At 48.7% G+C, this 71,207-nt stretch overlaps 1 protein-coding gene across 5 annotated transcripts; it reads right to left on the bottom strand.

The window, feature by feature from the left end:
• Window positions 1-15,399: 15,399 nt before the first annotated feature.
• Window positions 15,400-58,050, bottom strand: BEST3 (bestrophin 3). 5 transcript variants are annotated; one of them, XM_008540486.2, is made up of 10 exons: window positions 57,790-58,050; window positions 56,125-56,291; window positions 52,706-52,800; window positions 52,016-52,249; window positions 40,778-40,932; window positions 39,501-39,578; window positions 39,244-39,396; window positions 36,838-36,918; window positions 34,564-34,715; window positions 15,400-16,880 (listed from the first exon to the last, which is right to left on the bottom strand). In XM_008540486.2, exons 2-10 carry the CDS (start codon window positions 56,274-56,276, stop codon window positions 16,430-16,432), a joined length of 1,551 nt encoding a protein of 516 aa, XP_008538708.2. In that variant the 5' UTR covers window positions 56,277-56,291; window positions 57,790-58,050; the 3' UTR covers window positions 15,400-16,429. The 5 variants fall into 5 exon arrangements, with proteins under 5 accessions (XP_008538708.2, XP_008538703.2, XP_008538706.2 ...); XM_008540481.2 differs by lacking the exon at window positions 15,400-16,880 and adding an exon at window positions 19,253-20,902; XM_008540484.2 differs by lacking the exon at window positions 15,400-16,880 and adding an exon at window positions 19,253-20,902 and having other exon boundaries at window positions 56,125-56,220; window positions 57,790-58,028.
• Window positions 58,051-71,207: the final 13,157 nt, after the last annotated feature.

The raw sequence follows: 71,207 nt of genomic DNA on the forward strand, positions 1-71,207 counted from the left end.
TCTTGATATTGCTAGAACTTCCTGAGAGGTAAAAGGTTGATAATACGAAAGCGCTTTGGGTTTGGACCCGTGAAATTTGAATCGACTACAAACCTCATAAAAGACTCACGGAGTCTCTTGTAGGTCGTTGGTTTTTTGTGTTTTGGTTTTTTGGAGGAGGGGAGATCTGTCATGCATTTCCAGTGGAAACAGGCTCTACGTGGAGGTCTCCCAGTCACTCTACGAGACTTGGTGTCATCGGCAGAACGACGGGGGTGTGGTCATGACCAGGGTCTGCGGCTCACTGACCGCCTGTAAGACGGTCTCTGTGAGGAGGCGGAGTCTGAGCTGCAGCTCAGGCCTCAGGCCCAGGAGCTGGAGGCGATTGCAGAGGATGGTAGACGCTACTGAACTCCGGGGTCACCTGGTGCTGGGCACACCACTGCCTCAGTGCAGCCGCGGCTCTATCAGCCGGGAAGACGGGGGGCTTAGGCAGGAGCAGCAGTGCCGGCTACGGGAACTCCTGGCCTGTGGGGTAGGCCGTCAGGTGCATCTGGGGTGGGGTTTTCGTTCTCCCGTTTCCTGACTGCACGGCTTGGAGACGTTGCTGAGCCTCTTTGAAGGTCTGTCTGCGTTTGTCTAATGGAGATGACAACAACGTCACAGTGAGGATTAAATGACCGTAAATACCCAGAACACAATAGAAGCTTAATACATGTTAGCTTTCCCCCCTCCACTGCCTACTATTTCTCTTGACAGCACCTGCTGGGTACCGCCTCACATCTCCATGGCATGTCAGTATTTGCCTGAGTCTGTGCTCAGCTCCAGCCGCGTCACTAACACCGCTGCCAATCTGGAGCCCCATGGAGCTGATGGAGCCACCTCCAAACTCCGGGAACCTTGGAGCTGTCAGAGCACCTGGTGAGCTGTGCGCGGCCATTGGACAAGGACAGCAAAGCCGACCTTGGTGGCTCTGGTGTGCCTTCGGAGCGTCATGGCATGAAGAGGTAAGGGAACCTTGGCACAGCTGGAGATGGTGACATCCTCTCTCCTTGACTGTCGCCTCCCTTCCTCCACACACTGCTGAGCTGACCCCGGAACGAGATGACTGGGAATGGAACTGTCACCATGAGCTCACTCACCTCTCTATCTTCTCAGGAATTCTTCGACCCAAGTTGAGTCCAGCGGTCATCACTCTGGGGAAGCAGGGACCCTGGAGGGGTTTGTGCGAGGCCACCAGCTGCGAGCCTTTGCTTGTGGAGACCCGTGGTGCTTCCCTCAGGAAGCGTATTCATTCCAGGGAATGACACAAGACCAGTTATGAGACACGGGGGCAGATTATGTGCGTAGATTGGGCATCTGGCTCTGAAAGGCCACAGACCAGCCGGAGTCCCCAGAGGCCCAGGGCAAGTTGTGTTCCTCTGCTTGGAGAGTTTCTCCCATTTCCTTTTGGAGGGAGGAGGGGCACTGGTTCGGTGTTGCCTGTCTCCGGCGTCTTCCGGGCAGCGGGGCTCAGCCTGAGCGCTTCGCCCAGTCCTGTCCGGGCAGGGTCAGGTGGAGGGCGGGGGCGGTGTGGCAGGAAGGGTCTCCGACTTGGACTCTGAAGAACTGTGTTTGAATTCCTCTGATTGCTGTGTGACCTTGGGCAAGTTGTTTAATTTCTCAGGCTCTCCTTCTCTCATCTGGAGACACGAGGGTTGTACCAGGTGGTCTCTGAAGTCCCCATCAAGCTTGGCAGCAGGGACTTCCCACCACGTGAGGCTGGTGTCACCAACCATGTTGTATCACTCAGCTGCAAACATGGGTCAGGAGTGGGGTAAATGGGCTTGAGAAAAACATTGCTATTCTTTCTTAGTTTAAATTCTGGGGCGCTAAGTTAAAATGGCAGTGACTTAGACCCAGCCTTCTTTTGTGTAACCCCCAAGACGCATGACAATTGGAAAGAGAATGCATGTGCTTGGGGGTCAGAAAAATTCACGTTTGCCCGCCGGCTCTGCCGTTCACTAGGGTGAGATGAACACCTTCTCTGAGGCCAGTTCACCCACCTGCAAAACCAGCACAGCAACACCCACCGTGCGGGGTCGTCCCAAGGCCAATGAGTCATGCGTTTAAAGTGCCCTGGTGTTGTTATCAGCTGGTGGGCTGTGATCGTTCCAGGGAATCCTAAGGCTTTCTGGTTTAGTGTTGGGAAGACAGAGGCTGACTGGGCCAACTCCGTCTCCTCTTGGTTCAACATCCCCGCCCCTCCTCCCACCATGATGCATTCAAACATAGCTTAATCTGCTGGTCTCCCCTGCAGATATTTGCTTCCTTTCAGCAAAAAGCAACTTTTTATTGACCTTGAATGGTATTCATTGACATGTTGGCAAGATGCTATTGTCTGAGGAGGACAACGTTGACGTTCTTCTTCCAGGGCCAGAAAGTAACATCACATGGGGTTCCCCCAGCTGGGGAGTGAGCCGGCGCTTTACAAATCTCTTGTCTAAAAGCTTTGGATGGTGTTCCACAAACTTGCAGAAAACGAGCTCTGTTGCCAGGCAGAGTGGAGGCGGCTGGCTGCTCCCGGCTGCAGCTCGGGGCGGAGCCGGCCTGCTCCTCTCTAGGAAGCACAGCCAGGAAAGAATGGGTTCTCTAAAAATAGGACAGTTGGGGCGAAGCTGCACCAGCAGACAGGCTTCCAGGTGCTCTGGGACAGGCCAGCTGACAAAGCTTTCTGCTCCGGCGCCCAGGTTACTCAGAGCTGTTTTCCAGACCAAGGGCTCTGGGGATGTGGGCCTCAGGCCGCTCGTCAGGTGCTGTCCCTCAAGGGCCGCACGTGAGGCGGCCATCAGATTAATCAGCCCTAAAGCCTCGCGGGGCCTCCGGGAAGGACTGGGGACGTGGGCAGCCTCAGCCGTAAGCATGTTCCCAAACCCACAATCTCGTCGCTCACTTTAGATGTACGTATTTTTTTCTTTTTTACTCCTATCAAAAGTTAGGTTTTTCCTTTCATTAGAAGCTGGGGAGCAGGATAGCATAGTGGTTAAAGGGGTGCATTCTGGGGCCAAACTTCCTGGGCTTGAAGCCTCTTTTTTTTTTTTTTTTTTAAACTAATAAATGTTATGTTTTAGAGCAGTTTTACATTCATAGAAAAATCGAGCCGAAAGTACAGAGAGTTCCCAGTACCTCCGCCCCACCATGCACAGCCGCCCTCACTGCGGTCTGTTAGCAGACGGTGCACGTGTCACAGTCGGTGAACCCACACGACACGTCACTGTCTCCTGCCGTCCGTAGTTTCCTTTGGGGTCACTTTTGGCGTTGTACATTCTACGGGTCTGGACAAATGTACAATGACACGTGTCCATCATTATAGTGTCGCAGAGAAATTTCACTGCCCTGAAAATCCTCTGTGTTCCTCCTCTTTTTTCCTCTCCACAATAACAGGCAACCACTGATTTTTTTTTACTGTCTCCATAGTTTTGCCTTTTCCAGAATGTCATATATTTGGGACCACACAGGATGCAGCCTTTCAGATCGGCCTCTCTCACTTAGTGAGATGCATTTACGTTTCCTCTGTGTCTTTTCATGACTTGGTAGCTCATTTCTTTTCAGGACTGAAGAGTATTCGACTGTCTGGATGGACCAGTTTGTGTATCCGTTCACCTGCTGAAGGACATCTTGGCTGCTCCCAGGCTTTGACAGTGATGAACAAAGCTGCTGTAAATATCTGGGTGCAGGTTTTTGTGTGGACATAGTTTCCAACTCTTTTGGGTAAATACCAAGGAGCACAATTGCTGGGTCACGTGAGAAGAGGATGCTGTTTGTAAAATTGCCAAACTGTCTTCCTAGGCGGCTACACCATTTTACAACCCCCCCAGCAATGAACGAGAGTTCTGTTGCTCCCCACCCTCACCAGCATTTGGTGTTGTCCGTCTTCTGGACTTTGGAAGGCTGTTTTGGCCTCCTCTTAGCTTTTGACGACCTGGGCTGAGTCACTAAACCTTTCTGCCTTTGTTTCCTAGTTTGTGAAACCCAGAAAACAGGAGCTCCTCTCTTACTGCGAGAATTAAATAAAGCAACCTGGTGGGGCGTGCAGGACGGGCCAGTGGATGGAAACACTCAGTAAACATCAGCTCTGACTGCTGATTGGGTTGGCTTTCTGTTCTAAAAACACTTGAGATTCTTGGGTGCGAAATGACTTTAGGTGGAGGGCGGATGCCCCAAAGCTGTTGTTAATACTGAGAGTTGACCCCATGCTGTTCACCGTGCTGAGGACTTCACACTCTGTCTCGTTTGAACACCATGCTGCACTACACCGTAGACGCCAGTACTGTCCTCCATTTTCAGACTGGGAAATGACAGCCCAGGGAGGCTGAGTTGACTTACCCAAGGCCACCCAGCTCAGAAGAAGGAGAGTTTTGTGATACCCAAGTCCAGCACTTAGCCCCTGTGACACCGCCCCCTAACCTGGTCTCCCTGCCGATGTCCCCTTTGTCCTGGAAATTTAGACTCACAGGTTCCAGTCTTCCCAAACCCTTCTCTGTTCAAGCGAGAAGCCAGGCCTACGTGTTAGTACTAATTGCACCCCAAACTCGACATATCAGAACTGTTGCGTTGACGTTCAGGTCACCTGTTTTGTTCCTCTGGCAGCTCAGCTGGTCTCTGCTCCCTGCCTCCCCCTCCTCTGCGTCTGGCTGGTTCCCGCTCGGCCCGTGGGGCGTGGCTCAGACATCGCTTCCTGCATCGAGACTCCTGGGCTAGGTGCCCCGTCTCTCTTAGCACCCCATCTTTCCCTCTGCAGCTCTTATCCCCTGGATGGTGGTTCTGTCTTGCTCCTTGTGAGGCTGAGCCCACGAGTGCAGAGACGCTATGGGTCTTGCTCGCTGTTGTGTGCAGCCCACAAGACACCCCTGGTACCTCACGTGGGCTTTCTGAGTATTCATGGGATGAACGACTGAGTGACCGGGCGTGTGGGGCTGGGGCTGGGCGGCAGCGTTGGGTTGGGCGCATGCTTCCTCCAGGCCCAGCACTGTGGGGTGTGAACAGTGGCAACCCCCTCAGGAGCGCAAGTGGTGTTTGACCTGGGACTGTCCGCCTACATAACTTGAGTCTTATCCCCAGTGTGGTCCTTCCTGTGTTCTTGGGACGCGGCACAGGGTGGGAGAGAGGCCAGGAGGAGCAGGAGAGGACTCGGGTCTCCCTGGCGTTTGCACAGAACTGAGAGGATGCAGGAACGTGGATGTTCTAGACGAGTCACAGGTTGTTTACACGTGGTCCGTGGACAGCTGCCCTATACCTTCCCTCACGACCCTTCTACAAGAGGCTTCTAGAACAAGAGTCACCGTTTCCTGAGCTCCCACCACGCGTTCGATCCTCAGCTGGATGTCCGTTTGCCTCTCCTAACAACTCTGTGAGCGGAACCATCATCATCTTCATTTTTCAGATGAAAGAACAAGCCCGGGAGGCTGCGTTGTGCAAGGTCCCAGAGCGGCAGGTGGCAGAGCTGGCAATCTTTCTCTGGGGCCGCAGCATTGGTGGGAGCCCCTTAGCACGAAGTGGAGGGACAGAGGCTTCTGGCAAGGGGGAGACCCTTTTCCAGAAAACAGTGCGGAAAAGTGAAACATTCACGGAGAGGGCTGCCACATGGCCTCGTCCCTCTGGCGGCCAGAGGGACACTTGCCAAGAATCCTGGGCCCTCTGGATGGCCGCCCTGGCGCTCTCCATCCTCCCAGCCTCTGCTGGACACCACATGCCCCCCAATGTTCCCCTGGGACACCTGCCCTGAGGGCCGTGCGCTTGCCCCACTGGCCCTGTGACCCGTCCTGAGGTTTCCAGCCACGCTCGGTCTCCGAAGCAGCCCGGCTCTCTGGGCAGGCTGGGGCTCTGCAGGGCTCCTGGCAGGAACTCTGGGCCAGACTCCTCCTGGATGTCTCACAAACACCCGTTGCTGTGGCTAAAACACGTAGAAATCATATCTAAGAAGAGAAAACTTTTGCAGGAAAGAAATCGTTAGCAATATTCTTGAACAAACAATTTATATTATACAGTACCTTGATTATAATTATGCAAAAAAGATGGAAAGGAGAAAAAAATTGGAAAGAAGCATTTTGAAATGCTAACAGTGGTTTTGATAATGGGCAATTTATTTTTCTTTCCAATTTTTCCAAATATGTAATATATTTACTTTTTTTTTTAAGATTTTATTTCTCCCAAAGCCCCCCAGTACGTAGTTGTGTATTTTTAGTTGTGGGTCCTTCTATTGTGGCATGTGGGATGCTGCCTCAGCATGGCCTGATGAACGGTGCCATGTCTGCACCCAGGATTCGAACCTGCGAAACCCTGGGCCACCGAAGCTGAGCCAGTGAGCTCGACCACTCGGCCGTGGGGCTGGCCCCTATAGTTACTTCTATAATGATAAGCACATATATTTGAATTCCCCTTTCCCTCTGGGATGGTTTACGTCGTCTTGAGGAGTTAGAAGAGGATGGGTGGCCCAGAGAGGGGCAGCCGTCTCCTGCACTCTCTGGGATTTCGAGTCAGTCTCCTAGCTGCGCTGGTCAGTTTCCTCGTTTGTAAAACAGTAGAACTGTCGGGCTTCCCAGGGTCGGGATGCGCACCAATGGGATAATCCGGGTAACGTTTCTACAAGTCTGGCTCATGGTAAGGGTTAGTTATTGTGATCGCTGGCCGACCTGCTCATGGCTTAGTGGTTCTCAAGAGCATCACTGTCATAATGACCACCAGAGGGCGCGCCTGGCCTGGGTCCGCCGTTCCAGGGGACCAGGGTCCCACCACTGCGCCCTGTCCCGGTGGACGGACGTGTGGCGAAGGCAAATGTGCGCCCCGCTGGCTGAGCTCACGTTTCCAGCCCCAAGCTGAGGACGCCTGCGCTCCAGCTGGAAGCAGCTGACCTCCGCTCCCGGGACGCAGCTGTGCGTCCAGCTTTCCTCTGGAGCCCCTCCAGGATGCGGTAGAGACGGCAGGGGGTGGGTGAGTGGAGCAGACGAGGGGCTGAGGCCCTGGCTCCAGCAGGCCGCAGGGAAAGAGGGTGGGGTCCTGGGCCGGTGAAATTCCTGGCACGTTCACGCAGTGACATGGCTTCATCCTCTGTGAGCTCGCGACGCCACCGTGTCTCCAGCCCTGTCCTCTGCTCTCAGCTCCAGGCTTGCCTGTAATTCGCTCGTCTATCTGACACGTCTACTTGGAGCATTTAATATCCCCCCAAAAAACTTCCTCCCGACTACTAACAACGGCCACAAACTACGACTACAACAGCAACAGAACAAAAACTGAGTCTGCACTCTCAAAGGTCACTCATTTGCTAAACAAATGCTCCTGAGGGCCCGCCCAGGGCCGGAGGGTGGACTAATGTCTGGGGCACAGCAGTGAAGTGATGGTGACAACCCCCTCCTCGTGGGGCGACGGGGACAGAAGCTGAACATTCACAACAGGAAGCTGGTCGTGCTGCTCTCTGTGAGAAAACAGAAACAAGAAAATACCGGGAGTGTCGCGCTGCCTCTGGGTACAGGTTTGAGTAGGGCTACTGTGAAATCATGACTCTGCCAGCAGAGAGCGCATGATGGCAGCGGCTGGCCCCGTGGCTGAGCGGTTCTTGCGCTCTGCTGCCGCGGCCCTGGGTTTCACTGGTTCGGATCCACGTTGAGGCGGCATCCCACATGCCACAACTAGAAGGACCCACAACTAAAATATATACAACTATATACTGGGGGGATTTGGGAAGAAAAAGCAGAAAGAAAGAAAGAAGAAAGATTGCAACAGTTGTTAGGTCAGGTGCCAATCTTTAAAAGAAGAAGGAAAAAGAGCAGGTTGGTGGAGGGACTCAAGACACGCGTGTGTGTGCACGTGCGTGAGTGTACCTGTGTGCGCATGTGCGTGTGTGTGCATGCACGTGTGTGGGTGTGTTCACAAGCGTATGTGTGTGCACGTGCATGAGTATGTGTGCATGAGTTCGCACGTGTGTGTGCACATGTGTGAGTGTACACGTGCATGCGTGTGTGCACACGTGTGTGTGTTGGGGCCTGACAGATGCAGCATGACAGCATTCTATCATCTGAGGCGGACCCTGAGTGTGGAGAAGGATGCACTAGTTGGGTTTGGACCCAGGGTGGGACCCGGGCGCCAGGAGGCAGATTTTGGCTCCCGTGGGGAAGGCCATTTATGGGTGTGACGTCCCAGCGTGCAGTGGGACGCCTGGAGAGGTGAATTGTCTTTCACTGGAGGGATTCCGGCAGCTGACCCTGGCAGGGGTATTGTAGAGAGGATCCTGTCACACAATGGGCCACGAAACCAGGCGACACCGAACTTTCCTCCCCACCCAAGGTTCTAGGAACTGGCAGACAGCTGACATGGGGACCCACCGTGAACGCCTTTGCTGTAACCAGCCTGGTGCCAGGGGGCTCCCAGCGCCTCCGAGGGCTCTTCCTCGGTATCCAGCAGATGCAGGGCTCTCAATTCCTTGATGTCGTGTTGATTCAGAAAGAGTGGAGCAGCTGGATCTGGGGCCGCGGTGGTGAGCTGAACCGGAGCTCTGCTCACACAGGCGTGTTACACGTTTGTTGGCGCAGCCTTGCCTCCTCGTCCCCATCCTGGTTTCCCTCCTCTACCAGACTCACGTCCCCAGGCCGGAGCACACTGGGAGGGGCTGCCACGTCACCTCGAGCTCAGATGACACACACATTCTACTGCGTTTTTTCCCTCTTGATAAGACTTAGCTGCCAATTTCTTAGATTCTCTCTTCGATAAACAACCTATTTGGAAGAGATTTTAAATGTTAACAAAAGTTTTAAGAAAGAAAGTGTGTGTGACTCGGCTGTCCTCAGTCCCAATCCAGTAAGGCCTTGGATTATAGGTCTCAGGCTGCTGTTCAGAGTGCAAGGACCAGCCAGGCCCGGGGTCACCGAGTGGCCTGAAGGCTGTGGAGGGCACGCCTCCCACTCTGCTCAACGCTTCCTTCCTTTCTTCCCCCTTAGCACCTTAGGCCCAGAGACGTGGGACCCCTGCCCTGGGCAAGTCTCACTGCCACCCCGGCCCCTCTGTGCTTTGGGACGCCTTCCTCTAAGTTCTCATGTTCAAGTCCCTCCCTGGTGCCGGGACTGGTGGGGCTGGCGATGCCATGGGGCAGAGCGTCCTGAGGCTCCTGGGCTTGTCCTGAGGCCGTGGCCAGGCCCTGGTTCCAGGGGGACCTGCCTGGCGAGCGGATCACTCCGGGGGCCCACGTGGTTTTTTCCTTCTGTTTTGTTTTGTGTGAGACTGGGCCTCCAGAAAGGACACGCTGATTTGGGATGCGTCGGATTGTTTACACAGACAGGGGCCCCGCGCACCCTGGGGGTGGCCCTGATATCGCCGCCCTGTGTCCCAATCCTCCTCCCCCGGCGGCAGTTTCTAGTGCCCCTGAGACCTTCTGCAGGCCTGGGCCAGAAAGCTTCCACCCCGTTTTAGATGGACGCCACCTGAGGGGCGGGTCTGAGGTCTGAGCTGGGCCTTTCGAGCTCCTGATCCTAAAATGCTGCCGCCCGCTGGCCCTGCAAGGAGGGTTTCATCAAATCTGTGTACGGCAGGCAATTTCAGAAATTGCGTACCTAGATTCTGACTCAGCAAGAGTGCTTTTCAACCCTTCAGGGAAGAAACAGGAAACTCTCAAACGGGACTCCTGCCGTGAGTGAGGCCCAGCCCGCTAAGTCCTAACAGAGACGGTTACTGAGCCGCTGCTTCCGTCAGACTGCGTCAGTGCGTTCACCCACCATTTCAGTTGATTTGTAAAGCGGCCCAATGTGGACTGTGCTGGCATTAATGCCATGTCACAGCTGATGGAGTTGAGGCCACGGCCTCCAGGGGCCTCGCGCTCCGGGCGGGGCAGCAGGAGTCCAGGTGACAGAGCCGGGCGCATCCTCCTCCAGTGGCCATTGAATGGTGCCGTGACGCAATCGTGGCGGCCGCCCTGAGCACTGTGCGCGTTGGTTGAGCTAACACCACAGTCATAGGTGTCACTATGGTACCCGTTTACCTGAGAGGAAACTAAGTCTTGGGAGGTCAGGCAGCCCCTCACCAGCAGGGTGGAGCCGGGATTGGAACCCACGCAGTCGAGTCCAAACTCACATTCTCACCTTTATGTGCAGGGGCTTCTCCTCTTGACAAAGCTCGATCGGGCCACCCTTGAAGTTTGGTTCTATGAGTGAACATAAAATGGAAACAAGAGCCCGCCCTGCCTCCAGCCCCGGAACACTGTGGGCCTGGAAGACTCTCGATTTGTCTCAGGAACCTTCACCGGAGACTGACACAAGTACAGGCCGTTAGCTGAAAAGGCCTCGGAGAGGTGTGCTCCTGGCCCCCAGCCAGCATGGAGTCGTGAGTGCAGGGTCTTGTGACGGCTGTACGGGCCCCATCTGCTCTTTCGATGCCAGGAGGGGCAGGATTGTGTGTGTCGGCAGCTTTCAGTTCTAGAAAGCGCCAGTAACTCTGGACAGCCCTGGATCTTAGGAGCTGTGTTTATTTCCAAACCTTGCAGTGTTTGATGGGACAGCGACAGAGTTGGGTGTGCGGAAGCCGGGCATGAAGTGGCGGCTGAAGGCCGGTCCGCACTGATGCCAGCGGATGGCGTGGGATTCGAGGGTCATTTCCAGTACGATGGTGGGCTTCCTACTCTTGCGTCTCAGACTCCTCGGGGACCCTCCCACAGGCTCTCCGAGTGTCCCCTGAAGTGTGTTCTAAGAGACTCCGGACTTGGTGTTGGCTGAACACGAGGCCGGTGCCCGTCAGGGAGAGAACTCACAGACACAGGAGCGCTGTCGCGTCTCGTATTTGGTGTCCCCCCTGGCATCCGGTCTTTCACCAACGTCCGGTCCCTCGGGGCTTCTAGAGGTTTTATTTCCCAAGGTGAGCGGGTTTGGCCTTATTCCCGGCCATCTCTCCCCAACACCAACGGGGCTCCCCAATGCTTAGCTGTTGTTTTTTCTTCCCCTTACCAATCCGCCCTGTTCCTTAGGAGAGTGAAGCTGGCTTTTAAAAATTACAGTTTCACTCCCCGCTCCGTGGTGTGCCCCTGTCACTCAGTGCTCTGTGCCACTTGCTCTGGACCTGACCTCAGAGTAACCGATGGGTCCTGAGGTTGATGGCTGGGAATAGCAGGAGGGCCCGGGGCTGCCCCCACCGTGGCAGGAACAGCCAGCCTGCCGGGAACTCTGAACAGCAGCTGTGGCTGCACAAACCTGAGAGCAGAGGCTCAAGGTGTCCCGGGGGAACGACACAGAAATGACACACGGTTCCTGGGTTGTCTGGGATCTGATGTCCCGTGAGGCCTGCCACCAGTGGGGCCTGGTCAAGCGAGGTCAGTGGGTGCCCGGAGTCTGTGTGTCTCAAATGATTTGCACTGTCGTGGAGCCAGGGAGAATGCTAAGACCGTACAGTACACGCAGAGAGGCAGCTCGGCAAGAGGAAACACTGAGGCCGGTCAGGTGTGAGTGGTCGTGGGGCTGCTAGGGGGTTACAGCAATAAGTAGGATGATCCCAGACTTTAGCTTTGCATCTCCTTATTCTTTCCCCCTTTGAACAGTTTAGGGAACTCACAGAGGCTGAGGTCTCCATGGAGCTGGTGATGCTTTAGTAAAAGAATTGCAAACTCACGATACCCACCAGGGCCAAGGAGGCCACAGCGGAGTGAAGCAGGCCCAGTGTGGGACAACAGGGAGTGGTGGAGACTGCGGTAAATTGGAGAACCCTGTCCACGCAAGAACTATCACAAAATCAAATTCAGACTACCAGCCACCAGTTTCCCACAGCAGACCAAAGTGGTGCATCTAACCTTGTCTCAGACTGCTAAGTAGAGGGACTTATTATTAAACCTTATTCTGCTTAATGTGAAAAAGAAAGACAAAAAACTAGATTCAGTAAAATTGCTTTGCGTGTGTCTACTGTTGCCCTTTCCCTTCGTGGAAATTCGTTCTTCTGGATGCCAAGAACTGCGGAGCTTTTCCGGTTGAGCAGCCGCTGAAACGGTCGGCTCGTGTTTCAGAGCCAAGTAGTTTGAGAAATTCCAGGGTTGTCCCTTCAAGCACCAGACTCCCTCTTGGCACCCCGGGACGAGGCTGTGGGGTGGGGTCTGCGCTGCCGGCCCCCGCGCTCTGAGGGCCGCGCCCGGGGAGGGCAGGGCAGGGGGTCTGTCCGCGCTCCTGTGTGAGGTACTGCTCTGCCCGGTGCTGTGGAGCTGGCAGACGGCTACAGTGACCGCTGCTGAGCAGTCGTGTTCTGCATATGGAAATTTCTGCCCCGTCCTGGTTCCTGGTTTTCCGGGTGCAGCATGGAGGAGGGGAACGGGCAACGACCTGAGAGACCTGGGTTCAAATCCCAGACTGAAATCCTAGCGGTTGTGAAACCATTGGCAAGTCGGTCAACTTCTCTTCTCCTCCTGTACTCCGGGTGACAGTGCCCTGTGAGGGTGACTAAGTGCCAGTGGAACTCCTGGCACCCCCCAGAGCCCAACAGGCGTGTTCTCCTCTCCCCCACCCCACGCCATTTTGTTTTTTGCTGCCATGTGGGTCCATTTTTCCAATATTCATCATTAGCATCTCTTCTTTCCTCCCCCATGTGCAGAATCTCCAGAAATGTTATCGGAGCCACCATTTGAGAGGGACCTTAACTCACTTAGTCTAACCTCTCATTTTAGAGCTGAGCAAGATGAAGCCCAGAGAGTTCCAGTAACTTGGCTGAGACCACACAGCTAAGGTGGTAGTCACAGTTGATCGAGATTTCCAGGTCTCCTAACACTGGATCTAGATCTAATTTGGTTTATTCTTTCATTCTTTCAAGCATTCAGTCATCTAACACTCTGTTGAGACATGTCAGGCACTGTCCTGAGCACAGGGGAATGCTGGATGAGCCCATCCCAGCGGGAAGGGCATGGCTGCCTCTGGGGATAGGAGGGCATGTGCCCCGCTCCACGATGCCCACGAGGGCGCCCTGCCCGCCTGTGCTTGCATCTAAGCCTAGCCCTGCCTCCTTGGGAAAGCAGCCGGGGGCACGTAGCCTCTGGGCCAGCCTGGGAGGAGCAAACCTGGGTCGAAGGAGGTGAATGTGCCATTCGGGGACCTGCCTGTGTTTTCACCTTCTTTAGCAATCAAAGTAGTCAAAATCCACTTTTACTGCAAAAAATATGACTGATCCCTTGTTTGAAAGTGCTTTCTAATTTTGAAAAGTGCTTTTCCCTCTGGAGTTTGTAGGGTCCAACAGCTGTGTTGGATGAATAACCCGTTTATCATTTATATCAAGGACTGCCCATGTCAGAAAGCTCTGTTTCTTGAGAAATAAAGAGAATACGAGATTAGTTCTCATCTGAGACCACCGGCAACTGTCCCAGCATGGCAGTCAACACCCACCACCCGCCCATCCTTCAGCACAGCAGTTACAGGAGGATAAAGACCCCGAGGGACAGCCCGGAGGCCCCGGCGGGAAAAGCGATGCTGGCCTCCTGGGGTGACGCCTCCACCTCTGCGGATCCTGGGCCTGAGCACAGTTTGACGGTGGGCCCCACCTCTCTGGACTCGACCCTGACTTCCCGCGAGTGCCGAGGATCCCGAACGACCCCGTAACCAACATCGGTGCTGTTCGTTCTTAGCCAGCGCTCTGTGCGCACCAGGCTTCCCTCCTGCGGGTTGGGCTCGTGTGCAGACGAGTGACAAGAGTGCACACTCAGGCTCCGCAGGGGCGACTGCAGGGGAGGGTGGCAGGGAGGCGGCCCCTGGAGGAAGCTGTGCTCCGTGGGGGAGCTGGGGTTTATGGTCCCGGCTCAGCCTGCTTGCTTCCCTTCACACCACCCTGTCTTCACTCTCGCGGATGCTCTTTTGTTTCACACGGGTGCGTCTGATTTGCAGAAAGACGTGGAATTATATAAGCTGGTCATTTAGCAGGAGGTGTTGTCGGGGGGGAAACGGGCTCATTCTAAGGAGATCCCTACCCAACATTGTAAAGAAACAGAAAACTGTGGAGCACGTCCTGAGGGGCAAAGAAGGATCTCTTGTCCAAAACTTCAAAAGCACAAAACAAAAAATTGATAAACTTAATTATATAAAAATTAAGGATTTCTATTCAACGAACAACATGATAGACAATTTTTTTTTGAGGAAGATCAGCCCTGAGCTAACATCTGCTGCCAATCCTCCTCTTTTTGCTGAGGAAGACTGGCCCTGAGCTAACATCTGTCCCCATCTTCCTCTAGTTTATACGTGGGATGTCTACCACAGCATGGCTTGACAAGCGGTGCCATGTCCACACCCAGGATCTGAACAGGTGAACCCCGGGCCACTGAAGTGGAACATGAGAACTTAACCACTGCGCCACCAGGCCGGCCCCATGATAGACAATTTTAACAGATACACAAAGGATTGGAAAATTCTGTTGCAATGTCCCAAGCCAACAAGGGTCGACTCTCATTCTAGAATATAGAAGGAACTCACAAAAATCAATAAAAAAATATAGAAACCCTGTTAAATAAAAGGGCAGAGAATTTGAAAGACAGTTTTCAGAAGAGGAGTCCCAGAAGGATTAACACACATATGAAAACATACTTATGTCACTAATAAATCAGTGATCAGTAATGTTTAATTGGCAGGTAGATGCCAATCAAACAACACTTGGGTGTCACTTTACACATGTTAGATGAAAATCAGAAATCTAGGTGACACCCAGTGTCGGGGGGCAGGTAGAGCTGCACGGTCCTCCTGTGGGGGCGCCACCTGGCGCTATGCAGCTGGGTTAAATACACAGGCCCTGTGACGCAGAGACCGCCCGTAGGTGAGCACCCACAGGAACTCTCCCGTGGGCCCTGGAGGAGGCTGGAGGACACCGCTGTGGAGGGCAGAGGCGGCGGGGGAGGAGGTAAGAGCCACAGGACCCTTGGACACGCGCAGGTAGGGCAGTGGACGGACTCGCGCACGGAGACTGGGAGGGACTTCAAAATGCTGCCTGAGTGGAAAACAGACAGATGAAACAAATTAAGATAGTTGGGAGGGGCCAGGACTGGGGATGAAAGGAAACGGACAGCCAGGCCGAACCTCCGAGGGTGCATCGTCCTCACCTGGGCCCGCAGAGGGTGACAGGTCGTGACAGAGGGCGGGGCGGGGGTGGGGGGAGCGGGCAACGCACACCCCCCACCTAGCTTGAGCTGGATGCCTGACACTCTGCAGTTGCTTAATGTTTCATGAATGACTGAATAAAAGTCTGACTGATGGCGTCATCCAGGATTTCCCCAGTCCCCCGATGTCACTCTCCTGGGGATCCACAGCTGCCTCGGCCCTGGGGAGGAGGTGGACGCATCCTACCCATTCTAACTACGACTTTTCTACTAAAAAATAAAATGCCAAATTGCCTGCCTAGAAGACACGGTTAATTTGTTTGGTCCTAAGGGAGACATATATAAAGGCTGACGCTGGACCAGGTGTCTCCCCACCGTCTGGCAGTTTATTGGCACAAATTCTTACATAACATTTGGTATAATGTATTGTCGCCGCGTTTTATTCACTCTCGGAAAGTCAGTCTTGCTCACAACGGCACTTGACTCCTCTCAGTAAGGGCCAGCCAAGGAGTTCTCTGCAGCCGAACCTCAGATTCACGCCCAGTTTTCTGCATTTGATGGGTCAACTCCTTCAGCATCAGGGGAGATGTGGTGATGAGCGCACAGCCCATACGCAGCACAGGAATTTACCTGTTGCTGCTTCATCTGTTCTCTTCTGCTTCCGTGTCTTTCTCCTCTCTCTTCCTTAATCTTCTTGACGTTTGTCCCAGTTTTACCTTCCTATTGGCCTAAATCAGGTTTCCCAGCCTCGGTAGTTTGGGCCCGATGTTTGTGTGGGGCCGTCGCCTGCACTGTCGGGTGTGGAGCAGCATCCCCGGCCTCGACCCACAGCTGCCAGTGCCCCCCAGTCTCCAGACACTGCCCGCTGTCTCCTGGGTGCAGAATCGCCCTGGTTGGAGCCGCTGGCCTAGACAACGAACTTGGGACACATCTGAATTTCTGTACAAACCTATCGTAGAAATGGCCTTGCTTGTTTCCAGGATACAAGACCCAAAATCCCACCTGCTGCTCCGTGAGAGAAGTGTCCCAAACTAGGAGCTCAGAGGAGATCATGCCGGGTGACCGTCTGGCCACATCTACCCAAGGAGAAAGGAGGACTTGGGCCCATTTTCTGAATTAATTCAGAAACAAAATGAAACAGAAACTGAGCCTCCAGTCTGAGGGAACCGAGTCATCAGGGCAAACACGGTTTCTGTGCCGTTTTCCTGGGCGGTGGCTTCAGTGTCCTGTGCCATCAGCAGAGGGAGGGTCTGGGGGAGGTGCCTGCCACTGGGGTCGTGTCTCCGAAGCTTTGCCAGTGGGTTGGGGTCCTCCTTCTGGGTTTTCGAGATTGCACTCGGAGGACAATCCTGGTATTCTTGAATTGCGTCTTTCGACTCAGTGGCCATTTCAGCAGAAAAGACTGTCCTCAAAATCAGGGTTCTTCGAACTAAGAGAAACAGAAAGCGTGCAAAACGATGGGGGATCCTTCTGAGATGGTTGGACGAGGTAAAGCGAGGGGAGTCCTTGGGCATGACTATTATACCACGTGCCCCAGAAGACGCCGCTGCTCACGTGGATGGCAACCCTGGAGAGGCCCGTGCAGGGGATCGGATCCTGATGCGGCTCTTGCTGAGGAGTTTTTATAGCTGAGTTACTGTTCCTAACGACCTCACCCAGGACCAGCCGTGGGGAGATGAGGTGTCCTGGGGGGTGCTCCAGAACCAGGGCCGCGAGTCCTCCACAGTTACCGTGGAAAGAACACAGCAATCGATTTTTGTCAGCTCCACGTTTTGACTGAGGGGGTGATACACGTGGTGGGTCAGAGAGGAATTCGCCGCCTGTGACGAGGCCTGGGACCCTGTGGGGAGTGAAGGGAGGATGAAAAACGCTGGAGAGAGGGAAGACATGGGCGACGTTGGGAGCATGTGAGAGAGAACAAGAAGAAGCCAAAAGAGAAATGGAAGCTTCCTGAAGGAAAGAGGATGGAAGCCTGGAGGGCACGGCGTCCTGACTGGGGCAGAGGGAGAAGTCTTTATCTCTGCAGTTGGGGGTGAATCCACAGGGGCTTCAGTCCCCTCACGTCCTCCATCCCCCAGGGCTGCTGGCGCTCCAGCCTTTGCATACAAACTCCCTCACAACGGCTATGGGACGGTGCAGAGAAGGGCCCATTTCACAGATGAGAGTATGAGATTCAGAGGACGGGCCATTCAAGTTCATAAAGCCACCTGGAGGGAGTAACTTGTAGGCCAGTTTTGTTGTCATTCCGTGACACCACACGGCAGAGGACACGGGCATCTGGAAGGTTCTCCCTGGAGGGCAGGGAGAGGGCAGCAGGGCCTGGCCTCACTGCACTCTGTGACATTCAATGCAGGGCTGAGTCCTGTTCTTGGAATGGAATGGGCCAGAAAGACGAGGCCCCCAGGCCATGTGACCATTCATGGGGTAGGGGCGTGGGGTGGAACTTTCCAGAGCTCAGGAGAAAATGGGCTGGTAGGTGATGAAATCAGGCCCCTGAGAAGAAGTCATTTTGTTTTTGCAACTTTGGCCTGTGTTGGGTAAAAACTCATTTTAGAACGAACAGAGAATTTCTTCATCTTATCCAGGCGTTTGCTGGCTGGAGCTTGCAGCTGAATTCAACCACCTGGGCTCAGTGAATGAGTCATTATTCAGTTTTCATTCAAGGAGGAAATGGAGGCCGCCTAAGATTGTGATGAAATATTGAGGAAACTAAATAATTCTCTGCACAAAGGTGCGTAAGGGATGGATAGAAGCAGAGAGAAATGGACATGCTCTCAGTCCTCCACAAAATATATGATTCCATTTGTGCATAATCTGTCTCCTTGGATTTGGGAAAAAAATTGGTTATATTTCAAAAGTAGCTAAGTAGAAACTTATTTGAATTTGAGCCGTGGATAGAGCCAAGGAGCAAACAGGGACATTAGGAGGCTGTGACGGGGGCGGTGGGGGTCCCGCCTCTCGGCCGTGTTCACTGATCAGTCTCTGCCCAGGGCTCCAGGAACATCGGGGCCTTCCCAGGGGCTAGCACTATGGAGCAACAGGACGACTATTGGTGTGTACATTTCTCTTAATATGATTTCCCTTGAGTCCTTTGAGAGAAGCCAGTTAAAGTAAATGTAGCTGCTGCCATGCAGCTGGGTGGCCTGGCGGGATGTGACATCTTGCTAATGGTAACTCTGCACATTGGGAGGAGCTAGGGAGGGAAGGGGGGTCCTGCCACCTGTCTTCTGTCACAAAGGTGAGGAGGAGCCAGGCAGGGCTCCGAGGTGGAGCCCGCCCTCCCGTGCGAATGCACAAAGGCGCAGGTGGACTCATGCAGGGAGGACTGGAGGGGCCTTGAGGCTGGACAGACTGAGGCACAGCTCCCTTGGGACATCCCCAGAGTTCTGCGCACATTGCTGGCAGACTCGGGGCCTTACAGATGTGTGGCACAGAGAGGGAGCGCTGGAGAGGGTGGGCTCCTGCATCAGACAAGCCTGGGTTTGGATCCAGCCCTGCCCCTTCCTGGCCACGTGGTTTTAGTCACATTACCCTGCTTCTTCAAAGCCTGTCTCCTCCATCTTTAAGATGGATTGGCTAGTGTGTGAGCTCACAGGATTCCCGTGAGGATTGGCGAGGTCACGCATGGAGCACCCAGCGAGTGGATGCTCTCAGGGTTATTTTATTCCTGGAGCCATGCGGACTCAAGCTTCATCATTTGACAGAAACAGTGAGAGCAACACTCATGGGACATGGCCTTTCAGACAAGCTGGGAGCCCCAGGAACAGCCCCCCAGGAGCTCCTTGGAGGGAGCCAGTCAGCGTCCCATCCCCACCGTGCAGTCCTGGACCCCTCAACCTTCCAGCTCTGATTTCCTATCCTGGCCCAAACACCCCGCAGACACAGAACTGGTCCCACGTGGTGACACGGTTGGGATTTTGCTTTAGGTGTTTACTTACAGGTTTGAGCCTTGCTATCCTTTGGTTCTGTAGTGTTTGGTTGTTCAGGTCCATGTCTCTTGGCTTCAGTTTCCCCCCACGTTCACGACCAAAGAAAGGATGCAGAAATCACTGCCTGTGGCTGCTAGGGTGAGTGGGGTACTGTTGACTCCCACACCCTCCTCCATGCTCCTGCATCCTCCTCTGCCCTCCTGCACCCTCCCAAACCCTCCTCAACCCTGCCGCATCCTCCCGCATTCTCCCACAGAGTGGCTGGAAGGTGTCAGGCGGGTCTGTAAACATCCTTGATTGTTCTGTTGGAGGCTTTCCCATGCCTCCTACCACGAAAACCACGGCCAGAAGTGAGCAGTAGATCTGCCAAGAGAGAATATTATCACTCAGAGGTGGGACAGGTCAGCGTCACCAGAGACCAGGGCGAACAGAGGGTGAGGGAATAAAGGGCAGAGGGACGAGAAGTCCTGGAAGTCGGAAAGGAGACTGAGAGGGATGAAGCTTTCAGACGCCGAGCAGGCTCAGGAATTAGGAAGTGATGATCGTTTAGAAAGTGGGAGTGAAATGGTCAGAAAGCCTCCAAAGAAGAGGCGTAATGAAGGAGCGGCGTTTGAGGTGTTATGCGATCCGTTGCCCTGTCTTTATAAGTGAAGAAAGGAAGAAAACAAGTGCTCGAAGTAGGGAATCCTTTGTCTCCCTAGCGGCAAAACCGGGGGGTTGGACCGTGATCTACTGGCCCTCTCCAAGGCCGACAGCCTGTGAACTTATAAGTCATTTACGCGTATTGTTAAGACCCCTTATTTGGTTAGGATGCACCCATGTGGTCCGCGTAATTTCCCTGAAAGCCACATGGTGAGGGATGGCGTGAATGCGCTTGGTTTTCCCAGTTCTCAAAAAGTCAGGATCATAATGCCTTTCAGAGTCTTCGGTAGCTTATACAGTGTGACAGTCTCTTAGAAACTGGCCAGCCCCCAGGTACGTCCGGAACTAATGCTAAACTTTGGGAAGTAAGGAGCCGGGCTAGAACCAGGTCCTGGAACTTTCTGGCATTCCTTTGGGTGATCCCTCCATCGGCTCGTCGTTAAATTCTATGATATCTGTTTCCTTGGTGTCCAGGTTTTCCACTAAATACAGCACATCAGGGGACACCTGGGGGCCAGCCGCCACGTTGACGCCACTGGTCTCTGAGGACGTCTCTGTGTCTATTAAAAGAGCCAGCTCAGGGCCCATGGGCTCTGGCTGCAGGCTCTCCGGCAGGCTCCACCTCTTCAGGAGCTGCTCCTTCTCGCCAGCAGCTTCCTCAGAGGCAAACTCGGGGATGTTTCTCTCAGCTCTGGCTGAAACAGCCTGGGGACTGGGGCCTCCAGGAGGCGTCCCCTTCTCTGAGGAGGACAGGGACTGTCCCACAGGGTCCTCCTGCTGCCCTGGCCCGCTTGGCTGAACCCCCGTGAAGTCAGAGCTCCTGATGGAGGTGGTGGAGTCGTGGTGGTGGCCCTCGGCCATGGGCCCTGGCACGGCGACCAGGACCTCAGGGACCGGGGGCATCTTGGTGGGGGAGGGCCTCACCGTGGACTGCGGGGTCAGGCTCTGTGCGGTGCTAGTCCCGCTGGTCTCCCCGATGGTGGGCAGTTCCCCCAGGCTGCAGCGCAGCTTGGGGCTCCCCTCTGGGGAGCAGGATTGCTTCCGGGTGGCTGGGCTGCGGTGGCGGCTTCTGGAGGGCATGTCCAGCAGGTCCCGGGTTGGGCTGAGGTCGCTGGGGGGGAGGAACATGGAGCTGTCGCTGGCCTGCCTCCCGTAGCGCGTCCTCTGGGGACTGGAGGGGTGCTCGTGGGTACTCAGGAACCTCTTGACTCTCCTGATGACTGAGCGGCGGTGGCCCGGCTTCTCGTAGTCCCAGAGCCACTCCTCACTGGGAATGGCGGACCCCGACAGCCTGAAACACAAGGACCTCATGAAGGCGGGCGGCTCTGGCCGACTCTGGGGTGGATCAGAGTTAAGGACCTGTTTGCTGTTTCCGTATTCCAGACTTGGAAACGGGGTGTGAGGGGCATGTGACTTGAGATAGTTGAGCAGAATTTCTCAAACTTTTTGGTCACAGGACCTTCTAAACTCTTAAAAATTACTGAGTTCCCAAAGCGATGTGTTCATGTGGGTTATAGCCATTTCTCTCCACCCTATTAGAAGTGATGACTGAGGAATATGAAAACACAAGGACGTGCAGGCCGCATTCCATTAACTGCTAAGTGATGACATCACCACGTAGCCTGGAGCCTCTGCACGACCCCACCGTGCACTCAGAAAGATGAGAGGGGAAAAAGGCGAATGGCGTTCTAGTGCGCTTACAAAAATAGTTTGACCTTAAGGACTTGGTCCTTGGGGTCTTAGATTTGGAAGATCTACAAGGGCCCCCAGACCACACTTGAGAATCAGTGATCTAGAGGCTTGGATGTTTGAAAAAAAAGTATAGTATGTCTTCTTTCTCCCTTATTACAGGTGAACTAAGGTTGTGGTTTCCCAGGACACACAAAATCCCCCAAAATGATGGATCATCGCTAAATTCAAGACAGCGGGAATAACAGCTGATGTTTCCTGCCGAGGCCCCTCCCACACATCATTTTCTCTCGTTATCACAGTAATCGTGTGAGCTGGTGTTATTATTGTCCACAGTTTACGGATGAGGAAACTGAGGCCTGGAGAGATTCAACAAGGCTGTGCATCCAGAGAGGCCACACCCAGAGCTCAGACTCCAGAGCGTTTGTTCTCAGTCCCTTCCACGTAAAGTGCTACGGTGGCGTCAGTGACGTGCTGGAGTCGGGATGCACGGCGGGTAAAGGATGGCCCTGCCCGAGGTACCACAGTCGGCCCTGGTCCACGCTCTGCACTCCTATCTGCTCACTTAGGGTTAAGGAGGAGGAAACGGGGCCCTGTGGAGAGTCACCCCCGTGGGGGTGGCGTGCTCTTGCGTGTGCTGGACTCCCCTTGTGATTACGTTTGTTGGATTTGCCATTGCTAGGAATTTCTTGTTGAATTTTCAACATTTAAGACACAAAACAAATAATCCTACCATTTTTAATCTTTCCCTTCAAGGCTGAAATAAAAGGGATCACTGGGCTGACGGTAGGAGCTACTGAGTGTGAGGCCTCCTCCTGCCTCAGACGGCACGGTCTCCACTCTCTCGCTCTGTGGGGTCACAGTCTGAACGAGGAACTACCCAGAGCCTGGCCTCCAACCACGAGCGCTCGCGCTGGCTCCAGGAGCAGGCGGGAGCGGCCGTCCTGGTCCAGTGTTCGCACTGATGACCACGGCGACAGGACGCTTTAACCAAGCAGGTGCATTGCATGTGACGTGAGGGAAAAGCCGGGACAGCATAAAAGCTGGGACTGGAAATGGCAGAGTAAGCAGCCAAAGAAAACGTTGTTCCTCGTGTTTATGAATAAAAGACGGATGACTGAGACGACTAACTGGCTAAATGTCCGGGACAGCATCCAGTTACAACCTGGTGCTCGTACCCTAAGGCCCCAGCAGTGCCCTTGGCCGCCACACAGCCTCCTGGCCACCTCCACGGGGCCCGGCTCGGGTTCCATCACACCGACGTGAGGAACGCAGACGCCGGCCCCAGCGGCCTCAGTGACCCTGGCGGTGGATCCCTCAGGTTGGGTCTCCATCACACTTCAGGAATCCATTTAGGGCTGGAGGACACTGGAGGACCCTTAGGGGAGCACCTGTGTGTCCTCGAGTCCAAGGTGGAACTGGCCATCTCTCTGGAGGACAGGCCTCTGTTCTCCATTTGGGATCCTGACTTGTTATTTGGGATTTGTTTTCCTAAGTTGCTTCTAAACCACACAACCTTGTAAGAATGACAAAATCTTCCAGGAAAACATGTCGGTATTATTATTACTTCAAAACTTCACAAACCCTAAGGAAAAACTGTGTGCCCTGACACAGTGGAAATGGACATTCGGGGGGAACGAGAGGTTTAAGGCCTGGGGCCACCAGCTAGAGAAAAACAGACCGATTGTAAAGAGCAAACTGCAACAAGGCCAGTGTTCCTGCTAATGTTCTCCTGATCCACCATGTGACACGGGGCAGGGCTGCCCAAGAGACCCTCTTGCACCTTCCTGCCTCTGGAGACTGCCGTGTGGACGAGTGAGATTTACCCACGTGCCCAACTAAATTTATTGAGCACCTGCCGTGAACACATTTGTTACATGAAGTACTGTATGACGTAATTTAAAAGGAGGGAGAAGACAGGTACATAAATAGATACATTTGGGGCAAAGTTTTGAGCTGGCCTTTGACACTGAGTAGGACTCGGATAGGCAGGAGGCACAGAGAATTCCAGGTGGAGAAGTGACCTGAGCAAAGAAGGCAGCAGGGAGTTGAGCGTGTTTGTGAGGAACGGGAAATACTCGAGTCTGTGTGAAACACGCGGACTGGCGCTGGGCGTGAAGCTGGGAGGTGGCCCTGGCTGTGTTAGGAAGCATCTTGCGTCCCGGACAGAGGGATTCGGGGCTCCTCCCAGGGCCAGAGGGCGGCTGGGATGGTCTTTGCGGATGGAGAGTGTGATGCAGTGTCTGCTGGGAGCCCTGTCCCAGCTGGAAAAGGTCCATGGAAAGCAACATTGATGGTGCCGTCCTCCAGAAATGCTTTGGATAGAAACGTGACTTGAGACTTTCTGCGCCGCGAGTCAGGAAGTGGGTCTTTGGAAGAACCCTGGGTGGTCTGTGGTCTGGGGGCGCTTCCATGAACCTCACAGTGAAGCGATGAAGGAAGCCCCCAGGTCTTTATCAAAGGGCAGTGCGAACCCTCCGCGGGACGAACCTAATGAGCTTTCTTCCGGATGTTTCCATGATGGACGGTTCATTGCCAACGCGCAATGCCACCTGCCTCCTCTGATGGTCATGTTCTCAATATGACTGCAGAAACTGTGGTTTAAGAACGAAATGGTTTAAAGTACAGACCGTGCAGAACAGAACACTTGAGAGGATTCTTTGTTTCCCAGTTAGGCGTGCGTGTGCCCGTTAGGTCCTTTTAGGCTCTCTGCTCCTCCTCATTTGATTTTTAAAGTGTACCCTTGGTATAGGGTCAGTACAACCCCAAGGCCCAAATACGATACCTCTTCACGAGCCCCCACACACTTACAGCAGAAACATTATATGCTGAAATGTAAGTGCTCTCATTATCCTGCTGTATATTCGGGGAGGTCAGCTAAAAAGCCTCGGTCTTATTTTCTGGAATTCCCTTGGACTGAGAGAGGCGGGTAATTAGAGACGGGAGGACATTCATGGAAAGTGCCATGCAGCCATTAGTGTCCAGAGAGGGAATTTGAGAATTGCCTCTGTGGTAAGGAAAGTGATTTATTTTGGGAGCTCGCAGAGCCAGGATTGCTGTGGCCCAGGCTGACGTTAACTAACTGTGTGACCTAAGGAGACCCACTTAACCTCTCTGTGACTTAGCATCATACTTGGCAAACTGGTGACAAGTCTCTCTTCCTCTGCCTGCCTTGCAGGTTGGGAGTTCAAAAGAGCACTATGCGTGGACCAGCTTTGAAGAGCAGAAGATATGAAAAGGACTCTGTAGATGACCGGCAAACGTTCAGAGATGGTTTCCAAATCATCGTGGGCTTCTTGCACATGGTTGGCAGAAATGATTGTGTCAGCCTGGAGGTCACTGCTGTTTCTCCTTCAGGTGTCCTTTAGACAATGTTGTCACACCTCAGAGCTGCCACCTAACAATGAGCACCTCAGAAGGGGTGACTGTGACGGCCGTTTGATGGTGAGCCTCGGGCAGCGTGCAAACGGAGAGGAGCGTAAGGATGAGAGGAAGCTGGATTACTCCGAGGGAGGGAAGACCAGGCCGGTCCGGGGTACCTGCCCTGACCTTGTGTCTCAGTACTGTGCTTCGTGCCATTTGCAGACACTGCCCAATCCCGCAGTGTACGTTTATTACACAGTATAAACTGTCCTACAGAAATATAGAAAAAGCGAGAATGAGAAAGCCATGCCATGTACTGGGCCACTTTCGAGAGGGAGGAGGAAGGCAGGCTGTGGGCAGAGAACACGCTATGTGAAGCCATCAGGCCGCTTGGTTCCAGCTGAGTCTAGAAGGAAGGAGAGCTTGCATCATTTCTACAGGTCAGACTGCTGTCAGGATTGGGATGTGTTCTTTTTTAATCCTGAGTGTTAAAAAAAACCCAACACCCCAAGTTTTCAAAATATCTATTGAGCACCTACAAACCACCAGCCCCACAATCTCCCTTGCCGATGATGTGTCCGAGGGCACGCGCAGCGGAGGTTCAGGGAAGGACTCTGCAAGAGATAGATGCTCGGGCGCCCCGGGGTGCAGGAGGGCCCTGCTCGCCTCCTGGGCCATAACAGAGGCAGGAGACAGGACAGGCCGACTTTCCTGGGGTCGGAAAGACCAAAACAGCTCTGAGGATGTGGAAGATTTAATGCCTTTTTTTTTTTTTTTTTTGCAAAGCAATGCCCTCCTCCCTGGGGCGATCAGGTAAACACAGAGCTTCGAAAGGCTGAAGGATAAAACTGGATGACATTCGCCTGCCTTCCTCTGGTCCACGTCTAATGTGGTATTTTGACAATTTAAATTAAAATAATAAGAGGTCATCTTAACAGATCTGAAATGAGGAATTTAGAGAAACAATATTTAATATGACGAGTTCTATTTCTCACGTCAGATTTGTTGTTTTCTAATTGCTGGTGCGCTCAAACTCAGGCAGCTGCCTGCAAGGGGCGATCATTTGCCTGAAAATCTATGGGGCAGAGGCACGTGGGGAGGAGCATTTATTCCCAGGCAAAGAAAAATGTGCTCTTCAAACCCATTAGAGGTGGATGCTGTTATTTTTAACCTCCTGAACTGCAGAATTGCCGTCAAAGCTGCAGCCAGGATTTACAAGACGGGCTCCGTGGCCTCCTGCTGAGCTTGGGGTGCGGGCCCTCTGCTCCTTTTCTGGAGACAGTTGCTGGTAGGGAGCCCCGTGGGGGTGTGCAGCCCAGAGAGCTGTGCGCAGAGCTGCCCACTCTCCTGCTGCCTCGGTGGCCTCTCTGCTGCTTTGGACCAAGGATTACGGCAAATCTGTTAAGGGACAGGCAGTCCAGCCTCATGCTCACTCTGGTTGTTCTCCCCCGGCCTCTGCTGGCTGACGCGCAAAGAAACTGTGGCCCACAGCGGGGTCCACGTAAGCCCCGCCTTTCAAGGCTGCTGTATTCTATGGGAGTTTTGCTGGAAAAGGAAGTTAAGCCTTCTCGACCTCTCACACCACGTGGTTTAGAAGGTGAAAATCAGGGCCCGTGGTGACGCACTTGGCACATGAAAGAACCCTGAGCAAGTTCTGAAAGTCTAAATTAATGCGCATTTGTCTCCCAGGGGCTCCCTCTGTCCGTCCTTTCTGGTCCATTAACTGAAAATCAATGTTCCAAGAATACATTTTTGTTGACGTTAGTGATTCAGAATTTGAGATATTTTTGGTAATTTATAGCATGAGCACGAAACAGTGTATATCAGACTGCGTATTTTCCTGTCAAGCTAAAATATTTGAATATCGTTGGCTAAAACACCTTACTGAAGAAAACATCAATCTAGAAGTATATTAAACCACACCTTAATAAAGAGTTTGCTTGCTAAAAATACCAATTTTGGTGTCTTTGAAGCAATATCACTGAGAATACTTCTGACCTGCCATATAATCCTAAAAGCTCTGTGCACATTGAATACACATACGTATAAATGCAGAAAAAGCAATGGCATTATTGCTATATATTCTTAGAACTTTTGGACTGAAGATAGATGAGTCAAAGTCAGTATTTCTGGCTAAGTGGTTGTAGTTTCACAGTGAAAACAGATCTTAAATAAATTCCTCACTCCAGTCAGCAGTTTCAGGTCCACAGGCCTGAAGCCTGCTCTCAGATGAGCAGGACAGTCGAGCGAGCCCAGCAGCGACTGCCTCTCTCCTCCAGAACGTGGAGCCCCTCAGCTGTTGCGATGGGTACCGTGTTAGGGTTTTCCCAAAGCCTTTAAAAGAGTATTCCCTCTTTACTGTGGCTGTTTTGATTTCCAAGAGAGGATTAAAGGCAATTATGAGACTTCAGTCTTTAATTTCCATGTGTACCATTCCTGAGAGACTTAAAAATTTGTGCTAGTGGATTACACCAAGTATTTAAGAATTAAGACTTTTGGAGTGCCTCCTGATGGAATAACGTGAAGACAAGCATTCTCTCTCAAGCTGGCTGTGGTCGGCTGGGCCTGAACCTTATTTTTTGTTTATTTGTTTTGAAAGGAAATTTCCTTTCAGCGATGCTGGCTGAGGTTAGCCCTTTAGGTTGATCTGGTGAACGGAGGCTCATGGAGCACGAGGGTTAGCCTGGTCTCATCGCAGGGCCTCGGCCTGTTTTCCTGTTGTGGGTCTTACGGGGAAATCTTCTTTTGGCTGCTTGCAGGCATTTTCTTAATCTTGGTTAATAGTGTCTCCGTGGTGAAGTTAATGAAAAGATGCCTTAATTGAAAATGGCAGCTCAGAAGTGTTCCACATCACGACAAAAAAATGACCTGATCGGGTCCAACTGAACCATCTCAGGAGTGATAACGGGAAGATGTTTTCATCGCTCAGGTACTTCTTAGGGTGCTTTTGTAAGTGGAAGTTACTGGCCACACAATCGTTAACGGTATCTATTAACTGTTAAAGACAGAGGTACCTATGAAAGCTTTTCTATTTCGAGTGTTCAGTTCAGATTTTCAACTGGCCTTTTTTCATTCAAAGGGGTCCGTCTGAGGTCAATTTTTAACATGCCCCTCACAAAGATTGGGAGACGGAACTTCAGCTCTCATTTGGTGTTAGAAAATATGAAATACAGTTTTAAAACAGAAGCTTCTTGGTCTCAGATTGGACAGAGGAAGATGGGCCTTGTTCATTAAAATGTCCTTTGGATGAAGAAGTGATGCTGATTGGATGGGGTTCCTACATCACTGGGGTGCAGACATGATGACCATTGGATGGGGTGAGGACGCTGGTCCTGCTTCACTGGCTGCACACTCTCGGGCTCCCCTCGCCCCTTAGCACGTGGCCCCTCAGCTCTGCCCTCCCGCTCAGGCTCGGAGGCTCCCTCCGCTGACAGTGCCAGCCCCTGCCTCCCCACGCCTTCTCTAGGGCCTTTCCAGGACCTTGCTCTCGTACCCCCGCCCCCCGCCCCCTGGCTCCTGGGTCTTCCCTCTCCCCAGCGGGCTCCTTTCACTCAGCTTCTTTTCCTTCCTTTTCCAGAGCAAGCAGAGTTATCAATTTGTTTATTACATTTTGCTTCATTTTATAAAAGTGAGGTGGCTTACAAAAATATATACAATGCAATAATATGTAAAATTAGGCTAATATATAGAGCTAGAACAAGGAACGATAACAAGATGAGACCAACAGACACAGTACCTAGACATATATGCCCCAAAATCCCACAGACTTATAAAGGTGGGCTGCAAATTTGGTTTTCAGCTCTCAGCTGACAAAATGAAAAGGAGATCATCATCAACTGTAAAATTCACAGTCTGTAAGATAAACAGAGTAACAGCTGCCCAGAAGAGGCAAAGCTTTGTTTTTTCCCACCGATGTCTGAGACGGATTTTTTCCCATGGGTCCTCTGATAAAGGGACGCTACATCATAGAGTGACTAAGTACCAGAGGGAGTCGTAATGGATCTGTCCAGACAAGACCGGGACGTGATAACACATCCAGTAGAGACAGTTAAAGCAACTCCGAGGCGGGTACAGGGTGGAGGACAGCAGGTTCCCCTTTCCCGTTAAACATGCTCGAGGCGTGCCCATCCTAAAACGTTGTAAAACAGGTAAAAACTATGCCATTCCCCTCAGTTCCAGGTCTCCTACTGGATACTGTCTGCTGTCTCCTCCCCTGAGTCCAGACTTCTCAAAAAAGTACTCCATGGAGAGTCAATGAATTGAGGAATTGTGAGTTTTTCGTTTTTTCAGGCATGAAAGGGGTGCTGTGGTTATATTTGCTTCACACCAATCCCGTGGCGGGAGGGGAAGTGTGGGTGGGAGAATTCGTGAACGAGACTGGCCGTGATGATAGCTGAAGCGGGTGATGGTAGGTGAGGTTTGTCTGAGTTTGTTCTCTACTTTTGTATCTGCTTGAACTTTTCCATAATGAAACTATTTTCAAACATTGTTTCCACGGGCAGTCTGGATCTCCTTCATGCCCCAAGCACTCCTCAACTTACTGCCCCAACACTCTCACCTGAGTCTCCAGTGACCGTAGTTGCAAACCCGTATGGTGTTTTCCAGACTTTATGTTGAAACTTGCCCCTTGGCCTCTAGGACAGGCCGTCGTCTCGGTCCTCCTGCCTTTGCACTGCCCACTCCTTCTCTGACGCTTCCAGGGACTCCTGTTCCTCTGCCGGCCTTTAGGTGGTTGTACTCTACCCCATGCACTTGACCCTGTTCCCAGGTGCTCCACCCACTCCTGTGGCTTGAAACACCCTGTACTGACAAGAGTCAAATGCACCCCCTTCCTGGAAGCTGTCTCTGCGCTGTCTGCCTGCTGGCCATCTCCATGTGCTTGCCCACAGATGCCTCAAATTCGACGCACGCAAAAGGGGGCTCACACGGTTTCCTTGGAGCAGCTCCTACCTCCTCCTTCACCCTTGGCTCGTCACCTTCACCCAGTCACCCTCAACTCCTCCTTCCTTGAACTGTCCCTTCGGCCATCTCCACTGTCTCCATCTCTTGTAAGGCACCCTAGTTCAGGCCCTTATCCTCTCCTGTCTAAACTCCACCAAGAGCTGCCAGCTGGTCTCTCCAGCTCAGGGCTCACCCCAGCCATCCATCTTTCAGCAGCTGCTGGGCAGACCTGTCTAAAACACGGAGGTGACCACGTCACTTAAGAGCCTTGGAAGAAGGCTGAGGCTGTTTACCCAGACTGTCAAACCCTCCGTCGCCTGCCCTTACCTCCTTCCCAGATCCATTTCTTGGCTCTTCTGCTTTGCATATCAAATTGTTGCCCGAAGTACACGAGCACTCCGTTCTGTCTTTGCTCATACTGGCCAGTTACCCTCTGCTAAATGCCTCTGCTCCCGTGTGTGTGTTAGCTCTGAATTCATTCTGAGAGATGCGTATTAGACGTCCCAACTCCAAGAAGCCTCTCTGACTCACCAGGCTGGGGGAAGCGCATCTTCACTGCGTTCCCAGAAGACCGAGCATTTCTCTATCGCTGCATTTACCGCCTGAATTACAACGTGTCTCCTCATTGTGTCTGAGTTGAAGAGGTGGTCTTGTTGGTTGGTTTTTGCCTCTCCCTAGCGTCTGGCATAGAACCTTCCATACAGGGGCCCTGAACGAACTTTACCTGAATAAATGAATGAGTGCATCCCATGTACGAAGATACGAGGGAAAACATGGTATTTTAAATTTGTGCTTGAGATTAAAAAGGGGAAACACTTACTTTATTTCAGTAATGTGTATTTGGTAAATGCATAGAAAATAGGGCAATATTTTGAACATGTTTCTGAATATAGAGAACAAAGGAATTGTCTCCAAGGAGTTCCCTTTTTGTGGAAATGAGTAGTGTGCTGAATGTGAAAGGGAATATGAAGCTGAGTAATTTTCCGTCTTGCCCTTGGACGGGACTTTTGCCCAGTTATCGAAGGGCATTACTTTGATTGTAGAATTTCTGGGTCATGGGAATTGTGATTACAAACCTGAAACGTTGATATGAAAAGAAAGGAGATTTGATTTCTGAATGCTGGGAACATACACCTTCCATAGAATAAGAAAATAAAAACCTTACTCCTCCAGGAAATTTGATTTCTGAATGCTGGGAACATACACCTTCCACAGAATAAGAAAATAAAAACCTCACTCCTCCAGGAAGGGATTTTATTTGCTCATCAAGCAGCAAACACTTTCCTGAAATGTTTGCATCCACGCTACGTTGATGCCCGGTCTTCACCTCAATGCGACGAGCTCAGTGGCTCAGTCATCGTCGACAACCCACCTGTGCTGTGCTAGTCCTTTCTTCCCCGTCCCCTTTTCCCTGGGCCTCAGTCAGATGCCTCACGTGCTATTGACTCGTATTTGGTGAGTAAACAATTAAATGCTTAGGGCATTATCTTTTACGATTTTAGAGGACTTCTATCGTTTTGACAGTAAACCATTCTCCCTTCTCCTGGTAATAACACCCTGGTTGTTCTTGAGACATCACCTATTGCATAAGGTTGTTTGGGGCTGACCACACCCTTTGGTCCAAAGATGGAAACGTGAACCAGCCTTGGCTAATCAAAATATTGTCTCCCTGTCGACAGTGATTGGCTCAGGAATGGGCGTGTTAGCCAAGTCCAGCCAATCATAGCCAATCCAGTACTTTAGGATTAAGAGTTGGAAAAGAGATGCGCTCTTTCCACAGGATTTGCTGGGGAGATAGGCTGTACTCCAGGAGCTGCTGGCTGCCATCTTGCCATTTTGCCCTCAGGTGGGGAGAGCTTGAACTGAGGTCACCTCCCGTGGAGGGAAGAGCAGAACTGAGAGGTGGAGCAGGCAAGGCTGAGGCCTGCTTACCTCTGAGCCTCTGGATCCAGCCGCACCCAGAGCTGGCTGGTCTCCAGACGTGACCCAAGGAACCCTTTTTTGCTTAAGTTTGTTTGAGTTTGGTTTTCTTTCACAGGCAACCATATAGCCCAGTCATGGAACGAAGAGACACTAATGGATCCAGGAGGGCGTTCCTGGGGACACTGGCTTCCAGAGCCTGGTGTCCTGAACTGGGAGGCTCCCCTGCAATGTCTTCATTCTTGCAGAAAACCAAGATCGACTGGGCTTCTGCCTGCTGGTTTCTTTGGTCAGTTGGTCCTAGCAGAGTCCAGTTACCATCCCACAACTTCCCCTAACAGACTCTGGCCTCGCCAGTCCCTGTCCTCATCATGCTGGTAAACAGGCCATCCTAACAGAGGAGTGTCTCCAACAGCCAATGACTTTTTGCTGCATTCTTAAATACCATATCTTCTGGTTTTCTCCCAAGCATTGTATTTTCTGTCCCAAATTTCCCAGGTTAATTCAATATGAAAAATAGCTTAGATTCGTTTCATCTTTCTTTGCCTCAGTTTGACATCCACCAGTAAGAGACCTGAACCAGTGGATGATAATAATCCTCTATAGCTACAACCAGAGTGTTCTTATATTTACATCTCCTTTAATCTTCCCAATAAGTATTTGAGGTAGGTATTTTCTCCCACGTCTTGTAAATCCCTAATTCTGCGTTTCTATATTTACAAATAGGAGAAATATATAATACCTTCTAAAGAACATGGACACTTACAAAAGAATGTAAAATTAGGACAATTAGGTTGAATACGTAGATCAAGATAAAACTCTTGAGACAAAAAAACATCATCTTAACCATGATGCAAAACCAGCTCAACGGACACTGGAAATGGAGAGCGAGTAGCACACGCGGGCTCAGGGGACCACCACAGTGACCCCGGACCCTGTCAGGGGAGCTGGTCTCCTTTTACAAGTCAGATCTTCAAATGCTCTGCCTTAAGCAACGACGGGAGTGGAGGGGAAGTTAAAGCATCTTTAATTATCTAAAAACAAACTCACAGAAAAACATCTCCTCTTAATTTTCAAAATTGAGCAGGTTGCCGACATCCATGAAAGCATCCGTGAGAGGCCGAGAGGAGCAGACGGCAGGGACTCCCCATTGGTGGAGACTGAGCGGCCGGCGGGGGAGGGAGGAGCCTGGAAGAGCCGCGGGAGGCCCAGGCCGCGTGGGCTCCGGAAGGAGCAAGGCCACCTTCTCCAAGGCCCACCTGAGGGCCACATGACCGTTTCCTGGCTCCTAAACCCTGAACTTCCATGTCCAGGCATCCTTCTCCTTGGGTCTTGAAGGTCTTTCAGCCTCAGAGGGCCCCTCGGAGGAGGAATGCCCCAAACCATTATTTATGAGCATCAGGGGACGCTCGGCTAAGAGTAAAGCCTTATAAGAATAGGATTGAAGCTAGGTATCCTGACGGCGTGTTAGAGACCACACGCCCCAAATGGAGTCGCTTATGCTGAGCCCCCCGTCACCAGACAGAGAGTTAATGACAGTTCAGCTCTGCCAGACGTGGAGTCTTGAACCAGCCCATCAGGAACTGCCGGTCAGACTAGTGAGGGGACCAGCCTGACAGACCCCACCGTCCCTTAAAGGAGAGGGACCTTGAAATAACCAACCGCCTTTTGCTAGAAGGACTTCCTTGTCCCCACTCCCCTCTGCCTGTAGGCATCCTTCTTTCTGCACAGCTCCTCGGAGATCCTTCCTACAGCCAGACGAGACGCCGCCCGATTCGCAAGTTGTCCAATAAAGCCAGTAAGAGATTTAAAATTAGCTCAGTCAAATGCTGGTTTTTAACAGGGAAGGAGGAGGCAGGATACCATGGGAGGAGGGGAGGGGCGGTCATGGTGGGGTTGCTACAGGACACCGCGCTTCACACACCTGCTCAGAGCTGGCCTCAGGGACGCAAGCTGTAGTTTTGCCAAAAGTTGCAGAAAAAATTCTGCAAAAGTTTTCCCTTTTTCTACAGTTTTTCGGAGGAGTTCTTACTTTTCTAAATTCGTCCACATTCTTCTCTTTAAGTTGCTTGGAAACGGAGGCGTCTGCCTTCAGCACGTTCCCCCACAGTCACACATTTCTCCAAAACCCAGTACATGATCAGATTTAATGAACTATTTGAGAACTGCGCACAAGTCACTTCAGGCCTCAGCCCGTTTATTTAAGACTCACAGCACAGAGGGACAGATCGTTATGTCAAAACCACTGACTGACTTGTATCCTAAACATCGTTAGACTGAATTATAATATCAGAGAAAACTTTGGATAAAATTTATCTCATTCCTCAAGACTCGCTTATCTCAAAGTAGTCTAACACAGTGCTGCACATGGTGGATGCTCAATAAATACTTGTTCAAGGTACATTTAGGGGGCTGGCCCTGCGGCTGAGTGGTTAAGTTCTCATGCTCCACTTTGGTGGCCTGTGGTTCACTGGTTTGGATCCTGGGCGGGGACCTACACACCGATCATCAAGCCATGCTGTGGCAGTGTCCCACATAGAAGAACTAGAAGGACTTACAACTAGAATATATAACTCTGTACTGGGGTTTTGGGGAGAAAAACAAAAAAAAGGGGAAGATTGGCAACAGAGGTTAGCTCAGGGCCAATCTTCCTCACCAAAAAAAAAAGGACATTTAATTATGATAGTCATAATTAAATAATAAGCAACCACATAATTAAACTACTCTTCAAATTGGAAGTAAAAAAAGAGTATAGTTTCATGACTGCTGGAAAGTTTGTCATGCTATAAAAGCGAAGCAAAGTGCAAATTACCCCAAAACACACACATGCACACACGCACCATATTTAAACTAGAAACTACAGTCTATTTACTAACCCTATTGGGCATATTAATTACATCTGAAATTTTGAAAAGGCTACCATTATAAGATATTAATAATTGAGAGTTATGAAAGTGACTTCAAGACGAGGGCATACAAAGATCAGAACAGTAACCTAGTTATTTTCTGAATGTTGGTGATTTAAAAAAAAGCACTCACCCCATTTGGACTGTGGACCCCAGAAACGAGGGTATGCAGTAGTCGGCAGCCGCCAGTGTGTAAGGTGGGCGAGCGGCAGAGTCGTCCCAGTAAATGTCCCTCTTCATCTTGGGTAAGCTCATGTGCATTTCGTCCACAGCCAGAAGAGAGACCTGCAGTCAGCGTCACACGGTTAGAAGGACTGAGACGTGACTGTGGGAGAAAGAGAACCTGTCCTGGTGGTTCGGAGGGTCTGCAGGGGGCGGGAAGGGTCCGAATGAGTGACTGCACGAACGTCTGTGGTTTGTGTCTGCTGCACCGGGGCCGCGGCAGACCGCGGTACGGGCCGTCTACCGCACAGGAAGACGTGGCAATGGGCGTGCGCGGGCGGTCAAACTGTCCCCACTTGGTTCGTCAGGCCACACGCTCCAGAGGCGAGCTGCCTCTCACCTGGAGGCAGGAGAGCACCTTGCTCTTTACTCAAAATGATTGTGTTGCTGACAGCAACCTCACGATCCCAGACGTCACAGGAAGGTGCAGATTCTCACTGCCCGTTCTGCTGATCCCATAGACACATGTACACTTGACATCACTGCTCATGTGCCCTGAGTTTTTGTGTGTTCGTTTTGGGAAGTCTAGTAACAAACCTGTCCTGCTCGGGACTACAGAGGTCTGTCCTCTTGACTCTGAGAAACGGACACAGGAATAAATTATTATCCTCTGGGAATCCAGTTTCCACAGAGAGTGAGGGGCCTAAGTGTTATGCTTTCTCTAACAGACTGACAGCATGATTGTCGGAGGAGGTCGTCCAGCGGACGTGACCGCTGGTTGACCGCCCCCAGCTGGACCCTGGCAATGGGAGACTCCCCACCCCTCCCCTGTCCTTGGAATATACGTCGGCCCACTGTCCCCACAGTGGAAACCAGGTTCAAGGACACAGCCCCGTGAGAGTAAGACACTGCAGAGACCATCTGGATGGCACGTGTGACTGAGTCCCATGAAGGTCTCTGCATAAACTTTTAAGATTCTGGCAGGTAGGCATGGACATCTACTTGTCTTGTGGTAACTCAAGATGAGCCTCATGAGCAAGTTCCTCAGCATGCTACACCGGTCACCTGCCCGTCTGGAGGGGTCTGCCTCTTTCTTGGGTCTCTCCCTGCCTCTGTGTGCGGAGACCCGTTTGCTAACCAGTAGTGGTCTAGAGTGAAAGGTCTGAACCCGTTTAAGAGCTGAGTAAAGGCTTGAAACAAACAGACGAGTTGAAAGCCTTTTGCTCAGTCTGTGGTTCTTGGGGAAGGGAGTGGTCTGGGGAGAGTCCTGCCCCAAATGGAAATTCTCTCATGCCGGTTCTTTGAGAAAAAGCTCTCTGCAATAACACTTCATGTAAGGGCCCAGGGGCCCATGGGGGCGATTCAGGCAGATTTGAGACGCAGACCAGTGGTTGGCTACGCTCACCATGTCCAGCTGCCAGACGTCTGACTGCAGGGACCTGCGTGACATGAGTTTGGGACTCACGTTGGATTGTGTCTGGCTGCCATTTTATGTCACTGTCAACCTCTCTGGGTGGTAATAGAAAGCAGATTAAAGAGTGAGTTGAAATATTATTCCGAATTGAGATGGAGACCAGCCCTGGGGGTCAGTGGTTAAGATCTGGCACTCTCACTGCCACAGCCCTGGTTCATGCCCTTGTCAGGGAACCACAACACCCATCTGTTGGCTGTCACACTGGCAGCTGGGTGTGGCTGCGATGCTGACAGCTCTGCCAGGGGTATTTCAAATTCCAGCAGGGTCACCCGTGGTGCACAGGTTTCAGTGGAGCTTCCAGACTAAGACAGACCAGGAAGAAGGAACTGACCACCCACTTCCGAAAAAACTGGCCATGAAAACCCTGTGAATAATGGAGCATTGTCTGATATGGCGCTGGAAGGGGAGAGGATGGCACAGACAGACCGGGCAGGGGTCCCTCTGCTGTCCACAGGGTCGCTAGGAGTCAGAATCCACTCCACGGTACTAACAGAAACAAAAGCTGAGATGCAAGAGGCTGTGTAAAGCTAATAAAGAAACTTACACAGAAAACTGGCTTGAAATTCTATTTAAAAGGGACTAAATTTCAGTGGAACTGAGATCCAGGAGCCGTGAGTTTCCCAAAGGACCTGAGACAACATACTGAACAGCCAAAGCTCTTTGTGGCTAAAGCTCTGAGTTTCAGGGGCAGCGTTCAGAGTCCGTTTAGACTTGAAACATCACAAGTGATTTACTGTTAATGTTTGTGAAGGAAAGAAAAGCTCCTCTAACCTGCAGATTTCTGTCAATGCACCAGTTAGTTTCAAAATCATCGTCATCTTCTCCAAAAGGGTTGATGAGCTGCTCAGCCACCTGCGGAGGAGAACATGGAACAGATCGTCACGATGCTTGTGAAGACTAGAATGGAGGTGGAGACGACGCCTGTTTCACGCTCTGCTTCCTTCTGTCGCTTTCATAGCGTGACGCGGGAGGGGGTGGATGTGTGTGATTTTTCATCGGGCTCCGATGAGAAAAACTTACAAGTATATAAAGTAAAGGCACCATTGATTCGTTAAGTTTCTAGATTCTGAAACCATTTGGTAGAAGACCTACCTACTTATTTTTTAGGATTTAAGTCTAACCACTTAGAGCAATGGTTCTCAACTTTGGCTGAACATCAGAATCACCTGGGGAGTTTTAAAAAACCCTGATGGCTGGGTCCCTCCCCCCGGGGTTCTGATTTGGTGGATGTGAGGTTGAGCCCAGGCCTCAGAATCGGGTAAGGCTCCAGGAGCTCCTGGTGCGTGGCCCGGGCGGAGGACCATGACTTGGAGAAGTGAATCTCCGTCATCTCAGGGCCAGCGCTGCGCAGAGCCGGGCCTCCATCAGCCGGCACCAGCAAGGCCCCGTCACATCCTCTGCTGCACGCTTCAAGGACTGTCTACACGTTTTTGCCTGGAGTTTTCCTTAAATTAAACGGGCCACTGGATGGGCCCTGAAAATATTTTTGTTACATCCAGAATTTCCTTTCACGGGATCAGTCCTGCGTATTGATTTAGAGTCCACGTTCAGACACCAAAACGACACCTGTGTTTCTGAATTGACTATTTCACCAGAATTTCCTTTACTCTCTTGGAGGCTCCATTTCCAGAAAATAACCGAGTAATATACTGTTCATAAGGTCAAGACCGTTTTTCTACACTTTGCAAAGATTTCTACACATAAGAATGGTCTAGACAGAACAGCTGTCAGAAATGCAGACACAGTCCATTGGGCGGGAGAACTCACTTCTTTAGGACTCCCTATCTCTTAATGGAGCTAAGGTTGTCTTTTTATATTTTGCCTTTAAAATATTTTGTAAAGGAAAAGGATGTTAACATTTCGGAGAGGGTGTCAGAGGCAGGAACTGCTCACTGTTCCCTACTGGCTGGCGGAACTCCTTGCATGGTCACAAAGCGAAGAATAAAAGCTCAGCGCATCTCAAAGGAAGGAATAAAAGGCCAGGATGGTTGACATTTGGGCCAATTGTGGTGACTTTGTGTTCATAAAAGTAGAGTCTGCTTTTTCTCTAACGGGAGATGAGAGTCTATTATTCTCTCTTGCTCTTTCTCTGTCTTAAACAGTAAAAGGAATTAAGAACCACTGCCATTGGGTGAAAACGTTTTTGCCATTGGTAAAGGACATGCCTTTACTCTTTGGAGCATAATTTGAAATGACAACACATTTATTTTTCCTAGTTAAGACTCAAACCAATGAAACTGAAGGCATCTGCAGGGAAAATGCTGCCACAAACTGGATGCCCTTGACATCATGGTGCACGGCAGCACATGGCCGTTCCGAAGGTCAAACATTTGAAAATCCTATTTTATTCAAGTCATCTTCAAAACGTCATTAGATTTCAATTAACTTAATGTAGCCATCGATTTTTTTCCCCATCACACACTTCTCCTTGGGAAGTTCACAACAGAGATGGACGAATCAGCGCTCTGTTATTTACACGTACATCTGGGGGGTGGGATAGGAGGGGGAGGGTTGGTGGTGGGAACAAATACGTTCTACATTGGTGACTGGACAAGTCCACCTCACTGTTCTGACCTGTCTTTAACTTCCTGGCAAACCAAATGTCGTCATTAATCCCCATGTTTCTGGTTTTGATTCTCATGAATTCTTCTCTGAGTCTTGGTTCTGGTTTTGAAAATGGGATGCATTTAACGGGGTGGGACAGCTAGGGGATTTCAGGAAAGCACAGCTGACCATTTACAGAGTTGAGCAGAGCCAAGATAATAATACAGCATTAATGCTCAAGGCCACTACGCCAGGCTTCTTATTGACCCTCTTGCTCTGCCGAGTTGCTCCCCGTGGTATAAAATATCAATGCAGGTACAGTTCTTACTTTAATTATATTATTGTAATCCTAAGCGGAGCACATCCAGGCTCAAAACAGTCAATAGCCATAAAAGAGTAGCCTTGTAACGTCTTTGCACACACGAGCCTCTTCAGGCCTCCTGCAGGACAGTACTCACCACGTCCCTGTCACTCTAACCCCTGCTGACAAGCAATAACAACTCTGAGCTATTAATTGTTAAGTCTACCTTTGACTGACTCACGAGTGAGTGACTCAGTAAAGGATCAGTGTGCAGAGTGTGGAACAGGACAGGGACTGCCGAGCGAGTCTCAGGCACCGAGACTGTCGCCTACCTTGAGCCACCCTGCGTAGAAGAAGAACTGGAGGAGCGTGAAGACCGGAACGTACAGATCTAAGTCATGCCCCGCGTAGCCTTTGGTGGGGTCCAGAAACTGGCGTCCAATCAGGCACGCAAAGAAGAAGGTGTAGACGGCCAGAGTGACAACCTGGCCGAGAGAGAAACCCGAGGGAGAGCACAGATGGCTGCCCAAGCAAGCAGGAGCCAAGGTGGGCCAACCGAAACAGAAATCACGTGCATAGGATCCCTTACCTGGGTGTAGACCAGCGGGATCCCGACCCAGTCATAGCCGAATAAGAGGCTGCACCAGGAGCGATAGCGGTTCATTTCCTGAGCCAGAAACAGACAGAATACGATTTACTAAAATGATGGGTGTGGGAATAAATATTTACCAGGATTCAGAATGTGGCCATGGCTTTACGACTATGTCTGCAAAGCAATGGTACCGACTTCGCAAGGCCAGTAAATTGGTTCTGAGGCCGCTCCAAAAGGAAAATTCTGAAAACGACAAGCAGTGAGCGTCACTCAAGAATGTACAGAAAGGAAGAGTACAGTTGGACATTTAAAAAAATATACTAAATCAGGGCTTTATAGAAATGTCCCCTACTCTATTGAATCTATAATTTCCAACATGTATATTGGCCCAAAGTGTTGATGGGAAGGCAGTGGTTAATATTTGAAATGTCACGTCTAACCATTTTGGTAAAACACATGGAGAGCAAATTATTTTTTTGTTTCTCCATCTCTTGAAAGCATACTTACAATAGATCTTAGAAAAAATAAGTAAATACATCCTAATCCTCCCCCTGCCCCCCCCCCCCCCCCGCCACATACGCAAATGAGGATGCTTATATCGACAGAAGATCCATCTCTGTTTGGAGCAGGAAGGACCGGGATCCATTGATTTTTTTTTTCTCTGCTGCACATAAGTTATTATCTAAGACCAGGGAGATGGGCTCACACTAATTTGGGAGCTATCTTTAAATCATTCACTCCTTTTAGCCTAATCCAGGCAGGAGACTGTCGTAGCACAGATCTGTCTAGCCCTGACAGAAATTTGTTTCTCAGATGAATTCAGGGTTATTTCATTGAATAAAAATACAATTTTGTTTCCTGGAACATCTGAAAAGGCTTAACCTCAGGATATTACAATTTTGGAAATTGACTGCAGGGGTTTATTTCTACTCCAGATTTTATTCTAGGGTCCTGGAGCCAGGATGGCAAATATGCCGCATGGGCACCAATTCTTCAGAGCCCTCGGCAGACATCACTAATCGATCAAGGGGTAGTTTGTGCAGAGTCTAATTGTGTTTAAACCAGAGCTTCCAAGCAGCCACTCTCAATCAATCTAGTTAGACCCCCGTACCATCTCTGTCCTGCGTTTGAGGGTTCTGACACTAGCCCAGTCTTTCCAGCTCCTTTGGAACCAGAATAGAACAAGGCAGACTTGTCCTGGTCCGATCTGTTACGTCCAGGTCCCTCCTGGTCTCTGATGAGCATCCTTTACTGGCGGTTTATGAACTACTTACCGTCATCAGTGACTGCAGATCAACACTGTCTCTGATTCTGCCTTCCTTCCGGGCTTTAGCTGCGAGATTTCCAAACCAGATGAACGGAACCCAGTATTTCAGATGAGGAGATTTGAGGTGGTCGAATAATTTTCTTTCGTCTGCTGTCATAAAACCTTCCCACAAAATAAAAGTATCCAGGTTATACAGACTTAGTTTAGCATGAATATGTTACCATAAATATTCAGTGTCTACCATGTGAGCGTATAGAGGGGAGATATTAAAGAAACATAAAATAGAGGTTCCTGTCTCAGGCAGTTTATACTCGTGTTAGAGATAAGGAATGTGTACAGCTGGGCACACACACACGTGTACATGCGTGTGCACACAAGTTTTACATCAATATATGAGGCGATGCATGTTGGCGATCCCTAAGAGAGACGGCCAGGAGGAAGTAAGACAACATTAAATGTGGACTGGAACGTCTGGGGAAGGTTTCTTCTTTAGCTTTGGGTTGATTCATCTGAAATCGGGAACAAGAATACTTAGAATTATTAGGATGGAAAGAATAAAAGGTGATAACGCTCACAAAGCACTTAGCATCTTCTGGAACATGTGAGTCACGTGGCTTCTCCTGACGCTTCCTGCAAGCCCCAATCCACCAGCACCTCCTCTGTGACGCCTTCCTGGATCCCGTTCCTCTCCTCCCCAGGACTTCTCCCCTTCAAGCCCCTGCAAGGGGCTGTCCCGGCTCTTAGTGTAGTGATGTCATCCACAGGTCTCCCCTGCTAAGACCCTTTGGAAGGGCAACGAGTGTCTCATCTTCATGGTCCTCATCTTGCATGCTCTAAAATTGCTGCTTCAGTCGAGTCTGTGTGTGTGTGTGACACCGTTTGCCTGAGCTCGCAGCCACCTCTCCGAGCCTCAGTTTCTCCTGGGAAGAGAGATGACAACATCTCCTGCACAGAGCTGTGGTGGGAGGACCTGAGGTAAGGAGTGTGTCTGGGGAGGTGAACACGACGCTCCGCAGAGGCACAGCCCTCCAAGAGCGTCAGGACACAATGTACCACGTGAAACCTCAGCCCACACCCTGCCTTCCGGCCCCCACGTCAATGGAGGAAGAGATCTGAGCAATAGGAGAGGAGGAATGAGGTAGTGGGCTTGTTTAATAAACATTTATTGAATGTCTACTGTGTCCAGGGTTTGTTCACAGGAAGATGCACATAAAAAGCTTCCAGTTTACACTCGACCTTTTGTTTTTTAAAAAATTTCATTGAGTCATTCAAATGGTACAAAAAGCCAAAAGGGCCAAAGGAATATTAATGGAGAAACTAAGTCTCATTTTCTCAGCCACATAGTGTCCCTCCTGAAGGAAATCACCACGACCATTTATCGTGTATCTTTCCAGAGAAATAGCACGTATTTTCATACAGGCCTAATTTTTAAAGACACAAATGGTTTTGTACTCCATACGTATCTGCCATTTGCCTCCATTTTTCTGTTATATATTTTACAATATATAATTAGAGAGAGAACAGCATCATTTTTTAATGGCTGCGTACTAGTTAATTGTACACAATATTTTATTTCACTAGTCCTCTTCTGAATAGATATTTAAGTGTTTTTAATTTCTTGCTATTAAGAATTATGCTGTAATGACTATCCTGGTACTTACCCCTTGACTTTTTATCTTAAATGGACCTTTAAATGCTAATTACGACTTAGTATCCATGTTTTCTGAACGAAAGCCTCCTCCTAAGACCGATTTTTGTTAGCTATTACTTTTGAGTTACTTTTGTCTCAGAAATGCAATCCTCTGCTTATGAAATTCTGATAACACATTCAGATGAGAATCAACTCTTGCCCTAACGTAACCCAGTTTATGTCCTTAACCACCTGTACTCAGTTTAGGAATCTGGTTGTCCTTTAAAGCGCCTTCCTCCTGACCATGTGGACTGGGTCCTGGTTAGGAAGCGTTGCCGGAACAGAAAAGAAGTCAGAGGAGAGGTGGGACATGCTCGCTCTGAGAGTCACCAATTCACAGAGCTCCAGAGTCACGTAGATCTTGACACGACCCAGGCCAGTGCTTTTGAGAACAGGGTCCACAGATCACGGGCATCGGAATCCTCTGTGAAACCCATGAAACACTGAGAGAGCTGGGCCCCACCCTCACCTACCGGTCGGACTTGGTAGGGCGGGAGATCTCCATATGGGTCTGCACGTTAGTCTCACGTAGGTACTGTTAGAAAATGCTAACACCCGGGCCTCATCCCAGGGAATCTGATTCACTCGGTCTAGAGGGAGGTCTGGGCATCGTTCTTTTAAATCTTCCTGGGTGACTTGATGGAATTGGGTCCAGGCAGTTGCATGTTTACCAAACTCTGCAGGAAATTCTGACATTCAGCAATGTTTGAAAATCACTGCCCTGCTGGACGAAAATTCTGTTTATTCAGTATTTGAAATAAACAGCGTAACAACCACAGAGCCAATGTCTACCAACAGACTAGTTTTAGATAATACTCAGGTTATTTTTATTAGCTTAGAAGGGTTCTGCCCATGCCGGGAGAATTGGACTCTCTGGAGTCAAAAATAAAGATAAGCCTGATAATTCTCTTATTTCTCCGTGCATCTCAAAGTTGTTGATGATCCAGATAATCTTTTTTTTTTTTTAAGACTTTCAGACCATGATTAAGTCTTATTACAAGAAGTTAATAGATAAACTTGACCCGTCTCTGCTTTATGCTTACACTCGGCCTGCAGCCATTCACTCTTTACCTGGAAGCCCATTTGCAGACATTTCCTATCAATTGTCCGACAGCTATATTCTTGCGCAGTTTTCAAAAGTGACCCCATTTAGGTACTGGCTGCAATCTCTCTCATTTGGCCAAAGAACCACTTTACCTCTGGTTATTTTTTATTCAGGGGTATGGATCAAATTGTGCTGCCAAGTCGTTTCTTGGCTTCTTAGCGGAAAGCGAGTGTGCAGAGTGAGGGCGTGTTGAGTGCAGACCCCAAAGCAGGAGACTCCCCATGTAGCACACCCACTGACCGGAAGGGGGCCTGGGGCGTGAGGAAAGCTGCTGATCTTAAATTTTCAGCCCAAATTTACCGAGTCCTTCGCTAGGTGCTGTGAAAGAGGAACGATGAACCAGACATAATGTGTCCTCCAAGTTCGTACGGGCAGAATAATTTTTGTTACTCCCTGCAGGATGAATATCTCATCCACGGTCACCTCATCTTCGGAAACTGAGTTATCGGTCGATTGGAAAATCTCTAGATTGTTGGTCAAATCAGCTCAAAGAACATTTGTGATGAAATGGGGAGTTATCCTCATCTGCGCTTCAGGCCATTTTAACCAGACACCCGCGACCTTTTCCAGAGTGTGGTCATTACCCTCGTCTCTAAGGCGATGTCAACCGCAGGGGCTGGTTTGCCGGTTTGGCAGCACTGTCAGCTGGCCGGTCCTCTCACTCCCTCTCTCCTCACATGTCTGTCCTGGTGCCAGGCTCCTCCGTCCTCTCCACAACCTTGACCTTGCTGCTTCCTCTTGCCCTTGCGTCTGCCTAGAGTTTCTCTTGCTCTCTTTTCCTTCGGGCTTTCTGGCTAGTTCAGCTCTGCTCAGCAATTTTCATAGTGCTTGTCACAAAGAACCCTCCTTACTATTTCAAATCGGAGTAAAAAAATTACATATGTATGCATACACATACGTATATATATTTGTATTTACTTGTGACTTGAGTCATGGGTTTTTTGTTTTGGTTTTGGTGAGGAAGATTGGCCCTGAGCTAACATCTGTGCCAGTCTTCCTCTACTTTGTATGTGGGATGCTGCCACTGCATGGCTTGATGCACAGTGTGTGGGTTCGCACCTGGGATCTGAACGTGCAAACCCTGGGCCGCCGAAGTGGAACATGTGAACTTAACCACTGCACCTTTGGGCAGGCCAGAATTGTGGTTTGACAGAATAGGATGTGGTACTTCAAGGCAAAATTTTATTGCCCTCAAGCCAAAGGATGAGTCAAGTCCATTGATAAACAATGTTCCGGTTATCACAGGTTTTGTCAGCCTGCAGCTGCTCTCCTTTCCTGGGTTGAAGCTGAGGCAGACAGCGTTTCCTTTAAAGCAGAGTGTGCCAAGGAGGCTGTTAGCAAAAGAGCTAAAAGCTCTGCATCTGGAAGGCGGGATGGGGTTGTTGCCAGTTCTTTCTGGAAGAGAAAGTTGTGCACTCAGCATCTAAGCCCTTCTCAGAGATGACTTTTTCAGGAAGATTGCAAAGTGCCTGGCTCATTTTCATCTCTGTATTTTCCAAATGAATGGAACCAAGCCACCAGATTCAACTACAGCTGTCCTTTATTTTAATGGTTGTTGATGTTGGTGCCGTCAAGTGGATCCCACCTCCTAGCGACCTGTGTCCAGCAGAGCAGAATCCTGCCTGGTCTTTTTCCACCATGCTCTCGCCTTGTGGCCCCATGTCAGATGACGCTCTGCTGCTATTTACTGCGTTTTCGTGGCCAAATTTCTCTGAAGCTGGTGGCCGGGTCCCTCTTCCTAGTCTCTCAGTCTAGAAGCTCCCTGAAACCTGTCCACCACGGGTGACACTGCTGGTGTTTGAAATCCTGGTGGCACAGCTTTCAGCATCACAGCCACATGCAGCCGCCAGAGTATGACAACTGACAGACCGGTGGTGTGGTTCCCTGATGGAGAAACAAACCCAGGCCACAGTGGGGAGAACACCGGATCTTAACCACCAGACCACCAGGGCTGGCTAAACTCAGTGGAAGAGGTTTAGAAATCCCTGTCAACCGGGAAAATCAAGGGGACAAAATGAGACTGAGAGAGAGATGGAGTCACATTGGAAGACATTGTGTCAGGCAGCATATCAGACATTTTTTACCATGAACCACAGTAACACATAGGTGGTTCCCAGAACAATTATCCGCTCTTCACGTGAAGTACTTTCTGGTATTTTCTGTCCCACTCTATTCCATTCCATTAAAAATGCTGGTTGCAAGCCATTAAAATGATTTAAGACCCTAATAATGAGTTAGACCCTGCAGTTTGGAAAGCTTGAAATAGGATACAATTGAGTAAAACCAGTTTCTGGGGGAGCAATGCTGAACAGAGACAGAGCCCTCGATTTTCCTGGTGTGGGCAGACACCTCCAGCCACCGCATCCCTGCCCTTAAATTAGCATCCCGTGTGGTGGTTCCCCGCCTTCTGCACAGGACACGCAGGAGACAACATACACGAAATCCATGCTTTTAACGCCTCCCCTGTGCCGGGGGCCCAGAATTTCATCTGCCCGGGTGCAATAGATCCGAGGCGATTTGCAAGCAAAGTTGGAGGAGCTGAGAGAGGCGCCCACTGCAGTGGCCTCTAAACTCGGCTGCATTTAGAATGGCCTGGGGGCCTTAACAACTCCTGGTGCCCAGGGTGCACTGGATCCCTATTGAATCCTAATGTCTGGGGGCAGGAGCCAGACATCAGGATTTTTAAGACCCCTAGTGATTTCAACTTGCAACAAAATTTGGGACAAATGCCCAAGTGCATGGAATCTTATGGCAAGCCGGCCATTTGGGAATTCTGGGTCTGGTCAGACATCCTGCAGGGCTTCTGAGGAGCTCGTTCAAAAGGGGGACTCCCAGGCCCTCAGCCCCAGAGACTCTGATCCCTAATTGCCTGGCAACCTGCAATTTAAGTAAGTTCCCTTGATAATTCAGTGAATGTGGTCCTCGATCACGCTTTGAGAAATGTTGAGTGGATCACCTCGATTTAACTCGTAAAACAGAACTGTGGGGAAAGCTCGAACAGCGACCAGCTGACCGCCCACTTGAGGGGTTAATCCAGGAAGGACTCATTCTACCTGCACCTTCTCCCCTGTGGAGAGCAGCTGCGCACAGGTCAGTCAGCTCCACGGGCAGGAGGACGTGCCGGCTGTGCTGGCCTCCTCAGGTGGGACTGTAGGGCTCACTGACCAGCTTGTAAAGGCTCCGCCGACAAGGAAGCCCAGCAGACCTATGCGTACCACGGCCCCCTGTACCTTCTCTCCTGTACCACAGAGCAGCTCTGGGCTTCAGAGACCAGGGAGCCCCCACACCACAGAACGTCAGGAGAAGCTTGAACAGCAACCACAGGGCAGAAAGTCGATATTACACACAACCCATTTGATTTTACTTAGCAAGAGAAGGTCACAGATTAAATGACCTAAGTATGAGGCTAGGCTTGCAGCCGGTGCATCTAAAGCTACAACTTTTATCTCAACAGACACTTGACGGTTGGGAGCTAGCTTCATTGTGTCAATGTCTGTTAACCGTAAGTGTCACTAAAAGTTCTGATGAGGTCTCCGCAGGCTCTCTTGTCACAGGAGCGGCTGAAGGACCTCACGTCAAGATTCCAGGCCTTTAAGAAAACCACATGGTGCCCTTCCTCAGATTTTACTGTCTTCCAACCACTTTTACAGGTTACCAAGCACAGAAGGAAACTTCTAGAGAAGGAGAAATGCAACGTAGAGATGTGACGTTCAGCTGTGAATACATTTGTGCTTGTCTCTCAAAGTGATGCACAGAAAGAAAGATGTGAGGTGATTTCTGCTGATCCTGGAGGACAGCGGCGGTGTCTGTCTCGCTCACACCTGTGCCGGGGCCCAGCACAGTGCGTAGCATGTACTCCACACTCAGTAAACCTTTGTCAAATGAGCAGATGCACGACATCTAGCAACAGCTTTAGAGGAATATACATCATTTTCCATGAGCTATTTTTGTGTTCCTGGTGACTAATTTTGAAGCGAAGTATTTTCTTCTCCCCGTCGCTGTGGAACAGATAACATGCTTTGATTCAGTGTCATACTGTAACGTAAACATCGAGTTAAGGCCATCACTTGAATCAATCTGGAACTGCGCACCTGACTTCACTTAGACTGAGTGACGTCATCCAGGGCAGGTGACGGGAATGACTGGAATTTCCCAGGGCAGGTTTTCAGCCAACAGGAAAATAACAGAGGCTCCTCTTTGCAGCTCCTCTGGTAAGTAATTATTGGACAACAGCCAGTTCAGGGAATTTTCAGCATAACAGACATTGTTTATTTATTTACTTATTTTTGGTGAGGAAGATTGGCCCTGAACTAAGATCTGTTGCCAATCTTCCTCTATTTTGTATGTGGGATGCTGTCACAACATAGCTGATGAGCAGTGCGTAGGTCCACACCTGGGATCTGACCCTGCAAACTCCAGGCCATCGAAGCAGAGCACGTGAACTTAACCACTATGCCACCGGGCTGGCCCCATAACAGACATTATTTTGCATTCAATTGTTGTATTTCTATTTTCATGTGAGTAGGAATAAAAAACTTTTTATTTTTAAATTAAAAAATTTAACCCCTAACATCAAAGCATGTGTGTTTCCCAAGTAGCATGCATTAGATCCTGTTCATTTTCCAGAATAACATAGCTGGATCATTTGACTTAAAAGCAAGGTAAGCTCAGGGACTGGCAGATGAGGGACCAGTCAAGCCATCACCAGACGCTTCAGAAGGAGATGCTGGTCCCAACTTCTCTGCCCTCCCACTCATTTCCTGCTGGCCAGCCCTGAAATCTGCATGCAGGGGCCCTCCCTGAAGAAGGCCAAGAGGTTGGGGGAAAAGCCCGTTCTCTCAGAGAGCGATCCCGGGAGCCCCTGCCTCAAATCTGCAGGAGCTTGTTAAATACACGCGTGCCTCCTGAATCAGAATCTCTGGGGTGGTCTCTCGGGAGCTGCGTTTTTAGCAATATTGATTTTTAACAATAGCTAGCACGCACTGAGGTTTGAGAGCAAGTGCTTCTCCTGACAGGTGACTTTATGCAGGGGAGTCACCTGACAAGAGGTTTCTGACCCCTGAGTATTGCCTGCCCTACCCCTCTGGGATGCCTGTGCTTCACTTACCAGCTGTCTCTGCCCTCGGGCGGAGCAGGTGCCCTGGCTCTGGGCTCAGAGCATCTGCCAAACATTTTCCGCCATCCCTGAACTTTCTGTTCTTCCCAGCAACGTTGGCTCAGGCCAAGGACAGTCAGAGCAGTGGGGACATCTGCCCAGTTGGAGCTCGGAAACTGACCCCACGTGCCGACTGAGTCAGCCCTGTCTGCTGGGGACAGGAGCAGGAAGTCTGTGAGCCAGTGCCACCCGGCGTCAGACAGGCTACCCACCCATGTGGGTGCCCACCCATGTGGCTGGCCGTGGGGTGACTGGGAAGGAGCCCGCCTCTGAAGCGTCCCCTCCCGCTTGGAGGGCAGCGGCTTGGAACTTTTGCCCGGCCGCCTAACACACGGACTTTCTGTTCCTGCAGGCACAGGCTGCTCCACCACCCTTTGTCTGCCTTTCCAGAAAACACTTAGGAGTGAAAGAGAGCAGTAGGGACCTTTACTGCGGTAATCGGCGGTGGCCCCAGAGGGCACTTGCAGAGGTTTAGCCCCTTCCATCTCCCTCGGTTCTCTTCCTCCGTCAGCCGCTCCACACAAACCAACAAGACAACTGAAGTCAGAACGGTGCTCGTTATGTCCAACCAAGTCTAGTTCAACCCCCGGGACAGCAGCCTCTGCACAGACTGTGGCCCGAAGCCCGTCCCCAGGCGGAGCGTCCAGCACGGCGGAAACCCCGAGTCCACCGTCTCCCTAATCCTTGCTGCTTTGTTAATAGTCACGGATCACCCGCTGGTGGCCAAGACAATCCCCTGGGGAGACCCAAAGGGTTTAAGAAATGAACATTCCAGAAAAGACTCTGTGTTTCTCAAACTTCAGCATGGAAAAAGCAGATGGGGGCAGGTGAAATGCAGTTTCCCAGGCCTCCCATCCGGGGTTCTGACTCTGTCGGTCTGAGGTGGGGTCCAGGAATATGCACTTTAAGTGAACAACTCAAGTTATTGAGGAGTTAAAGGGCCCAGGAGTCTGTGGGTCACACCTTGAGACATGCTCGTTAAAATGCACGTCAAGGAGTGAGTGATTTCCAGATTCCCTCGGGGATGCTGAGGTTTCGGCGGCTGGAGAGAGAGAAGTATTCCAATAGCCCAAACGCCTTGGAAAGGGGAAAAGGGCGGATGCTAGCACATGACAGGCACAGGCACAGACCTGACAGGGAGTATTAGTATGAAGAAAACTACACCGGAAGGAGATGAAGTGGTCATTCTCCTGTCCATCTCACCATCTCTACTTGCCCTCAGACCCGAGAACAGCTCAGGCCTGACAGCGGGCCCCACAGGCCCCTCCATCCAGGCTTCCTGCCCGGGTGCCTTTAACATGAAGGTGGCACTAAGGGGGTGAGATTTGCTTTGAGAATTGGGCCCAGCGTCCGGTTCGTGTCAGAATGTACTCCCTTCTTTCCAAGGAGGCGTCAGGACTGGACAAATGTCACCTTTGCTCACCCAGGTCAACGTCAGCTCTCACTCCTCAAATGGAACGGATCCCACCCTTCCCGTTTGTTTTAGGACTTTCTTCGGGGGGCATATTCTTACTGCACTTGATCCTTTGGACGTCAGGATAAGAAAAGTCAGTTATCAAGTGGCATTTTCAACCTGGTCACTCGGAAGCAGTATTCCACTTTTAAATGTGGAGGAGGTGGCGGTTAACTTTCGTTCTGAGTCCCTGCTGGTTTTACATCGTAATCCTCGGGGCGCGTGCACCCTCACCTGAACCCCCGCACCCACTCCGCGCTCCATTGCTTCCCACATCTCTCTCCGCTCCCCTAACAACATCCTCTCCACTCCTCCCTCCTTATGTACACCTTGACTTTCACAACCTCCTGGTCGTGGTAGATCAAGAAGACCCGGGATGTCACATCAAATGAGTCTGCTAAAGGGACCAGGGCACTGTGTGATGCTGCTGGAGTAGGTTCATTTTTTTTTTTTTTTTTGAGGAAGATTAACTCTGAGCTAACTACTGCCAATCCTCCTCTTTTTTGCTGAGGAAGCCTGGCCCTGAGCTAACATCCGTGCCCATCTTCCTCCACTTTACATGTGGGACGCCTACCACAGCATGGCGTGCCATGGAGTAGGTTCATCATTAATAGCGAGACCTCACATAACACTCAGCATGTGCCGGGTGCGACTCCCATCACTGCAGACATTTACTAATTTAATCCTCACACGAGCCTACGTGGCACGTGCGACGGTGGTATCGTGAATTCTCATAAGCTCATTCTGTGGATGGGGAAACTGACGGACAGGAAGGTGTAACCCGCACAATGTTGTGTGGTTAGTCCGTGGTGGAGTAAGGCTTCGAACTCCTGCTCCGACTGTCTCTACTGCCCGTCTAAGAAGGCAAGACCAACCCAAACAAAAGCCAAAAAACTCCAAAAACAAAAAATACTATTCCTAAAAAACAATCCATTTTCAAGGACATTTCAGAAAAGGAGCCTGGACACAGCAACCTAATTTGAGAGTGTAATCAACATAAAGGCAGATTCATCTCATGGTTCTTACATCATCTATACATTCATTAATACTTTCCAACATGGTACGAGAGCTACAAACAACAACCCGGCACGATGGCCAGCATTCATTCAGCAAGTGCCGGGAATTATCTCATTTGATCCTCACCCCTGCCCCCGCCAGCACTCCCCGTCACTGAACGCTGGTTTAACAGCTTCTTTGCTAAACATTAATACACCAAAGAGAACCATCCTTCAGACATCCTGAGTCCAAAAGCCCAGGCAGATAAGTGCATCCACTTGGAGGAACAGGAGAGATGGGAGACCGCACTGAAGTTACCTTTGCTACCACCTCTCAGGTCTGTCCGGATGAAGACGCCCACTGCTGGTACCTACTAGAATCTACTTACCCTTTAGGACAAGTATTAACCTAGGAGTTCCAAGCCTGAATTCTAACTCAGGCAGGTCCTAACCTCTCTGTCTGTTTCCTGCCTTCCTCATGTTTCATTGAGGTACAAATGAAATACTATCTGTGAAAGTGGATAGACAGTAAAGTGCTTGAAAAACGTAAGGTAATATTCCAGATGGTTTTAATAAATGTGATAATTATTATTATATTAGATAAAGGCCTTGTGACTGCCTGCAACTTAACTTGAGGGTCACTCTGCCACTTCTCCTCCTTTGCCCCCCCCCCCAAGGAAACGTCTTGAGGGCAGGAACCCCATCTTATTCATCTTTGCCTCTTAAGACTGTTTCTGGCACACAGTAGGTAATCAATGTCTTCTTCACGGAATGAATGAATAAAGGAATTTTGGAGGTTCTCCTCTAGGTTCAGAGGATGCTTGGAAGGAAAAGCCACTCACCGTACCTGCTTCAACCACGTGGTCCATCGTCGGGAACCGTTTGTACACAGCCGTGCTCACGGAGCGGAAGATGAGCAGGGATGTGAGGTTGACATAGCGCATCAGCGTCCTCCTGAGCAGACGCCCGTGCTCGTCCCTCCCGTGGACGCTGCTGGAGATGAGGAGCATCAGCCTGTCGGGCCAGGGCAGGTTCACAAACTGGTTCCACCACCGGTTCACTACCAGAGTGACATAAAACCCTGTGGGATAACAGACACTGTAAAGCCATTTCTTACAGCAGACACGTTGCTGGCACTGATGCTTTTAGCAGAATTTCAGCCTTTTTAGAGTTTGGGGTGTAAAAATATGTTGTTATCCATACCTTATGATTTTGCCCTCCAGAAAAAATGTAACTTGTGCCTGGCAAGGCCATAGCATCCAGTAAGTGGGTATTAGAACTCAAATATTGACGGCAAAAATGGAGTTAGTGAAAAGAAAGCTTAATTGTCCAAGAGCAGATTATTACCTCAAACTGGTTTGGGGTTAATTAGGCAAAAGCAGGCCTGAAGTCAAGCCTTACGGAAAATTCTGGTTCTTTGCAAGCGGTGGTGTGTCAGACATGCCTCTCAGCCTGGAAACACTCCCATGCAGAGTCATCGGCGTCACCCCAGGGGAGACAGCTGTGTGGCTGCATTCTGCGTGTGAGCTGTACTTACCAAGCACAAAGGTTACTGGAATTTGCTCAGCATATCTGTCACAGTAAATTGATAATTTTTCAAAGTAACGTTTTTGGGCTCCTGTAAGTAACAATCTGGAGCAAAAATAAAATGCACAGCCCTTTATGATTTTATTGATACTTCTGCACCTGCTTTGAAAGTGACATTCAGTGCAAACAGTTAAGCACAAATATCTTAATTTTTTTTAAAGGAGCAATACCGTTTTCTTTCCGTCTAAGTTGATGTATCTCAAAGATTTAAATTGCTAAATGTTTCAAGTACTAAAGTTTTTAGTACATAAATGTTATTGGCCATTAAGTAGTGGAGTTTATTAACCATTTTATGTTAAAATACCTTTATTTTTAAACATTTATATGACTATTGCATTGGATTTGGAGCAGGATACCTTGTTGAGAGTTCATTTTTCAATTATTCATCAGGTACACTTTAAAAAAACAGTCTAGTTTAGGAGGATTAGAGTTATTAAGTAATTATTTAATAATAACCCTGAATTTGATATCTTAATCTTACTTTCTCTTGAATATGCTGCTTAGCACATTCTTAATTATACATGTTGTTCTTCAAGGGAGATTACAACTGTTTCTTTTAAAGCCTACAATTATTCAAAATATAAAATAAAAGACTTAACAGAAGTGAAAATTTTTATTATTATATTTGGTGGGTTTATATTTATATTTATCAATGTATAAATTTAAATGTATATTATAAATCTAACCCAAACTCATTTTCTGGTGTGTTAAACATAAATTCATTTAAGGGAACTATTCTGTTTTTTTTTTTCTTCTTCTTCTTCTCCCCAGAGCCCCCCAGTGCATAGTTGTGTATTCTGGTCGTGAGTGCCTCTGGTTGTGCTGTGTGGGACGCCGCCTCAGCGTGGCCTGACGAGAGGCACCATGTCTGCGCCCAGGATAATGGAAGTATTCTTGATGTTTGTGTTGTGGTGAGGGGGACTCAGAGTCAGAAGAAATGTCTCAAGGCGGGTGATAATAGTGATCAAAATCCAGACAGAGAAGCAACATGGATGAACTCGCACAGATGAGTGTGTGCAGCTGTTTCAAGGGAGGAAGAATTCCTAGGAAAGACCCACGATAACACGTTATAACACGAGTCGAAGGCGTCTCTGGGTCAGTGGAGCTTGATAAAGGAAGCAGAGAGATAGTGGGGTAACAGCGAGCCAGCAATCAGGGCAGGGAAGAGCAGCTGGGAGCTGCTGTGGACGGAGAAGGTGTGCGGGAGGCTTGGCTTTGCAGGAAGTGTCAGGAATTCCAGAGTCAGGAAGAGCTGACAGGAGAGGCAACTATGGCTGCAGAGGCCTGTCAAGGTCACGCTGGTGACAACTGACAGCCAGACACTTCCTGACACTCCAACAGAAGTCGTCAAAGAAGGGTTAAATGTGGACAGCATGGAGCACAGCTTCAGACGAACCAGGTTTGCGTCCTGGATCTGCCTCTTACAGATACTTTAGATCTCTCTGATTCTTATCTGTACATGAGGATAATAATACCTGTGTGTTGGGATGCTATGAGAATTAAAGAATGTAATATCTATAAACCGCTTAACATACGGCGTCGTTAGTAATAGAGTAGTTACTGTTCATAACTGGCCGAAGGAAAAGTATTTAGTTAATAGACACATAGGAATTTTACTAGCTGGAAAGTGCTATAGTGATAATTTTGTCAAGTCCCCCCAAAAATAGAAAGAGGTATAATTAATGAATTCTGGTTTTGTCATATGACTTTTGCCAAGTAGAATTATTTGCTTATAAAAGGATTGAAAAAACTTAGGGTCATTAGTAGAAATGAGAATGAAATTATGTCTACACTTTCCTACAGGTGTGTTTGAATTTCTTGACAAATTCAGCCTATAGTTCTCGGTATACCTTCGATCCAGATATGAGGATCTATTTTAAGACACTTTTACAATTGAACACTTAAAAAATGAAGGATGACTTGAACAAATAATTATTGCTATAAATGTAAGCACTCTTTCGTCTTTAGAAAAAATATACGCATACAATTTTGTGGGGTATAAATAAGATATTGGAGCAAAACTTAAGGCCCCATGGAGCATTTCTGGCTACACTGCAACTGTTCTAAGGGCCATTCTATTCTAAGCAGCAGTGGCAGCGACAAATTCACATTAGTAAAAATAAACTAATGAGACAATTATCCTGAAACGTCGTGTGTCTTCCACTGTTGCATATGCTGAAGGATTAGGTGACACATGAAGAGTCAAGATAATATCATATTATATAAGACACATCTGAAAAATTATTAGAGTTTTCAAATAAAACTTTCCCTTTAGGTATTTTTCCAGAATGTATACCGATAGATACGTTTGTTTGGAACGGTAGTTTTGATGTGTGGCACAATAGCTCTTCCTAGTTTACTTTAGGTAATTATCAGCCAGCCAGCTGAACACCCCTCTTCTTCAGATGGGTCCCATTGCTGAAAAGAAGAATGTAGTTGACAGTAATGATACACAAAATTGTTCATCTGTAGAGAGAAGAAAACTAACAAACTGCTTTACATAGAAAAGGTGGAAATACAGCCTCAAAAACCTTTAGCTTTTCTATGCTAAGTTTTAGCTTCCCCCAGAGAAGAAATGTATGCAATCAATTTTAATTAAACAAAACTCACAAGGTTTCCCTTTAATAATACTGATAAAATTTCATTAAGGTGATCATTTTTAGTTATGAAAGTATTTCTTGGACATGACAGTGCTCAAATTTCCTGTCAATCTGATTGGCATAGCTTGTGATGTTATAAAGAATAATCTCCTTTTGTGAATATAACATGCCTCAAACTCAGAAGATATAAAGAAAACAAATTAGCTCTCAGGTCTTTTCTTTAGCTGAGGTGTTTGTAAGGTTAGCGGGCACATCCTGGACAAGGTCTCGTCATTCTAGGCAAAAAGAAGGAATGCTTCGATACCAGGTGTACTCGCCTGATCTACACCTTCACAAACATGTTAATTATGTGGGTAGTTGCTACAAGCTGTTGAGTCACAGATTGAAGCTGTGAACGACACAGCTGAGAGAGACCGAGTAACTATTCGTCTGTGGACTTGGCCGTTCTGAATCATCACATTAGTGAGGATCAACATATAAATCTCCCGTTGTATGCCTACACCAATGTTCTTGAAGGACGACTAACACTTCACTGCGATCAATCAATGTGGGGCTGGAAAGAGGACCGCCTGACACGATGAGAGTCTATGTAACGTTCCGAAAAAGGTTAGGTGTGGATGAAACGCCCCGTCCCAAGGGAAGAAGGTACCAGAGAGGATCATGAAAGGACACAATGCAGGAGTCATGGCCACCGAGGGCTCAGGTTTCTGAGACTGTATTCCCACATGGTATTTGATGACCGTTTAGGGAGACGTGCAAAGGAAAGTACCTGTACACCAGACTTATTGCTGTGTAAAACCCAGCAAAAACAAGGAATTCCCTGTACAGCAGTTTGTAGATGCTGCCTCTCCACTTGCAGAGCAACCTATGAAATCCAAAAAAAGTCGCATTTGCTACTTTACTGGAGTAAGTGACAGTCATCGTGGGTAGTTTTTTCTAGAAGAGCAAGAAGACAAAACACAAGTAAAAAGCAGTGTTTAAAACTGAGCACAAATCTGTATCTCAAAGGAAACCCAAGCCAGCACCAGTCAGCTCTCTCCCCTTTCTGCCTTTCCCTGATTGTGCATTTTGGAATTTGGAGATGCCCTCCATCTGACTGATAAATCCTGATGGAAAAGAGGAGGAGAGCGTCTCTGAAAAGAGTCGTGTTAGAAATCTTTAGCTTGCCTTAATTTCTAAATATTATTTTCATATTATATAGCCATTGCTCAATAAATATTTGAATGAATAAATGAACTACTTCCTTAAGATATTGATATATTAATTGACATTTTCAAAAGGGGTGGCCAAACTTATTGTTTGGAACTTTATTCACTGAAGCACGTAAAGAGGTATTTATTTCCTCCTCAAATTTCCTAAGGAGACGTCCGGCTCTCCTCTTAGAGATCCTGGGACATTGTGGGGACGAAGCAAGCCCCCGTGGGAATTGGACGGATGGGTTTCTCTTGGTGGTTTCAGGGGACATGGGTTCTTTCTGGAGGAGCTCTGAGTGCATCGTCAACACTTCAAAGGGAGACAAGGTTGGCTGCCCTGACCCTTGAGGAGGGCTTGCCTACGGATGGTTCACTTTCTGTTTAAGCTGAACAAAACCAGGCCATTCTTTAGGACTCTTTCCACTTGGATCTGTTCCACGAATGTGTGGAAGATGAGAACTGGGCCACAACGCCTAGTTTTCAGTGACTTCTCTGGAATTCCACTGCTTTTCACCAAGACATTAAACATTCAGGTTTTGGGAAGATGGCCCAAAGCTAACCTGTGAAAATCCTGCTCAGCTGCTCTCCGACGTGAAGCATGCACAGATAAAATGAGGCTTTTTTGAAACCTTGTGGTTTTCTCAAAAGAATCTACGAGGAGAGTCTTACAGAGACACTTAGACTGAAATAACGGAGCTTTTAAGTAGAACTGAACTAGACGGAAGAAATAAATCCTACAGCCGATTCCTTACACACAGTAGCCTACAGCACACATTTCACTATAAACAAGAAATTCTTCTGTCTTTATTCAGAGCTGGGAAAACAACTCAACTCTAATTTGCCTAATTTCACCAGGGAAATGAAATTCTGGGGCTACATTCACAGTATTCTTTTGTAATCACAAACTTAAGCCTTCAACGTTACTGATTTTAATAAAGAAACCAGGGCTTTTTGGCACGAGTAAGTGGCATTATGAAGGCATGGGACTCATGCCACAAAAGCAGTTTCACTTTTGCATCTTAACCTTGTCTGTTTATCTAGTGTGAATACAGCCAAAATTGGGAGAGGAGCAGCATGAATTGAGCCCATTTCATAATCTGTTCACATGGGCACTGCTCTAAGTAGCAGCCCTCAGATAACTTCCTTTAACAGTTCACCCTTCTTTTTCATCTGTTAAAAAACCCCCGATCAGATGGAGCGGAGGTCAGAATTCAGCGCATAGGCACACTCTGTGCACTGACCTGTTTGTCTGGTCTGGAGTCCCCGCAGGAAGGAGAGTCTTGAGGCTCCCCACAGAGGTGCCGGCAGATCAGGTGGCAGTCTCGGGTTCACCCTTTGCTCTTGCAGGGATTTTCTTCCTGTTCTCTGGCCACCGAGGGGACCCAGAGTGTGACGAGCACAGGGGTAAATGTTTTTCCCCCGGGTGGAGGTCTGTTTATGCCAATTTGCCCCCTGATGACAGTGACAGCCAGCAACAAACAGAAGCAACAGCTGCTGATGTTGCTTATTTCTAGTCTATAATTATAACTCCACCTGCCGCCAAAGTACCCCTTTGAATGAGGAGTCGGAGGCGACGTGAAGGAGGTTGGGCCGTTTAAGTCTGATTTTCATTTTGACTCTGCCCTGGGATCAAGGAAGAACGACGCATTTCCCTCCTAAAGAGTTCTGACAAGGCTCCACCAGCCAAAAAAGGGGATTAGGACACTCTGTGTGTGCCTAAAACGAAGAGTAAATTCTTGTGAAGCCAAAAACTGGGGCAGACAAGAATATAAACAGGATTCTCATTCATTTGAGAGGCATTGAGAAGGCGCTTCCATTAAATCCATGAGCAGGTGTGTCTGTGAGTGCACACGTGTGTGTGTGTCAGGAGAGCGCAGGCAGTTATCACGTGTGATGGCTCAGCGTAGCGGGGAATGCTAACACATGGTTTGCTCGTTTATTTTCCTTCCGTGGTCAGCTAGACATTATTCAAAATGTCTTCTCTTAGGTTGATTATGCCTCCATATGTTCCTTCTTGAAAGAGACAGTTCAACAGTATTCTTTAAATAACGACATAATTTCAGGGCCAATTCCTAGGACCTTTCTAACCTTCTAAAGTAATGTGTGCACCAAGCATTGCACCTTAAGCTTGAGTAAAATGACTATAAAAAACATATATTTTTTAAGGAGAAAGATATAGGAAATAAGCTTATTCCGGAAATATATATACAAGTTTTCTACAGTATTCTTAAGTTTCGTATGCATAAGACTGGTTTCTTTGTCAAACTCCGAGTCCCTTAGAGCAAAGACAGAGTTGCAGGTGTCTAACTTCCTGCCCCCATCCCTGTTCATCCTTCTGGCACGGAGCCTGTGCGTGATAGATGTTCAATGTGCATTTGTTGTTCGATTATCACCTCATCGTCACTGTGATGCTTGTTAGTACACTTGGGGGAATCTGTGAGCATTTTAAAAACATGTACACAATGCTGCATATTTTATATTTGGGGTGGCATGAAAAGCGGTTGGATAGATTTGATGCTGCCTTTATAAAGGTTTGCAAGATTGATGAACGTCGTAGAATTTGAGAAAATCCTAACTCAAGTGCTTATGAAATGGAAACGTTGGAGGTTTTTGTTTTTTTTTAAATTTTCACTCTCATGCGTCCTATTGGATGTGCAGTGCCCTAAAGGGTGGCACGATTCCCAGCAGTCATGACCGCATGACCAGGGATCTCCCACCTCCACTGGACTCTGCGGGCTGGTCTCATTATTACACAGTGATTATGTTCATCTCTCCCATCGGGCTGTTTTGAGGGAATGACTAATTAATGGTTGAGATAATATTCTAAATGTAATTAGTCGGTAATGATTAGATTGAGTGAACAAACTCCCACTGCCGAGCCCCGAGTCTGGTGGCTCTGTCTATCGGTAGGGAAATATGCCCTTCAGAAATGAGCTCGTTAGAGAGGACGACCGCTACCCATTACAGCTCACTCCAAAATAGCCAAGAAACCCCAAACTGCAAAGTTAACCCTTCATGTGACTTTTTGAAGACAATTTTAAAGTTCATTGTTTAAAATAGACATATTTTCTCCAGATTCTAAAAGTAGCATATGCTTATTAAAATATAAAAAGTAAAACAACACACAAAGAACAGAGTCTAACCGAGTAGATTATCCAGAACCGGATACTGGAAGAGTCATCATTACTTTCCTCACCTAAAGCAGCTGCCGACTCAACAGAACAGAAAGGCATTGGTCCAAATTCGGAAGGGCATCTTTTCCTAATGGAAGGTACAGAAACTGTGTTCTATTTTAGGGATGAAAGCTTGGAGTCTAGAGAATTATTGCTATGGTGCTTAAAGTGTATCCTGTACTTTATAATCAATGATGTTTCTTAAATGGATGATACCACTTAGCTCAGGTACATTCCAGGTCGCTAAAGAAAAGAAATTGCAATATAGAACCCATTAAAAATCAGTTTAATTTCACTAGAAAAGTCATGCAAATCCAAGTATATTGTTTATTCCAAACAGCTGTGAAATTCTGTTACTTCACCACCATAAAGGTCAAAGGCGGCCATTGTGGAAATTATGTTACTGGGTGGGTGAAGGGAAGATATAGGTAAATAGGAAAAATTCGATGCATAAATGCTTGGAGAACTCTAAAACCTCTTATGTGGTAAAGTGCATGGGAAAATGAAAAACGATTCTTGGTTCTGCTTCTTTAATATGGTGCATTGAGCATTCGGAAGACATCTTTTAAATTTCTTAACACATAATAGCTCGTTAGTTGTGGTTACTGCTGGGGAAGGTGGTGAGTAAGAGAGTGAGAGAAACTTCAGTTTTTGCTCCACAGAATTTTGTATTTTTGAAATAACATCCATGTTTTCATATTTAGTCACATGCAATAAAAAATCTCACTTGATGCCCCTTCCAAACTTATCCCTCAGCCCAGATCTTTAACCGACTCCAGACTTATCCTTGACATTCTCACTGACTTCTCAAGCCCAACAAGCCCAAAGCTGAGCTCCTGATCTTTCCTCTAAAACATGCTCCTTTCATCTCAGTCGATGAAAATTCCTTCCTTCCAAACGTCTAAAAACCCTGGAGTCATCCTCGGCTCCTCTCTTTCTCTCACACCACAGTCCAATCTTTCAGCAAATCCTGTTGGCTCCACCTTCAGAATATACTCAGAATCCGTCACCCTGCATCCCTGTCTCTGCTACTCCCACCTCGCGGAGCCACCACGTCGTCCTCCAGCGGGTCTCCCTGTTTCTCCACTTGCTTCCTCAGCCTGTTCTGATGAGCAGGCAGAATGAGCTCCTTAAAAGCTAAGTCAGGAGAGTCCTGCCACTCTTCTGCTCAAAACCCCTCAGGAGCTCCCTGTCTCCCTGAGTAAGAGCCAAGTGCTTCAGTGGTCAGCAAGGTCTTTCACGACTTGCTCCCATTTCCTCTCTGGGCTCCTGTCCTGTTACTCTTACCTGGCGTATGGACCCTTCTCTAGCCGCATTGGTCTCCTTCCCTTCCCCAAACACGTCAGGCGTGGTCCCATCTTGAAGCCTGAGGAACAGCTCGTCTTCCTGCCTGGAGTGCTCTTCCTCCAGGTATGTGAGGGGCTGTCTCCCTCACCTCTTTCAAGTCTTTACTCAAATATCTTCTCAACGAGCTGGTCACCCTACTCAAAATTGCACACCTCCCTCCACGGCACTCCTGATCCCCTCCCTGCTCCACTTCTGCTTTTGTTTTTCTAAAGATTAGCACCTGAGCTAACATCCGTTACCAATCTTCTCTCTCTGTCTCTCTTTGTTTCCTTCTTCTTCTCCCCAAAGCCCCACAGGACATAGTTGTGTATTCTAGTTGTAGGTCCTTCTGGCTGTGCTGTGTGGGACGCCGCCTCAGCATGGCCTGATGAGTGGTGCTATGTCTGCCCCCAGGATCCGAACCAGTGAAACCCCAGGCAGCCGAAGCAGAGCACGCGAACCCAACCACTCGGCCACGGGGCTGGCCCCTCCACTCCTGCTTTTTATCCACACCACTTATCTCCTTGAATGGACCGTATGATTCCCACATTTATTGTGTTTATTGTGTGTCTATCTCTCCTACACTGGACGTTTCCTGAGGGCAGGGAGCTGTCTGTTTTGTTCACTGGTGAAAACAAAGTGCCACCAACAGTACCCAGTTCAATAAATACTTATCGGATGAACAAATAGAAAGAGCCTGGAGAGACTTCCACCCTTTCTCATGATTGTAAATTTCAAGAGGATGCGTTCCATGACCATTTCGTTAAATTGCTTTATATCAATGCCCAGAAAAGTGTCTGGCATCTGGCAGGCACCTAGTAAATATTTGTGAAATGGACAAGTGAACATATATTTTTATTCAGACGTTTAGCCCATCTTTTTCATATAAATTGTTTTTATGGAGTTAAAAAAAAAAGACTCAGTACTTTTCCCGTGGAGGTATGTGTTTCACAGCACTCCAGAATGCTCAAGACACAGACCATGCAGGGACCCCCGAGTCCTGGCTGCGTTCTCTCTGGACTGTGGCATGCTGCATCTGTATCCTGTGTGCAAGCTCTCTGTATCTGTGTGCGTTTCTGCGTCCTTAGCTAACTAACTCAGGAACTTGGAGAGCAGAGGTGTGAATGGCCACCTCCAGGCCACCCGTCTGCAACACCACCTCTCGCTTTTTTTCTCTTACTGCTTCAAGGAGATTCAGACTAGGATACCACTGCACCTTAAATGGCAATGAGGACAGAGGCAGAAACACATGGATGCCTTCCACTTCCTGTTGACTCCCCTGTAGCATCATTCTGTTCCAGGGGTGGGACTGAGCACTCGGCTGCTGACAAGCACATTGGATGCCCCTTAAGAGGACAGTGTGATAAAGGATGAGTACAGTAAACGTTCTTGATGATGGTCTCGCTGGTGGCAATATCATTCCTGCGTCTTGTAAGGTGCCTCCGGGTTCTTGACCTTGAATGCCCTTCTGGGATGGGGATGTGATTCTCGGTGAAGATGAAATTATGGAAGTCCTTTAGTAGAATTTTAGACTAAATCCCAATAACAGAGGAATGGTACGTGAGAGATGTGGACACTCAGCTCCACTGTTAAAGTGGCATCTCAGAGCACAGTCTGATATATTTTAATATTTCTGTGACATGAAAATTGAAGTATATTGAGGCGTAAGTACACCTTCTCTCTTTGCTCCTTACCACCCCCTACATACCCTGATAGATTGGGGCTGACTCATGTTTTCTCTCATCCCATTTTTCACACAGGTTCATAATTGGATTAAATTAAAAACACAAAAATGAGTCGCATATAAGCACTCTCACAGGACCAGCTTCTGCTAGACATCATGCCAGCCAGTGAAAATACAAATCCTGCCTTTAGGAGCATGAGGTGCATTTGTGTGCTGACAAGGCTACTATCTCTGACTGTAGAATTATCTTGTTGTAAGAAGAGAAAAGAGAAAGGTGCATAATGTACAAGTGTCCTTTCCTGCATGGTGAAACCAGGCGGTTCTTTCCTCCTCTTGAGCTTCCTTTCTGCAAACCCTTTTAGGAAAAGCTTAATTTTTTGTATTTAACATTAGACTACTTAAGAGAACCAGGATTGTTCCTTGCTAATTTCAATGATATCTAACAAAATTACATAGGAACTTACCTTTTGACCCAGCAATCACGTTTCCAAGAACCCCCCCGAAGTATGCTTCTAATAACACAAAAATACATGTGTATCAAGTGATCAGTTGCAGCATTATTTGTAATTATGAAATGCTGGAAAGAACCTAAATTCCCGCATATAAACCCATATATAAGTACTCCATTTTGTGGATTACCGTAATCCACAAAATGGAGTAGTTTGCAGGTGCAAAAAGGACTGAGAACAATCTTTATGAATTGATAGGGGGTGATTTCCAGGATGTATCAGGTCAAAAAACAAAATACAAATGAGTATCTATAGCAAATAAGCACGAAAAGATGCTCAACATCATCAGTGATTAGGAAAACGCAAATCGAAACCACAGTGAAATACCACTTCATACCCACTATAATTGAAAAAAACAAACAGGGAAAATAAAGAGTGTTGGCGAGGATGTAGAGAACTTGGAATTCTTGTACAACACAGGTGGGAATGTAAAATGGTGCAGCTGCTGTGGAAAACAGCTTCTTGGTTCCTCAGAAAGTTAACCTTAAAATTACCATATGACCCAACAATTCTACTCCTAGGAATATACTCCAAAATATTGAAAACAGATATTCAAACAAATATTTGTACATGAATGTTCATAGCAGCACTATTCATAATAGCCAAGAGGTGGAAACAACCCAAATGTCTATCAACTGATGGATGGATAAACAAATGTGGTCTATTCATACAATGGAATATTATTCAGCCATAAAAAGGAATGAAGTGCTGACACATGCTACAATATGGATGAGCCTCAAAAGCATTATGCTAAGTGAAAGAAGCCAGATACAAAAGGTCACGTACATTGTATGATTCCATTCATATTAAATATCCAGAATAGGTAAATCCATAGAGACAGAAAACAGATTAGTCCCTCCAGGGGCTATGGGGAGGGGAAATGGGGAGTAACTTCTCAATGGCTGTGGGGATTCCTTTTCGGGGTGATGAAAATCTTGTGGAACTCACTAGAGATGGTGGTTGTATCACAAGTGAATGTGCTGCGTGCCAGCGAGCTGTGCACTTTGAAATGGTCACTTTTATGTTATGTGAATTGTACCTCAATAGTGAAAACAGGGGCCAACCCGGTGGTGTAGTGGTTAATTTTGCGCACTCTGCTTTGGTGGCCTGGGGTTCGTGGGTTTGGATCCTGGATGTGGACCTACACACCGTTCATCAAGCCACACTGTGGCAGTGTCCCACGTGCAAAATAGAGGAAGATTGTCACTGATGTTAGCTCAGGGCCAGTCTTCCTCACTGAAAAACAAAACAAAACAAAACACCAGAGTACCTACAGTGTGCTTCTTTTCATGAAAGAAAAATGGGGAGATACTGCAATATACATGTATCTGTTTGAGCAAAAGGAACACAAGAAGGATTAAACCTAATGAGACTGGCTGCTCAGGGGTGGGTGGGAAGAATGAGGAAGTGGGAATGGGATGGTAGGGAGGGGGGTGACACGTACCTGATATTCCTTTTTGTGTCTTTATATGGCTCTGACTCTTAGAACCATGATCATGTTTCACCTACCCCAAAATAAAGAATGAGAATGAGCCAGGACGTGGGGAGAGCCCAAGTTAGAATACAGAGTAACCCACGGCTGTCACTGCACCGCTCAAGAACATCATCACCACACCGGAGGAGGCGGGGCAGAACCGGCCAACTCTGGAAAGAGAGTTTGACTGTACAGTGCAAAACTAAAGACAGAGCTGTCCACCAACGTCGCACACTAGTTAGCCAGTTGTTTTCCTCGGGGTGTGGGTTAGCAATCCTGAACCCCTTTATCCGTGTACCAGGATTAAGCAAGTAAGTAAAGGGCTTCTTGGATAAACGATTGACTCCAGGGAGAATATAGATGAGCCTGGAACATTTTGTGGTGCCAGAAAGTAAGGAAGTACTCAAAAGTGATGGGGAGTATAAAACGATACGGGAACCAACTTGAGGGAGCTCCCAACGAAAGTTGGGATAGACTGAACTAAAAAGTAAATAATGACAGTAATGGATTATGACCCAGAAAATAAAATAAAATATCCCTGAGTCCATACTGATACAAATAAATCATTGAATAAATAAATAGATGGAGAGAAGGAACAGCTCTTCTTTAGTAAAGATAGAAGGAATGAGAGAAATAGAAAGTCATCGTAAGGCAAAGAAAAGAATCACTAACAGACACTAGAAGTAGAGAAGGTAAGGATGCTGAGAAAGAGGACATTCGCACAGTCCTCAAGTATCTCCCCACAAGAGAGCTTTAGTTACAAAGAGAAAAATGGTAACTTTATAGAGATGAAACCTGCCGCCTCTGTATGACCCAGTGATCAGAGTCAAATTCACCGGTAATAGGTCATAGCAGGACCCTTAGGACAATGCCCTGAGGAGGGCACAACCTCAATTCTGTGATATTCTTGCCCAAAACACCCAGCCACAATCTAACCATGAGATAGCATCAGAGAAAAACTGAGGGACATTCTACAAAATAACTGAGCAGTGCTCTTTAAAAGTGTCAAGGTCGTGAAAGACGAAGAAGATTGAGGAGCTGTCAGAGACTGGAGGAGACTGAGGAGACGTGACAGCTGGATCTTGGACCAGAAAAAGGACTTCAGTGGGACTACTGGTGAAATCAGGTCAGCCGGGCGGTGGCTGACAGGACCATATCAGCGTACTTCCCGGCGTCGACTACTGTGCTAAGCTCAGCTAAGACGTCAACATCGGGGGAAGCTGGAGAAGGGCACGTGGGAACTCTGCACTGTTGCTGCGACTTTCCTCTAAGGCTAAACTTTTTCAAAATAAGTTAAAAATAAAAAAAAGTCTTTTTCATTTAAAGTTTTTTTTTTGTTTATTTTGCTTGCTTTCACATTTAGCTTGGTCAAGCTTTCGAACATACGTTTCGAGGAACACCATTCACTTTCCCTTTCAAAAGAAGTTTTAAAGGATTAAGGAAGGAAATTGAGGATATTAAATTGAGTTGCCTCTGGTCCCTCTTTCTTCCTAGAGAAAAGATTCTATCTTAACAGGAAAATGGAGGGCAGGAAGCGGAGGGGAGCCAGTGGGTTGGAATGATCTGGGGAAGTTGTCGCCATGCCTAAGACTGAATGAGAGAGGGAAGGGAGAAGTTAGTGGAACCCAGAGAGGGTAGCTGAATGAGAGAACACTGGATAGGATTGGTGGCCTTTGGAACAGGACAAAACCAACCCACAGTAACCAAGCGGGGGAGCCAGGTGAATAAATGGTCCAACTCTACCCACTTCTGCCTCCCCAGCTCCTGCCAGGGCTGCCCATTGGCTGCACCCAACCGGAAGCTAGAGGTCAAGGGGGTCCAGTGATGCCATGTAAACATATCCACCTCCAGGGGCTGGAGTAGAGCGGAGAGGTTTGAAGAGGGGGTCGGGAGGAACGAAAGAAATGTACCTAGCATGGAGATCAGCTGGTCTAACTCTCTCATTTTGCAGACGGGAAAAATGAACGTCAAAGAGGGAAAGGATTTATCCATGGTCACAGTAAAAGGCAGTGTGGTAGAGCTGAGACCGTTGGTCTGCAAGTTAGAAGACCTAGTTCTAGCCTTGGCCACTGCACTGGGCTTCAGTGTCCACATCTATGAATAAACGAGGTGGACTAAAGCAATGGTCTTCAAACTGGGGTACACAGCCCCCTGGATATACCTAAGAGTTTCCAGGGGGTATATGGGCTTGGATAGTTTTAAGCGAACCATTTTCCAGACTCACAACTTCCTGATGAATATTCTCTCGTAAGATTAATCTGCTCTCCCTTTTATAATTGTCCTCCCACTCGACAAAAGAAAGCGTTCCTCTCATCCATCTCAAATATTACTATAGTCACTACTCCAGGATGTGAGCATTTGGGGGCATCAAGCAAAGGGACGTTTTGAAAATGCACGGCTGTTGAGGCGGATTCCTGTGACCGTGAACCAGAGAGCTTCAGGGGAGAAATATCGGAAGAGGCAGTGCTTGCTCACAGCAATCGTGCATCTGCATGTTTCTGAGAAGGAATTGAATCTCACAAACAAACTTTTCCCATTTCAAATATGAGGTTGAAAGTGGGTCTTTGTCCACTGAGAAGGAAAGAAGATTCTAATCTGATTCAGGCGATGGGCAGCTTGAGCTCTTCCAGGAACGTGTCCTGCCACATACGGGCTGACTGGCGCAACCACATGTGATAAGACGCAATCATCTCTACCTCTTACCCACCTGGTTTCAACCTTGTACGAGCTCTTGAGTCTTCCCAGAAAAACTAGTTCACGATGAGCTAGATGGAGCCAGGAGCTTCCAAGACAAGTTGTCACTTCCCTCTGAATACCCTTAAACTCGGTCACAGGAATTGCCCCGCCAGGTCAGCCTCCTGATTCATCCCGCTCTGCCGCCTACTTGGAGAGCAACATGGACTTCTCTGATGCCAACCTTAAGGTTAATAATTTCTAAGTTTCTATTAGCTGCCAATTATGGTTCTGCCTTCCTCACATTTCTCTGAATGACCGCTCCAATTTTTGAAAATAGTATTATTATTTTGTTACAATGACAACATACTCACTGCTAAATTTCAAACAATTCAGAATCTGTAAAATGGAAGGACAAAAGCACCCCAAATTCCGCCAATCAACAATAACTGTTACCATTTGGTGACTGTCTTCCCAGACGTAGTCTAGGGCTAGACACACACGCATACTATTTTCCACAAATGAGACCACATTGTACCCACTGTGTGGTGATCTGCTCTTTTGCTGAACAATACGCTGTGGTGTGTATGCTGCACACCATGCATGTTTTATGTGTGTGCTCAACATCCCTTATTGAAGTCCATTTACATTGTTCCCAATTTTCCACTTTCAAATAATGCTGTGATGAGCATCCTTGTGCATGTTTCTTTTCATGTTTCTGCAACTGTCTCTTTGCATTAATGGATTGTGTTATTTTGGCTCATAGACCTTTGAGAATCTAATGCGAGCTATGGGTCACCTCCCTTGCAAAATGCACATATTCATATCTCTCATTTTGACTTTGGTTTTTTTGTGTATGGTTCATAGAGACACTCCCCGAACTTCATCCTTGGACTTGCTAAGGATCCCTGGACCCTGAATTAAGAATACCTCCTTGAAGGTTAATTCCAGGATGTGAATTTTTAATAGCCTCTAAATTTATTCACATTAATTTATCACTTGTTGTGAAAGGACTCATATGTTCCTCTGCCTCTTTTAATTGGGTCAACCCTCCAGTCTGTGTTCAACTCTGGAGGTTTAGTGACATAATAAATCATCGGATTACACAAATTCCCATTGACTGCCACAGGGGCTAAAGTGATTTTGAGCACAAAACAATGCATTACACCTTGCTTTACAGGCTTTAAGAAACTTTCATAAGCAAAAAAATCTCATAGATAAAAAATGTATCTGAGTATTTGATTCCTTCATTCAACAAATAGATACTGAATAACAGCTGTGCCAGGCTTGGCGCTAGGAACAAGGGATGCAAAGATGGGTAAGACTCCATCCCTTCCTTCAAGGAATTCACTCTCCAGAAGGGGAAACAGACGTGCAAACAAATCATTGTCGGACAGGGAGGGAGGACAGTGCGCTGTGATGGAGCGGCATTAACGCAAAGGTGCTCAGGGGTCTTCGGGGTCAGTGTCAGGGTCTGAGTCAGGAGGAAAGAGCCATCCTCTCTGAGGGGTATTAGCAAACCTACTCTCTTCACCTGGCCTGTTCTTCATCCCCGCGCATCTGAATCTGCTTCCTTTCTCTATGCAATATTTATTTTGCGTCTTGGGGAGACTCGATCTTAACTTGAAATTCAATGATCTGTAGGAGGGCTGAAGAGAATCTAGGAAGCCGAACGATACAAGAAATGCTGAGGTCGCATCCAGCAAAGTGCTGGGCTGTTTGATGATAACATTCACTGTCTGCAGATTTGCAAACACGCATGTCCTAGCTGTTACATCACTGCAGCAGACGAGATGCAGGAGAAACCACAGGTCGAGTTCACACAGACAGGTAGGTGTGGTGCGTGCTGCCAGGGCAGTGTGTAATTACTGCGAACACGAAAACAAAGGCCATCTAAGAAGCTCCTCTTTGTGTTTGTTGCCACACTCTGTACCTCTTGGCTCAGACTTAAAGGGTCAGGGCCTATGATACTGTGATTTATAACAAATATATATGTTTGGTCATTCAGATGACTGAAATATACTTCTTAGACATATTTGTTCTTTACCCACAGTTCCTAGCTCACAGCTCTCAATCCTTGGAATTTCCTGAGTGACAAGAGTAATGGGAGCATCTTTTGTTGTAGTATTTGGTTTCTTGTCCTTAGTTCCTGAACAGACTTCAGGGCCATAAAGGGGAAATGGATGTCTTGTTTATGTTAATGAAAGTGACTTTTGGACCCTACCTAAGGAATGGGGCTGGTTGCCAGGAGGATCAGCCCTGTGATCAGAGGATGGGAACTTTCAGTCCTGCCCCCGGGTTTCCAGGGAAGGGAGGGGGCTTGAGGTTGAACCAATAGCCAATGGTCAATGACTGAGTCAATCACAGCTGTGTAATGAAGCCTCCATAGAAACCCGAGAGGACAGCTCATGGGCCCTTTTGTGGACAGCTTCCACGTTGGGGAACCAGAACACTTCCATGTGCCACCGTGCTGGGCCCCAAGCCCCACGAGGACAGAGTTCAGGACTCGCCCTCTGTAGCTCTTCATCCTGGCTGTTGATTTGTATCCTTTAGTGTCCCTTGTAATAAACTGGTAATCTAGTGAGTAAATGGGTTTTCTTGGGTTTTATGAGCCATTCTAGCAAATTAACCAGACCCGAGGAGGGGCTCCTGGGAACCTCTGATTTACAGCCAGTTGGTCAGAAGCCCAGGTCATCACCTCGGCGTGCGGCCGGCGTCTGAAATGGAGGGAGGTCTGGTGGGACTGAGCCCTTCACCCGTGGAGTCTATCTCCAGGCAGACCGTCAGAGTGAGCTGAATTCTCAGACACCCTGCGGGCATCCGAGAACCGCTTGTTGGTGTGGGGGAGCCACACACACACACGTTGGAGTTGGGTCCAGGAACCCTTTGTTGGCCCTTTGCAATAAACCATCTCATTCGTCTCCACCGCAGCCCAGGTATCTCTTCAGCAGCTGGGTTTCCTTTTGAAATAGATGACTCTTACCTAAGTGCTGTGTCTTTTGTGCCGTTTGGTCCTCTGTCTATATCCATTCCTCTCACTTTCCCTGCAGGTGTGTATTTTTCCTCTTTCCTCACTATCTACCATCTTTCTCTAGGCTTCCCACGGTTAGGCTGCCATTTCTTGGTCAATGCTTCTAGGTTTCCACATTTGCAATAATCTTCAGCCCTTGCTTACCTGTCTCCTCGCACCAGGCCGGGCGTTCCCCGGCCAGGGCAGAGCCCACCCTCAGCTAAGGTTTCCCCTCTGTTAGGGAAAGAGGAAGAAGACGGTGAGTGTAAGTGTGTCCCAGAGTCAGATTTCTTAAGGACGGCACTCACGAGGATAGCGCAGTCAGCTTGACTTCCCCTGGGGGTTCTCAGGATAAAAGCTGACTTTTCAGAAAAGTGTTTGGGTGTGTGCACTTTTCATTCAAAATGAAAGTATATGTTGATGCACAAAATATGTTTTTAATGTATTTATTATTTACAAATATGAGTCACAGGCATCTGAAACCAAGCGTTCAAGCCTGTTGAAAAGAGAGGTATGTGGAATTTAAACAGTACAGAGAAGGTGGCTGCAGCGTCTGTCAGCATCCCAGCCACTCCTTGAGGCTAGCCTGTCTTTTTTTCTAAGACTTCATGACACAAAGAAAACCATTTAAAAATCTCCACAATATTTCCTGCACATTGAATGTTGACAAGAAATCTTTACATTAGGGTCTAATGTTACTTGCTTTTGTTTTCAATGCAAAATGTAACTTAATTCCCTTAACATTTTATATTTCACTGATGCGAAAACACATTGTATTGAGCTTTTCAAATCTGGTCCACACCTGCAGTC

Source organism: Equus przewalskii, chromosome 5 (assembly GCF_037783145.1).
Source record: "Equus przewalskii isolate Varuska chromosome 5, EquPr2, whole genome shotgun sequence".
Taxonomy (NCBI): Eukaryota; Metazoa; Chordata; class Mammalia; order Perissodactyla; family Equidae; genus Equus; species Equus przewalskii.

Coding starts and splice junctions, on each gene's coding strand:
- BEST3 (XM_008540481.2), bottom strand. CDS start 56,276: ATGACTGTCACTTACTCCAGTAAAGTAGCAAATGCGACTTTTTTTGGA. Junction 36,919..39,243: donor TCTACGCAGGGTGGCTCAAG/GTAGGCGACAGT, acceptor TCTCCTCCGCAG/GTGGCTGAGCAGCTCATCAA. Junction 20,903..34,563: donor GGGTCCACAGTCCAAATGGG/GTGAGTGCTTTT, acceptor CTTGTGTTTCAG/GCTGTCGGGGTCCGCCATTC.